Source organism: Salvelinus fontinalis, chromosome 9 (genome assembly GCF_029448725.1).
Source record: "Salvelinus fontinalis isolate EN_2023a chromosome 9, ASM2944872v1, whole genome shotgun sequence".
NCBI classification, from domain to species: domain Eukaryota; kingdom Metazoa; phylum Chordata; class Actinopteri; order Salmoniformes; family Salmonidae; genus Salvelinus; species Salvelinus fontinalis.
Window position 1 is genome coordinate 58,416,674 of NC_074673.1, and position 72,089 is coordinate 58,488,762.

General features: G+C 42.8%; 1 protein-coding gene across 1 annotated transcript; it reads left to right on the forward strand.

The window, feature by feature from the left end:
• The first annotated feature begins 321 nt into the window (after positions 1-321).
• tmem86a (transmembrane protein 86A) lies at positions 322-42,424 on the forward strand. Its single transcript, XM_055934958.1, has 3 exons — positions 322-519; positions 27,483-27,747; positions 37,687-42,424. Exons 1-3 carry the CDS (start codon positions 499-501, stop codon positions 38,112-38,114), a joined length of 714 nt encoding a protein of 237 aa, XP_055790933.1. The 5' UTR covers positions 322-498; the 3' UTR covers positions 38,115-42,424.
• The last annotated feature ends 29,665 nt before the right edge of the window (positions 42,425-72,089 follow it).

A 72,089-nucleotide genomic window follows, 5' to 3' on the forward strand; every position in this document is an offset into this window, starting at 1 on the left:
AATACTTGAAAAAATAGTTTGATGCACAGCGCGCGAGACAAAAGGACGAGTGTGTTGTTCATCATTGTCTACAATGGAACAATGTTACCACAATGTAAATGTACAGAGATACAGTGTAACAAAGTGAAACGTGTAATTAGACAAGATGTAAATAGAGGCCATCTGCTTCGATAGGTAAACAGCGGTCAAAAGACCTCGTTTTAAAAAAGGGGCGTTATATTCTCCTAACCTTGCCTCTTTTTTTGTTCCTGTCTGTTAATTGGTCGGATATTTTAACGACACCCTATCGGTGCGTAAAGAGTATCTCCACCTACAATTATGTTCGGTTTGCCTCCTCCCCTTATGCCAGTCTGCCCCGAAAAGGGACCAAAACAATACGCATTACAAAGAAAGACCACAGCAATTTTAGTGAACCGTACAGTGCGGGAAAACGGCCGCAGCTCAGTGTCGCAATCTCCAGTTGCTTTGCGAATATATACTACAGTGATCGATTGAGAGATGGTTTCGCCAGTGACAGTGGTAAGTTTTGGCTATTTGACGTCACACGTAGAAATATGGACATTTAAATCAAAATGAGCCATTAAGAATATATTCCGTTTTTTATCAGTGTTACAGCGTTGATTTGAAGGGCTAGTAAGAGATAAAGGAAGGCTCGTTAGCTCTATAGGGACTGTATGTCTTGCTTGTCAGTGTGACGGGCCTGTCGTGTCAATTTCGTTTTGCCTCCAATGACGAGCATTGTAATACCACAGGCACACATAGGACCGAGTTGACCCTAAATAGGCCTACAGTACAGCACGTGAGCATGAAAGCATGTCCGTGTTTATTTCGCGATTGTCACCCACAAAATGTTCGTTATTCATTCTGCCTCTGTGGATGTGCAGAGGTTGATAATGATCCATACAAATGAGCTGAGAGAACTCGGCATGCATTTTAGGGTTTCGGTAATACTAGACCAGACAGATGCCCACGCAATTCATTGGCGGTGGTCTATTGATGCTATGCGGGATCTCTTTGACGATGTGATGAACAGTTGTTGTTGTAGCTACCACTTCAAAATCTGCCTTGATTGTAGGGGCAAATCCTCATTTTTCTAAGCATAAACTTAAATAGCCTAAATAAGGTCATGAATATTTTTCGACAGACATGCGCGATCGTGTTTTTTTCGTCTCGATTTTTTCTTTGTCTTGGTCCTTTCTAAACTGTTCCAAAACCGAAACCTATCATGTGACTGAACTTTTTGTCTTTTTTTCCTGTGCTCTCCAGTGACGGATGCACTGAAGAGCTGTCCCTTTGTGGCTTTGCTATACCTTTTCACCACTCTACCGAGCCTCTCAACTTTCCTTCTAAATCCCTATTTCAGTAAACATTATAATTACTGTAAATATATTTAAAATAGAGACATAAATATATTCTGTTGACAAGGGCTCGTGTGCCCTTACGAAAAAAACGTGACATTTATATATATTTTTTTAACTCATATAAAGTGACATACATTTTAAAATATATTGTCATATATTTTAATAACCAATATAAATGTCACAGCTCCATAACAAAAATTATTATATTGATAGGCCTATGTATTTTCATCATGCAAAATGTGTTTGGAACATATTTGTTTTGTTCAATGCATGTATTGCTTTCGAAATGTATTCCAGAATTGTTATTTGTTCTGCATGGCATATATATATATATATTTTAAATGTGCTTGTCTTTTTTCCTACTATCACTGGCTTTACTGATACCTACTTTGTCAAGGTGAAAGGTGCCTTCTACGATGGTGATATGCTGTTGTCTCACCTAGCTATTTTAAGAGGAATGCAATACTGTAAGTCACTCTGGAAATTAGCGTCTGCTCAATCACTAAAATGCAAATGTAACTTAAAAACCATACATAAATCTCACACCTTTTTGATATTTTGATGTTGTTGTAATGCACTATTATTTGGGCTGAGTCCTCCGAAGGATTTCAATTGGGAATTGTTTATGCCTGTTGCCACCAGCAGGAGGTGTGGTAGGGGCGCGAGAATAGCGTTTTGTGTCTCGACCTCAACACTCAAAGGAGAAACTGTGAACGTTAAATATTTCCTCCTGCCGCCTTTTTCATTATTCTGTTCAAACAAGTATGCCTTTTACACAAGCACATTATCTATAGACAATTTTAGTCGAAATCTGAGTACCTTTTATGTTGAAATTGTACAGTTAAAATGTGTAAATTGATTGAGTGAAAACTGTTAGCAATCTTGCCATAGAGATGCCTGGGTTTGCTGCTTAAACAGGCTAGCCCATGGAATAATATAAGACAAAAGGGTGCTAGCTAATATTCTGGTTTAAACTTATTGATTTATAGCTCCTCTAAGGTAATAATGTGGTTTATTTTCTACTCCGTTTATATGGTCTAAGGGCCATCTCCCAACCCAAGTGTTATATATTACAGAGTAGTATTTTTAGAGTAAAACGGTATACGCTAACGCTAAGCTAACTGCAATCACTAGCCCGTCAAGCGTATGCTGGTCGCTATTAGTTTAGCGGCTTCCGTTAGCTGGCTCAAGCCTCGTTCACATCCTGCACATCCTGTCCGATGTCCACCGGATGCATATGAGTTTTGTTTTGCCGCATGTCTAGCCTACATTTTCCGTATTTGACGCACATGTAATTTGCTTTTCAACTCGCTAAAAGCTAGCTAGTTTGAGTCTGTGTGTGTACTTCCGTTTGTACCACTGCACGGTAAAGCAACACACAATTGGAAAATATTGAACACATCCGGTAAAGAGAATGCACTGCAGCCTAATGCTGCACCCCCAACGCAGTGTTGTGGACTGCTCCATTGAAAATGATGTCATGCATTTCAATGGGTACATCCACAATGGAGGCAAGAGGCAGCAGGGCAAAACAATGGACCTAGGCACTCTGTGCCATACATTCAATAATATAAAATGTCCACATATTAAGATATATACAAAAGAAGCTAATATACACATCTAGCAAATCACTCCACTACCGCAGAGTGTATTTATACTTGGCTAGGAGGCTATCTCAACATTAACCAAGCCTTGCAGGAGTGTTTGAACCTAAGACTGGCAAAAACAGTTTTTATCTCAGCCGGGAGTTTGTTCCACTCTACCACTGCCGTATGTAAAAACGTGTTCTGGCCAGTACCGCTCTTGAATCAAGGTGGCTCAAAATCTCTGGCACCGCCTCTCATGGCGTAGGAATGACATTAGTAAGATGGTTCTTTAGATACTGGGGGACTGTAACATACACGATTTTATGGGCCAATCCCAGCCCCCAGCTTCAGCTAAATTACCCTTTTATTGATTGATAGCCACTTTAGTTCAGTGAACTGAGAAGGGCTGAGCTGAAAAGGTGAAAATCTGTTGTTCTGCCCCTGAGCAAGGCAGTTAACCCACTGTTCCCCGGGCGCAGAAGAAGTGGATGTCGATTTAACCTGTCTGACTCTGGCGTTCCGCCAGCGGAACTCCTCCCACATTCCACTGAAAAGGCAGAGCGAGAAATTCAAAATATATTTTTTAGAAATATTTAACTTTCACACATTAACAAGTCCAATACAGCAAATGAAAGGTACACATCTTGTGAATCCAGCCAACATGTCTGATTTTTAAAAATGTTTTACAGCGAAAACAGCATGTATATTTATGTTAGCTCACCACCAAATACAAAAAAGGACAGACATTTTTCACAGCACAGGTAGCATGCACAAAGCCAACCTAACTAACCAAGAACCAACCAAACTAACCAACAAACAACTTCATCAGATGGCAGTCTTATAACATGTTATTCAATAAATCTATGTTTTGTTCGAAAAATGTGCATATTTCAGGTATAAATCATAGTTTACATTGCAGCTACAATCAGAAATTGCACCGAAAGCAGCCATAATAATTACAGACACCAACGTCAAATACCTAAATACTCATCATAAAACATTTCTGAAAAATACATGGTGTACAGCAAATGAAAGACGGGCATCTTGTGATTCCAGCCAATATTTCCGATTTCTTAAGTGTTTTACAGCGAAAACACAATATATGCATATGCATATTAGCTTACCACAATAGCCAGAAACACAAGCCATTCCCCAGTAGTAAAAGTTAGCGATCGTGACAAACCAGCAAAAGATATATAATTTTTGACTAACCTTGATAAGCTTCATCAGATGACAGTCCTATAACATCAGGTTATACATACACTTATGTTTTGTTCGAAAATGTGCATATTTAGAGCTGAAATCAGTGGTTATACATTGTGCTAACTTAGCATATTTTTCCCACAACGTCCGGATATTTTTCTGACACTTTTTCTGACACACATATTCTGACCAAATGACTATTCATAAACATAACTAAAAAATACATGTTGTATAGGAAATGATAGATACACTAGTTCTTAATGCAATCGCCGTGTTAGAATTCTAAAAGTAACTTCATTACGACATCCAGCTTAGATATAGCGAGAGAGTACACAAAAGCTGGGCGCCAACGACTAGTTCACATGTACGACAGATATATGAAATAGCATCATAAAATGGGTCCTACTTTTGCTGATCTTTCATCAGAATGTTGTACAAGGGGTCCTTTGTCGGGAACAATCGTTGTTTGGATTTAGAAAGGCCTTTTTCCCTCTCGATTTAGCAAGCACACTTGCCAAGTGGCGCGAATCTCTCCATGTCAACAAACGGAAGAGAACGGAACACGGCAAAACTCCCGAAAAAATTTCAATAATCTGATTAAACTATATTGAAAAAACATACTTTACGATGATATTGTCACATGTATCAAATACAATCAAAGCCGGAGATATTAGTCGTCCATAACGGCAGCTTATGAGAAGGCAAATCCAGGTCCCTCCTCGCGCTCTCCAGAAAACAGGAAACTGGTGACACGTCATGCCAAGAGCTATAATCCGAGTCCAGATCAAGTTACACACTCAATTTCTTCTCTCACTGCTTGTCGACATCTAGTGGAAGACGTATGAAGTGCATCTAAACTAATAAATAACAAGGGCTTTAATAGGCAGCCCCTAGAAGAGTGCATCGATTTCAGATTTTCCACTTCCTGTCAGGAAGTTTGCTGCAAAATGAGTTCTGTTTTACTCACAGATATAATTCAAACAGTTTTAGAAACTAGAGAGTGTTTTCTATCCAATAGTAATAATAATATGCATATTGTACGAGCAAGAATTGAGTACAAGGCCGTTTAAATTGGGCACGATTTTCCCCCAAAGTGAAAACGGCGCCCTCTGTCCTCAACAGGTTTTAAGGCAGCCTCCCACACCTCACTGATTCAGAGGGGTTGGGTTAAAGACACATTTCAGTTGAATACATTCAGTTGGACAACTGACTAGGTATCCCCCTTCACCAACATGACCCAGAGGGCTAAGATTCAGAATGACCCATGACATTTTATTTTGAGATGTCTGTAGCTTGTTCTTAATGAACTTGGGGAGCTACTGTACCAGGTAGTGCACACATTCAAAATGAGGTTGCACTAACTGTTGCAAGTGTTTCCAAGTTCCCTTTATGTACAAATGTGGCTTTTCTGGACAGAAATGTCACTTCCTAGACTTTGGCAATCACTTTCTGCCCTATACTCTCCCCTGTGAGGAACCTGTCTAGTTCACAGCCTAAGTATTTAACACAGTTCTTGGCTGTAACCTCTGTGTCACCAAACACGACTCTAAAGCCTTGTGATCAACCTATACTGATTTTAGATCCAAATAAAATTGAATCTATTTCCCTCAAATTAAGAAACAGCTTGTTGTCTGACAGCCAGTTACTGATACTCATCAGTTCTGCACTAAGCTGGCGCTCAACTATACTTTGTGAGAGACCAAAAGAGCTGAATCGTCTGCATACAAAAACAGTTGAAAGGAACAAGCTGATTTCATATAATTGATATTGAGCCATCACTAACACAGAGATGCTGCTGCCTACATACAATGGATCACTAGTCACTTGATTAATGCCACTTTAATAATGATGTTTACATATCTTGCATTACTCATCCCATATGTGTATACTGTTTTCTTCGTCCGAAGAGGAGGAGTAGGGATTGGACTAAAGTGCAGCGTTGTTAAATGACATAATGATTTATTTAAACGAATAGACGAAACACGAAAACACTTTAACAAATGACCAAAACAAATAAACGATGTAGACAGACCTGGACTTGAGAACTTACAATAAACGAAGAACGCACAAACAGGAACCGACTACATGAAACACAAACGAAACAGTCCCGTGTGGTAGACATACAGACACGAGATACAACCACCCACAACAAACAATGTGAAACAACCTACCTATATATGGTTCTCAATCAGAGGAAAAACGTAAAACACCTGCCTCTGATTGAGAGCCATACAAGGTCAATTAAACCTGACACTTAACATAGAACAAACAACACAGACTGCCCACCCAGCTCACGTCCTGACCCACTAAACACAACTATACAAAAGGAAAACAAGGTCAGGAACGTGACATCTTCTATATATTTATATGTACATATTCTTATTCCATCCCTTTCCTTGCATTTGTGGGTATTAGGTAGTTGTTGTGTAATTGTTAGATTACTTGTTCGATATTGCTGCTCTGTCGGAACAAAAAGAACAAGCATTCCACTACACTTTCAATCACATCTGCTAACCATGCGTATGTGACCAATAACATTTGATTTGATATGATTGTTATTGTAGAGAATTAATTCAATAACAATATTCCCCTAACCCCTAAGTTTCATTTTAAAATATCTAATCACTACATGCTATACTGCCATGCTACTCCTCATGTACAGTATCATTGTATTAGCAGTGTTTGTGTGGGGTTATGCCTACTCCCACACTCCCATTCTCAGCTGGTGACGGCTTGGGGTGGTGGGCAGATAGAATAGCATTACCTGCTTTAGCATATAAGATGACGAGACGAACAGACTTAAAGTCTTACTGAAGGACCCTGATAGTGCTTCATTTGGCGTTAAATTCTTGCTATTGAACGTCAATTTTCCTCAAATGGCAGCTGTTTCTTGCGCATTCGGTTTATTCCTCAATTAATGCACCTTGATTGGTGTCTGTGTGGTAGGCTGAGGCTGCATACTTTCCCTGAACAAAAACAACTCGTGTCAAAGAAGGAACCCAATGCTCCTGTTAATCTTGCCCTTTATGAATGATCTAGGATCAGCTACCCTTGCCTCATGCTGTCCTAACACCTATAAATTACGGGCCAAGCACCAAAGCTGGCACTGATTGTGAACCTGTTGTTATGCCTTAAGTTACCAGGAGAGAAAGAATGTAGTGTATCACTGCCCTTTTCCCTGCGGCCATTTGGCATACGGGTGAGATCATCCTCTTGTCAAAATGTTATTTGTCTTGACAAGTCCAACGGTTTAAGTGAGTACTCTTTCAGTGAACCTATTAACTGTGCTATACTAGTCTGTAAGTGTTAAAACAGTAACGTATTGCATGAAGTGTATTACAAGTGTGAAAAGTGTTATTACACACATATATATATATATATATATAAAATATATTTAAATGTATATATATAAAATAAATAAATAAATATAAATAAAATTGTATTTGTCACATGCGCCGAATACAACAGTTGTTAACCTTAATGAAATGCTTACTTACAAGTCCTTAACCAACAATGCAGTTAAGAAAAAGTTCAGAAAGTATTTACTAAAATAAACTGAAGTATAAAAGAAGAAGAAATAAAAATCTATAATTAAAGAGCAACAAAAAAATAACAGTAACAGGGCTATATACAGTGGGTTCTGGTACAGAGTCATAGTTTAATTGAGGTAATATGTACATGTAGGTAGGGGTGAAGTGACTATGCATAGATAATAAACAGAGACTAGCAGCAGTGTAAAAATGGGAGGGACAATGCAAACAGTCCGAGTAGCCATTTGATTAGCTGTTCATGAGTCTTATGGCTTGGGGGTGGAAGCTGTTTAGAAGCCTCTTGGACCTAGACTTGGCGCTCCGTTACCGCTTGCCGTGCAGTAGCAGAGAGAACAGTCTATGACTAGGGTGGCTGGAGTCTTTGACAATTTTTAGGGCTTTCCTCTGACACCGCCTGGTATAGAGCTCCCGGGTGGCAGGAAGCTTGGCCCCAGTGATGTACTGGGCCGTACGCACTACCCTCTGTAGTGCAGAGCAGTTGCCATACCAGGCGTTGATGCAACCAGTCAGGATGCTCTCGATGGTGCAGCTGTAGAACTTTTTCAGGATCTGAGGACCCATGCCAAATCTTTTCAGTCTCCTGAGGGGGAATAGGCGTTGTCATGCCCTCTTCACGACTGTCTTGGTGTGTTTGGACCATGATAGTTCGTTGGTGATGTGGACACCAAGGAACTTGGAAGCTCTCAACCTGCTCCACTACAGCCCTGTCGAGGAGAATGGTGCTCTGTCCTCCTTTTCCTGTTGTCCACAATCATCTCCTTTGTCTTAATCACGTTGAGGGAGAGGTTGTTATCCTAGCACCCCACTGCCACGCCTCTGACCTCCTCCCTATAGGTTGTCTCATCGTTGTCGGTGATCAGGCCTACCACTGTTGTGTTGTCTGCAAACTTAATGATGGTGTTGGAGTTGTGCTTGGCCACGCAGTCGTGGGTGAACAGGGAGTACAGGAGGGGACTAAGCACGCACCCCTGAGGGGCCCCAGTGTTGAGGATCAGTGTGTCAGATGTATTGTTACCTACCCTTACCACCTGGGGTCGGCCGTCAGGAAGTCCAGGATCCAGTGGCAGAGGGAGGTGTTTAGTCCCAGTGTCCTTCGCTTAGTAATGAGCTTTGAGGATACTATGGTGTTGAACGCTGAGCTATAGTCAATGAATAGCATTCTCATTAGGTGTTCCTTTTGTCCAGGTGGGAAAGGGCAGTGTAGAGTGCAATAGAGATTGCATCATCTGTTTGGGCGGTATGCAAATTGGAGTGGGTCTAGGGTTTCTGGGATAATGGTGTTGATGTGAGCCATGACCAGCCTTTCGAAGCACTTCATGGCTACAGACGTGAGAACTACGGGTCGGTAGTCATTTAGGCAGGTTACCTTGGTGTTCATGGGCACAGGCACTATGGTGGTCTGCTTGACACATGTTGGTATTACAGACTCGGTCAGGGACAAGTTGAAAATGTCAGTGAAGACACATCCCAGTCGGTCAGCGCATGCTCGGAGTACACGTCCTAGTAATCCGTCTGGCCTTGCAGCCGTGTAAATGTTGACATGTTTAAGGTCTAATTCACATCAGCTACGGAGAGCGTCGTCCGGAACAGCTGATGCTCTCATGCATGCTTCAGTGTTGCTTGCCTCGAAGCGAGCATAGAAGTCATTCAGCTCGTCTGGTAGGCTCGTGTCACTGGGCAGCTCGCGGATGCATTACCCTTTGTAGTCTGTAATTGTTTGCAAGCCCTGCCACATCCGACGAGCGTTGGAGCCGGTGTAGTACGAGTTCTGTATTAACGCTTTGCCTGTTTGATGGTTCGTCTGAAGGCATAGCGGGATTTCTTATAAGCGTCCGGGTTAGAGTCCTGCTCTTTGAAAGCGGCAACTCTACAATTTAGCTCAGTGTGGATGTTGCCTGTAATCCATGGCTTCTGGTTGGGGTATGTATGTACGGTCACTGTGTGGGCGACGTCCTCGATGCACTTATTGATGAAGCCAGTGGCTGAGGTGGTGTACTCCTCAATACCATCGGAAGAATCCCGGAACATATTCAAGTCTGTGCTAGCAAAACTGTTCTGTAGCTTAGCATCTGCGCCATCTGACCTTCTGTATTGAGCGAGTCACTGGTACTACCTGCTTTAGTTTTTGCTTGTAAACAGGAGTCAGGAGGATAGAGTTCTGGTTATTTGCCAAATGAATGGTGAGGCAGAGCTTTGTACGTGTGTCTGTGTGTGGCGCAAAGGTGATCTAGAGCTTTTTTCCCCTCTGGTTGCACGTGTAACATGCTGGTAGAAATGAGTTAAAACGGATTTAAGTTTCCATGCATTAATGAGCATTTTCTTGTTTGTTTATGGCCTTATACAGCTTGTTGAGTGCTTTCTTAGTGCCAGCATCGGTTCGTGGTGGTAAATAGACTGCTACGAAAAATATAGATGAAAACTCTTGGTAAGTAGTGTGGTCTACAGCTTTTCATGAGATACTCTACCTCAGGTGAGCAAGACCTTGAAACTTACTTAATATTAGATTTTGTGCACCAGCTGTTATTTACAAATAGACAAAGACCGCCACCCCTTGTCTAACCGGAGGCAGCTGTTCTGTTTTGCCGATGCACTGAAAACCCCGCCAGCTGTATGTTATCCATGTTGTCGTTCAGCCACGACTCGGTGAAACATAAGATATTACAGTTTTTTTAATGTCCTGTTGGTAGGATAGTCTTGATCGGAGGTCATCCATTTTATTATCCAATGATTGCACGTTGGCTAATAGGACTGATGGTAGAGGTGGATTACGCACTCGCCGTCGGATCCTTACAAGGCACCCCGACCTACGTCCCCAATATCTCTGTCTCTTCTTCATGCGAATGACGGGGATTTGGGCCTTGTCGGGTGTCTGAAGTAAATCCTTTGTGTCCGACTCATTAAAGACAAAATCCAGTACGAGGTGAGTAATCGCTGTACTGATATCCAGAAGCTCTTTTCGGTCATAAGAGACGGGGACAGAAACATTATGTACAAAATAATTGGTAAAACGGCAGCCACCTCCTCCGGCGCCATCCAGCGCCTTCCCTCGCTTTTCTTTGCACCTATGAACAGTGCAATACTAGTCAAGTGTTAATACGGTAACAAGTTATATTATGTGTATTACAAGTATTTAATAGTGGTGTTAGGCTACACAATGCATACAAGTAACTTATTATAATTAAATGCCACAGTGTCTTCTTTGGAACCACTGTCAAAGTTGTTGTCTTTTGGTTGCTGAAAGCAGAGCATTTTATCATGTAGTGTTGTCCCTCTGCTCTCATACTAATGCGACCCCTGGGTGTGCACTGTGTTATAGAAAGATCTAATTCAGTATAGGATATCATAATAAACATGGTAGTAATATGACCCACTGGCCGTATTTGTACCTCAGTTGTCCCTTTGCCAAGATGAGTATGATGAAAGAAAGAGAGAGAGTGTGTGTGTGTCATGTTTCTGATACTCATCACCATAGTGCCAGATGAACCAGAATGCTAAGATGGCATGATGGGACTTTATTACGACTGCTCCAACATGCACGCGGTTGTAGTGTTTCCTAATAATGGATCCGGAGCCAATGCTGATTCCTTTTGGGTCGTGGTGTGAAAGTGGTAAACTGGACCCAGATCAGTTTGTACTGTCTTGCTGAGCATCACAAAAGTATTGTGACATCATTGCTTTCACGTCACAAAAGTATTGTGACATCATTGCTTTCACGTCACAAAAGTATTGTGACATCCTTGCTTTCCCGTCACAAAAGTATTGTGACATCATTGCTTTCACGTCACAAAAGTATTGTGACATCCTTGCTTTCCCGTCACAAAAGTATTGTGACATCATTGCTTTCCCGTCACAAAAGTATTGTGACATCATTGCTTTCACATCACAAAAGTATTGTGACATCATTGCTTTCACATCACAAAAGTATTGTGACATCATTGCTTTCCCGTCACAAAAGTATTGTGACATCATTGCTTTCACATCACAAAAGTAATGTGGGGTCCCAAATGGTGGGTTTCAGCAAGCTTACTCTTAGGTTGAATTCTGAAGGAAGAGACCATTGGTTTTGGTGTTCATTTGGTTGGTCACAAGAACATTTGAAGAGCTTTAGATGGGTCTCCCAGCACAACAAATGTGCCACTACACTTTCATGCGGCATAAAAACTGTCTCAAATCTGAAGCCTATTTCTGTTTTTCATTAACCGTATGATTCTTCAATGGGAAACGAGCTGGTCTAGATTACCAATAAACCATGCAGTAAGATGCTTTCAATGTTGTATCGGAAAACGGCTTTTGTTTGCATTTCGACCATGAAAGCGGGTGGAGGATGGTACGATGGTTCACATCATGTGCATCCCAGATGAAGAAATACGTTAATTGTGTTTGTCTTATCTACCTTAGTTGAATGTCTGTAAGTCACTCTGGACACAATGCCTTCAGAAAGTATTCATACTCCTTGACTTCAAAATGTTTTGATTTCATTTTTATTTCACCTTTATTTAACCAGGTAGGCCAGTGGAGGTTCTCATTTACAACTGCGACCTGGCCAAGATAAAGCAAAGCAGTGCGACAAAAGCAACAACACAGAGTTACACATGGGATATACAAACGTATAGTTAATAACACAATAAAAAATCTGTGTACAGTGTGTGCAAATTAAGTAAGGTGGTAAGGCAATAAATAGGCCAAGGTGGCGAAGTAATTACAATTTAGCAATTAACACTGGAGTGATAGATGTGCAGATGAGGAGGTGCGTGTAGAAATTCTGGTGTGCAAAAGAGCAGAAAAAACTAAAAACAAATATGGGGAAGCGGTAGGTGTTGGTTGGATGGGCTATTTACAGATGGTCTGTGTACAGCTGCAGCGATCGGTAAGCTGCTCTAACAGCCGATGCTTGAAGTTAGCGAGGGAGATATAAGTCTCCAACTTCCAGTGATTTTTGCAATTTGTTCCAGTCATTGGCAGCAGAGAACTGGAAGGATTTTTGCAATTTGTTCCAGTCATTGGCAGCAGAGAACTGGAAGGAAAGGCGGCCAAAGGAGATGTTGGCTTTGGTGATGACCAGTGAAATATACCTGCTGGAGCGCGTGCTACGGGTAGGGTGCGAGTTAAACCTAGGCATTGAATGACGATGAGAGAGGCTGCATCTCTAGAAACGCCAGTTAAACTAGGTGCGGTCGCCGCATGCGTAGGGGGTGGGCAAGGGAGCTAACCGAGGCATGTAGAACAGGACTAGGGGCTCTGCAGTAAAACAAAACAATGAGAGTTACCCTAAACAACAGTATACAAGGCATATTGACATTTGAAGAAGACATAAAGCAATCACAGGTGTTGATTGGGAGGGCTAAGACAACAACGGGTAAACGGCTAAGACAACAACAATGGGTAAATGGCGATGAATGGGCAGATAGGGGTCAGTTAGCTACGCACAGGGCCTGAGTTTGAGGCTGGGGCCGACAGATAAACAAAATGAAGTACCGTGTTAATCAAAAGTCCAGCAGGCAACAGCTGTGTAGCCGAGTGATCATAGGGTCCAGAAAGCAGCAATGGACGAAACATGGAGCCGCTCGGCAGTCGTCACCACGCTAGGCGAGCGGGACACACGGTGCTCAGAGAGTTAGCGGGCCGGGGCTAATAGCTGGGTCCTCAACGACATCCACGACGCAGAGGCCTGTTGAGGGCACATAGGCCGAAATACGTCAGCAGACCAGTCGTAATGGATCGGCGGAGCTCCGTGTCGACAAAGTGTCGTGTACTTCGTTTGCTAGCCGGAGGAATGGGCCTAGCTCGAGGCTAACTGGTGGTTCCTTCTGGACAGGGGCGTTAGCCACGATAGCCACTCGGTAGCAGCTAGCTAGCTGTGATGATCCGGGGTAATGGTCCAGAGCTTGCGGCAGGAATCTGGTTAAGTAGTGGGGGGAAAAAGCAGTCTGATATGCTCAGGGCTGATATCGCGCTGTGCAGACTGGCAGATGTTATCCAGACTATCTGGGCTAAAGCGGCTGGTGTCTGTGCTAAAGGTAAAGACTGCTAGCAGTGTCTACAATGACTAAATAGCTAGTAGTTTATTTGTCACGTGCGCCGAATACAACAGGTGTAGCAGTGAAATGCTTACTTACAACCCCTTAACCAACAATGCAGTTCAAGAAATAGAGTTAATCAAATATTTACTAAATAAACGAAAGTGTATAATATTTTTTTTAAAGGAACACAATAAAATAACAATTAGAACTCAGTCAGATCAAGAATATGAGGGTTCTGAGCTGCTGTTAACCCGTAATTGAGTTCTTTATTGTGTTCAAAATATATATTTTTATAAAAAAAATATAATTTTTATTATTAGAAACATTTTCGAGTTTTGGACCTCAATGTCCTCATATGTAGTTACGGCCCTGTGCCCAGTATTATTAGTAAGCTCACCCAAAAGGGTGGGATTGGTGAAAGATGAGAAAATAAAATATATGTGTGTGTGAAGCAGAGGCCATGTGGTTGAAGGGTTGACCCTCCTGCCCTTTTCATGTTGTGTTTAAGCAATAATTCTCAGAGCAATTGTTTGACGGGTGTTTCCCTTTCAGTTGCTTCACGTTTAAACATAATATCAGCACAATGAGAACATGGGGCACTGTACTGTTATCTACACTATATATACAAAAGTATGTGGACCTTCAAATGAGCGGATTCGGCTATTTCAGCCTCACCCGTTGCTGACCGGTGTATAAAATTGATCACACAGCCATGCAATCTCCATAGAACATTGACAGTAGAATGGCCTTTACTGAAGAGCTCTGTGACTTTCAACGTGGCACCGTCATAGGATGCCACCTTTCCAACAAGTCAGTGCGTCAAATTTCTGCCCTACTGGAACTGCCCCGGTCAACTGTAAGTGCTGTTATTGTGAAGTGGAAATGTCTACGAGCAACAACGGCTCAACCGCAAAGTGGTAGGCCACACAAGCTCACAGAATGGGACCGGTGAGTGCTGAAGCGCATAGCGCGTAAAAATCGCCTGTCCTCGGTTGCAACACTCACTATCGAGTTCCAAACTGCCTCTGGAAGCAACATCAGCAAAATAACTGTTTGTCGGGAGCTTCATGAAATGGGTTTCCATGGCCGAGCAGCCGCACAGAAGCCTAAGATCACCATGCGCAATGCCAAGCGTCGGCTGGAGTGGTGTAAAGCTCGCCGCCGTTGGACTCTGGAGCAGTGGAGACACGTTCTCTGGAGTGATGAATCACTCTTCACCATCTGGCAGTCCGACAGACTAATCTGGGTTTGGTGGATGCCAACAGAATGCTACCTGGCCAAATGCATAGTGCAAACTGTAAAGTTTGGTGGAGGAATAATGCTCTCGTGGTGTTTTTCATGGTTTGTGCTAGGCCCCTTAGTTCCAGTGAAGGGAAATCTTAACACTTACAGCATACAATGACATTCTAGACGATTCTATGCTTTCAACAGTTTGGGAACTGCCCTTTCCTGTTTCAACATGCACAAAGCGAGGTCCATACAGAAATGGTTTGTCAAGATCGGAGTGGAAGAACTTGACTGGCCTGCACAGAACCCTGACCTCAACCCCAGCGAACACCTTTGTGATGAATTGGAACACTGTTAAATAAAAGTTAAATAAAAAATAAATATAACATTTGAACGTAGACTGCGAGCCAGGCCTAATCGCACAACATCAGTGCCCGACCTCACTAATGCTCTCGTGGCTGAATGGAATCAAGTCCCGGCAGCAATGCTCCAACATCTAGTGGAAAGCCTTCCCAGAAGAGTGGAGGCTTTTCTAGCAGCAAAGGGGTCCCCAACTCTATATTAATGCCCATGATTTTGGAATGAGGTGTTCGACGAGCAGGTGTTGACATACTTTTGGTCATGTAGTGTATGTTCGCCTCACCTTTTATTTCTTACGGATATCTTTGATAGCTGCAGCACAGGCCAGGGGTTGATTAAGCAAGGATTTGTTGTTTTGGTTTGTTTTTAACCCCGTAGAGTCGATTGGCGCACCGGTGCGCCAATATAAGTTGCATAAAGAAATCCCCATCAAAATTTGTCAGTTTAAGCTAGAGATATCAGTTTTTTAGCATTGTGAAATCATTGCTTTCACGTCCACCACGTACGCCAGTGTTGCACTTCCACATCTGCGGTGACGGGTGGCAGAGCTAGAGCAGTGTTTGTCAGACCATGAGGCATCCCGAAACGCCTGTATCGTCTTATGAATACGATGGTGTTCCCCGTTTTGCTTTACGACCCCCATAAGTGTCATTGGACTCTTCTGAAGGTAACTGATCCCGCTTAAATGTGAGTGAAATATATATACACTGCTCAAAAAAATAAAGGGAACACTTAAACAAGTCAATCACACTTCTGTGAAATCAAACTGTCCACTTAGGAAGCAACACTGATTGACAATAAATTTCACATGCTGTTGTGCAAATGGAATAAACAACAGGTGGAAATTATAGGCAATTAGCAAGACACCCCCAATAAAGGAGTGGTTCTGCAGGTGGTGACCACAGACCAATTCTCAGTTCCTATGCTTCCTGGCTGATGTTTTGGTCACTTTTGAATGCTTGCGGTGCTTTCACTCTAGTGGTAGCATGAGACGGAGTCTACAACCCACACAAGTGGCTCAGGTAGTGCAGCTCACCTAGGATGGCACATCAATGCGAGCTGTGGCAAGAAGGTTTGCTGTGTCTGTCAGCGTAGTGTCCAGAGCATGGAGGCGCTACCAGGAGACAGGCCAGTACATCAGGAGACGTGGAGGAGGCCGTAGGACGGCAACAACCCAGCAGCAGGACTGCTACCTCCGCCTTTGTGCAAGGAGGAGCAGAAGGAGCACTGCCAGAGCCCTGCAAAATGACCTCCAGCAGGCCACAAATGTGCGTGTGTCTGCTCAAACGGTCAGAAACAGACTCCACGAGGGTGGTATGAGGGCCCGACGTCCACAGGTGGGGGTTGTGCTTACAGCCCAACACCGTGCAGGACGCTTGGCATTTGCCAGAGAACACCAAGATTGGCAATTCGCCACTGGCGCCCTGTGCTCTTCACAGATGAAAGCAGGTTCACACTGAGCACATGAGCACATGTGACAGACGTGACAGAGTCTGGAGACGCCGTGGAGAACATTCTGCTGCCTGCAACATCCTCCAGCATGACCGGTTTGGCGGTGGGTCAGTCATGGTGTGGGGTGGCATTTCTTTGGGGGGCCGCACAGCCCTCCATGTGCTCGCCAGAGGTAGCGTGACTGCCATTAGGAACCGAGGTAAGATCCTCAGACCCCTTGTGAGACCATATGCTGGTGCGGTTGGCCCTAAGTTCCTCCTAATGCAAGACAATGCTAGACCTCATGTGGCTGGAGTGTGTCAGCAGTTCCTGCAAGAGGAAGGCATTGATGCTATGGACTGGCCCGCCCGTTCCCCAGACCTGAATCCATTTGAGCACATCTGGGACATCATGCTTTAGTCCAGGTCTGGGAGGAGATCCCTCAGGAGACCATCCGCCACCTCATCAGGAGCATGCCCAGGCGTTGTAGGGAGGTCATCCAGGCACGTGGAGGCCACACACACTACTGAGCCTAATTTTGACTTGTTAAGGACATTACATCAAAGTTGGATCAGCCTGTAGTATGGTTTTCCACTTTAATTTTGAGTGTGACTCCAAATCCAGACCTCCATGGGTTGATAAATTTGATTTCCATTGATAATTTTTGTGTGATTTTTGTTGTCAGCACATTCAACTATGTAAAGAAAAAAGTATTTAATAAGAATATTTCATTCATTCAGATCGAGGATGTGTTATTTTAGTGTTCCCTTTATTTTTTGGAGCAGTATATATATATATATACACACACAGTGCCTTCGGAAAGTATTCAGACCCCTTGACTTTTTCCACATTTTGTTACGTCACAGCCTTATTCCAAAATGTATTAGATTGTTGTTGTTTTTCTAAATCTACACACAATACCCCATAATGACAAATTAAAAACAGGTTTTTAGAAAGTTTTGCTAATTTATATGAAATAAAAATTATTTGAAATATCACATTAACATAAGTATTCCGACCCTTTACTCAGTACTTTGTTGAAGCACCTTTGGCAGCGATTACAGCATCGAGTCTGCTAGGGTATGACGCTACAAGCTTTGCACCGAGGTATTTGGCGAGTTTCTCCCGTAGGTCTCTGCAGATCCTCTCGAGCTCTGTCAGGTTGTATGGTGCACAGCTATTTTCAGGTCTCTCCAGAAATGTTTGATTGGATTCAAGTTAGTGCTCTGGCTGAGCCACTCAAGGACATTCAGAGACTTGTCCTGAAGCCACTCCTGCGTTGTCTTGGCTGTGTGTTTAGGGCCGTTGTACTGTCTGAGGTCCTGAGCGCTCTGGAGCAGGTTTTCATTAAGGATCTCTCTGTACTTTGCTCCGTTCATCTTTCCCTCGATCCTGACTAGTCTCCCAGTCCCTGCCGCGGAAGACATCCCCAAAGCACGATGCTGCCACCACCATGCTTCACCGTAGGGATGGTGCCAGGTTTCCTCCAGACGTGACGCTTGGCATTGAGGCCAAAGAGTTCAATCTTGGTTTCATCAGACCAGATAATCTTGTTTCTCATGGTCTGAGAGTCTCCAAGTGGGCTGCCATGTGCCTTTTACTGAGGAGTGGCTTCAGTCTGGCCACTCTACCATAAAGGCCTGCTTGGGGGAGTGCGCAGAGATGGTTGTCCTTCTGGACGGTTCTCCCATCTCCACAGAGGAACAAAGCCTTAGAGGTTGTGGACAGGTGTCTTTTATACTGATAACAAGTTCAAACAGGTGCCATTAATACAGGTAACGAGTGGAGGACAGAGCCTCTTAAAGAAGAAGTTACAGGTCTGTGAGAGCCAGAAATCTTGCTTGTTTGTAGGTGACCAAATACTTATTTTCCACCATAATTTGCAAATAAATTCATAAAAAATTAGATTTTCTGGATTTTTTTTTTCATTTTGTCTGTCATAGTTGAAGTGAAAATTATAGGCCTCTCTCATCTTTTTAAGTGGGAGAACTTGCACAATTGGTGGCTGACTAAATACTTTTTTGCCCCACTGTATATATATCTTTCCCGATTTTTTTAAAAATTTTTATAAATTTTTTATTTCTTTTTTTATATCCCAAAACTGACCTTTCCATCTCCCTTATTTTCTACCCCCCTCCCCATCCCCCCTCTCCTTCTATGAGAAGGGTGACAGACTGACTGAAGGTTGGGGGAGAAGTGTGAGAGAGAAGGTACCACTGTTTGGAAGCATCTTCCCCACTTCTGCTTTCATAGTTCCGTGCAAGCACAAGCGGTTTGTGTCCGTCTGACTTTCATGTGGGTCAGAGAGCACGTGAACATCAGGGTTAGCAGCACACAGCACATTTGCTCGCTATTCTTTTACTATCTTTTGGTTCACCTGTCAAAACTGTCCATGACACTAATTCACCTTATTCTCATGCCAATTGATAGAATCTAGAGAGAAAATGCACATCCATTTTTTTTATGAAAAATTTAATTGATCGATGTACAAAAACCTCAGCTGCCAAAACTGCTGACCATTCCGCTTTTTTGCTTTGTCAGGACTAGAGGAAGACCAGAAAGGCAATGCAACATAATAAAAGACCCCAAAGTAAAAGGAGAACATTGACATACATTTGACCTGAAATAAGACTACTGTGTTCTGACTTTACAGATAAACCTTCTTCCTCACCCATTCTCCTCCCTCACCCCTCCAGCCTCACCCCTCCAGCCTCACCCCTCCTCTATCCTTATCCCTGCAGTAAGGCTGTGGCGGTCACAAAATGTTGTCAGTCGGTGATTGTCGAGCAAATAACTGCCGGTCTCACGGTAATTGGGCGTTAATTAACATAAACACATTTAGCATCTCCTAGCTTCAACACATAGCCTACAAGCCACTGATGCAGACCTTTGGGACATCTACATTTTAAAAAGTCTAATAAATCCATGTAATATAGCTTACACCTTCACATTAAATCCATGATTTATTTTAGACCGGTCTAAAGAAAAAAAAAAAAAAAAAAAGGGTATTTTCTCCAAACGATTAGAGGGAGTGCGCAAATGTGGCTGTTCTGTGTTGAGCGGTTAACAAAGAAATAGATACTCCTATATGCTTAATTTAGAGTTATTAATGTAACTTTAGTTGTTCTACAAACATTGGGCTATATGTTTAGATTTTTAACCTTTTCATACTTGAGTTCCAAATATCTCTTAACGGTCGCCCCAGCGTGAGTTGTTTTATGCACGTGATGTCAGAATGCACTCACTGTTCCAACATGTGATTTTTACACAACAGGACAGTTAACACACGCTGCCTGCTAATTATCTATAGGCTATGTTTCAACTTGTCAATTTCAAATTATTTTCTAATACGTATTTTCAAGCAACAGTTTGAATTGAGGTGTTCCGCCTCCTCATTAATTCACATAGAAGGAGGCCATTTTAGCGTTGCTGACAATTTAAGTTTGAGGCTTTACAGAGCCGGACAAACTTCTCTCTTCGAGGAGAGCCCACGCACTTCACCAATGTTTGCGCAGATATTTGAGCAGTCTTGCACGAATTAGAACATTTTCTGGCTGGCGCTCTCATTGTTTTGTTGTTTTCCTTACAAATAATAACTTTGTGCGTTCCTATCAAAGTAAGTTCATTATTTTCTGTATATCGTGTTGTCGTTTCTACTGTAGGCGCATACAGCAATATATGTATGTATGGAGCATAATGTATTTACCGTTTTATTCACATGTTTTCAAGTACTGATGACAAATAATGCATTCTGATTATTGCATAGATTGTAATGGACACACTTTTGAAGTTTGTACTGATTATAATGAGCTAATGCTAAGCTATTTGCCAGCTATGTGTATGTGTGGCGCCATGTTTGTTGACATTATACAATGCATTCTGGGTGTCACGTAAACATCTGTCAGACCAAACATCTGTCAGACCTGTGTGTACAAGCTGTACACACTTCATCAGTATCTCATTCACAATTTGACAAGCACTTGATATTATAATGAGGTGAAGGAATGGTTCACTCATCTTTTGGGTAAACTTCCGGAAGTGAATGAAGGGAAGTGAATGATCGTAGACGACACACCCTCTTCAACATGCATACTATAACAGACCAAACTCATCTTGTCTCATCTTATTATCTTTGGTTGATGCGAAAATCAAACATGGTGGCGCGCACCACCTACCTATCGTCGGATTACTTTCGATTTCTAGAAAGTGTTTTACTCAATTATTTAGATCAATGGTGAGCTCACCCGTGATGTGATTAATTATAAATAGTAATATCTATTAGCTAATTCATATTGTAGTTTCTGTCAGCCGAGAGTTCTAAAAATACGATCGCTTGTGTTACATCAGTCTTTCCTCAGTTAGCGTTAGGACAAATGTAGCCTACATTTTCCGATTTAGATAATTGTGTTATGCTGTAGCTACTTCTAAGAATGTTTGAACATTGCATCCAAAAATAAACTGGTCACATTCAGGACATAACTTTGTAAGGGCTGTGTTTGTGCAAAATGTTTCTGTAAAAAAACAGTGTAGCCGTCTCAAATGCTGATTGTTGCATCAATCAAAACTAGACGTTTTAAATAAGCGTTCTAATCACACCGGTTTGAGCGTACACACCAGTTTGAGCGTCAGCTGCAGGGACCACTGTGGAATGTTTGTTGGTACATGTGAAAAGGTTAATACATTGTAAGGCTGCATGATGCAACTCTAATGATGATTTGAAAAAAGTAGCTTGAAAGGCATGAGCTCTGCTTTGTTTTTTGCTCAGGCTGTACACACTTCATCAGTCTCTCATTCACAATTTGACAAGCAATTGATAATGCCTCGAATTTCTCGGCGGCATCTCCTTTGTGTGGCGGTAATGCTCCTTAAAAAAATCCATGACTTTTGCGGCCAGTGACCGTTGTGCGTTTGGGCTAAATATAATAATTATGATTCCCTTCTCCCTGAGTGCTGCGTGCTCCGAAGCACCTCTCACTCACATGACTCTCCATCATGTGACCGGGTCGTTCTCACAGGCTTCCGATGTGTAAATTGAAGATATTGGAAGAACTATCCACATTTAACTTTTTGTATATTAGGCTATTTCTTCGCATTATAAGCACAGCAATGTGCACACGGCAGTAGGCTATAAGTGCAAATGTTCCATTAGCTCGAAAACACCATTATCAAATGCGATTATGCATGTAATGCTTTTGTTGTAAATATGCATTTTGATGGTGAAAATGATATTCCACAAACTTGAAACTCACTCGCTGCTTATGTATCCCAGTTAGGCTCTAAACCCCTTGTAAAGCGGATTAATGTGCTTCATTTTGAGAAGTTATTTGGCCACTTGAGTTGTAATACAAACCTTATCAAAACACATAGGCCTGTGGGCTAGGCTACATGAGGTGTGACACTATGATTAGAAAAAGTTGCAAAAAAGGCATTGTTTCTTGGCTTGCGCTGGGCATCATTCACAAGTGATAATATATAATTCACAAGTGATAGGCTAATATTGTCACCATCAGACTATTATTGATTTAATCTTGCCTTATATATATATATATATATATATATATATATATACTAAATCAGTGTGAAATTTGTTATCAAATTAAACTTCATTTGTCACATGCGCCAAATACAACAAGTGTAGACTTTACAGTGAAATGTTTACTTACAAGCCCTTAACCAACAGTGCAGTTCAAGAAGAGTTAAGAAAATATTTACCAAGTAGACTAAACAAAAAAGTAACACAATAAGAATAACAATCAGTGCAAATTGTCCGGTGGCGATTTTTATTAATTGTTCAGCAGTCTTATGGATTGGGGGTAGAAGCTGTTGAGGAGCTTTTTGGTCCTAGACTTGGCACTCCGGTACCGCTTGCCGTGCAGTAGCAGAGAAAACAGTCTATAACTTGTGTGACTGGAGTCTCTGACAATTTTATGGGCTTTCCTCTAACTCCGCATATTATATAGGTTCTGGATGGCAGGAAGCTTGGCCCCAGTGATGTACTGGGCCGTTTGCACTACCCTCTGTAGCGCCTTACGGTTAGATGCCGAGCAGTTGCCATACCAGGCAGTGATGCAACCGGTCAGGATGTTCTCGATGGTGCAGCTGTAGAACCTTTTGAGGATCTGGGGACCCATGCCAAATCTTTTCATTCTCCTGAGGGGGGAAAAGTTTGTCGTGCCCTCTTCACGACTGTCTTGGTATGTTTGGACCATGATAGTTCATTGGTGATATGGACACCAAGGAACTTGAAACTCTCGACCCGCTCCATTACAGCCCCGTCAATATTAATGGGGGCCTGTTCGGCCTGCTTTTTTCCTGTAGTCCGCAATCAGCTCCTTTGTCTTGCTCACATTGAGGGAGAGGTTGTTGTCCTGGCACCACACTGCCAGTTCTCAGACCTCCTCCCTATAGGCCGTCTCATTGTTGTCGGTGATCAGGCCGATCACTGTTGGGTCGTCGGCACACTTAATGATGGTGTTGGAGTCGTGTTTGGCCACGCAGTCGTGGGTGAACAGGAAATACAGGAGGGGACTAAGTACACACCCCCGAGGGCCCCAGTGTTAAGGATCAGTGTGGCAGACGTGTTATTGCCTACTCTTACCACCTGGGGGCGGCCTGTCAGGAAGTCCAGGATCCAGTTACAGAGGGAGGTGTTTAGTCCCAGAGTTCTTAGCTTAGTGATGAGCTTCGTGGGCACAATGGTGTTGAACGCTGAGCTGTAGTCAGTGAACAGCATTCTCACATAGGTGTTCCTTTGTCCAGGTGAGAAAGGGCAGTGTGGAGTGCGATTGAGATTGCATCATCTGTGGATCTGTTGGGGCGGTATGCGAATTGGAGTCAGTCTAGGGTATCCGGGAGGATGCTGTTGATGTGAGCCATGACCAGCCTTTCAAAGCACTTCATGACTACCGATGTGAGTGACACGGGGCGTAAATAATGTATGCAGGTTACCTTCGCTTCCTTGGTCACAGGGACTATGGTGGTCTGCTTGAAACATGTAGGTATTGACTCGGTCAGGGAGAAGTTGAAAAAGCCAGTGAAGGCACTTGACAGTTGGTCCGTGCATGCTTTGAGTACTTTTTGAGGATTTTTTTTTCTCTGGTTGTACATGTGACTTGCTGGTAATGATTAGGTAAAACTGATTTAAGTTTGCCTGTATTAAAGTCCCCGACCACTTGGAGTGCTGCTTCTGGGTGAGCATTTTCTTCTTTACTTATGGCCTTATAGAGTTGGTTGAGAGTGGTCTTAGTGCCAGCTTTGTTCTGTGGTGGTAAATAGAAGGCTGTGAATAATATAGATGTGAACTCTCTTGGTATATAGTGTGGGCTACAGCTTATCATAAGGTACTCTACCTCAGGTGAGCAATACCTCGAGACTTCTTTAATATTAGACATTGCGCACCCGCTGTTATTGACAAATAGACACACACACCCTCGTCTTACCAGAGGTAGCGTCTCTGTTCTGCCGGTGCATGGAAAATCCGGCTTGGTGAAACATAAGATGTTACAGTTTTTAATGTCCCGTTGGTAGGATAATCTTAATCGTAGGTCATCAATTTTATTTTCCAATGATTGCACGTTAGCAAGAGGAACGGATGGCATTGAGAGTTTACTCGCTCGCCTACGGATTCTCAGAAGACTGCCCGATCTGTAGCCCCTTTTTCTGCGTCTTTTCTTCACACAAATGGCGGGGGTCTGGGCCTGCTCCAGTGAAAGCAGGATATCCTTCTCGTCGGACTCGTTAAAGGAAAAAGTTTATTCCAGTCCACGGTGAGTAATCGCTGTTCTGTTTTCCAGAAGTTATTTTCGGTCATAAGAGACGGTAGCAGCAACATTATCTACACAGTAAGTAAAAAAATAAGTTACGCTAAAAAACGAACAAAATAGCACAATAGCACACCCATCAGACTATTCTTGATTTAATCTTGCCTTAGATATACTAAATAATAAATGTGTGAAATTTGTTTTGATTTAGAATGTTCCATTATCATACACCTGTTTCGAAACAGGGGCAGGGTAAAAAATACATGTCATCTATGCACTTAAATAGCGAATGGGAGACACTTTGCCCGTGGTTTATTTTCATGCCAGCCAGGTAGGAAATACTCCTGTTGTAAAGAGAAGTAATGTGCTTAATATTAGTAAAGTTGAGAAATAAATATAGTAGGCCTAGAAAGCTGATGGGATCCTCCTCTTTTTAATAGAGGCCATCACCCTGTTTACTCACGCAACTACATAGCCTATAGAAATGTTGCGCAACGTGAGCTCATGGCCTCATGAAGTGTTTGATTTTCGATAACATTTGCATTGATGTTAGAGTGATTAGAGCAGGGGTGTCAAACTCAAATACCCAGTGGGCCAAAATGTAAAACCTGAACAAAGTCGCGGGCCAACATTGAAAAAATTTACCTTTTAATATAGACCCAAACAAGTTTTGCTTTAACATTTAATATGGAACAAGCATCGCTTATTGCCATACAATATATCATTTAATAGTGGAGACATGCAAAATTGAATTTCAAATGAAAAAACACATCAATGGCATTCATTTATTAAATAAATACAATTTTAATAAAAATCGTATGCCTCTTTTCTATTTGCAGCCTTCGGATTTACATACCAAAATAAACTTTTTCCACTGGCTAATAATTTTACAAATAAAATGATAATAAATCAATCAACCATTCAAGCCCATGCCTTGTAGCAAGAAAAAGTGCACAAAGAAAACGTTAATTATTGCACACTGATCTAATCTGATGTGCCCAAGCCAGATACCTGGCATCTCTTCTTGGATGCTAGTTCAGCAATGTCTGGGCTCAGGCTCTGAGCTGAAGAAATCCTCAGTATCGAGTGAAGGTGTTCATCAGTCAGACGTCTCCTGTGAGTTGTTTTGGTCATCTTCATCGAGGAGAAAAGTTGCTCGCATAGATAAGTGCTGCCGAACATGGAGAGCATCTGAGCAGCTTGGGTGCGGAGCTGAGGCATTGTGTCAGGGATGAACCGTGGAAACTGTGCGGCGCCCACAGCATCATACTTTGACTTCAGCGTGTCTTTGCACTGGAGTTCAATCAGCTCTATTTGGATGTTGGTTGGTGCATTTTCCACATCAACTGCGAAGGGATTACTAAGCAGTTCAAACCTACATTTCTTGACATCTAAGTCGGCAAATCGCCGGCTAAACTCAGCGGCGAGAACACTGAGTTTTTCAGCATACTGTGCGCATGGGAACACTGCGGTAGAGATTCATTGTGCACTTTTTCACGAACTCTCCCTCATTAAAGGGCCGGGCTGATTTTGCGATCTCTGCTGCCACTATATAACTAGCCTTTACAGCAGCCTCACTTTGATGTGGCTTTTTTGAACATATTCTGTTGTGAAACCAAACTTCTTTTCATCTCCTCTACTTTCTGGCTCCTTTGAGTCATGTCCAGGTCCTTGTATTTGTCATGGTGTTTCATAGTGTCGTCTAATGTTGTACTCCTTACTTACAGCCACGTTGACTCCACAAACAAGACAAACAGGTTTGTCTTTTACATATGTAAACAGATATTCTGCCTCCCACTTGTCCAGAAAGCTCCTGTTTTCTGCCTTTCTTTTCGCCATTTTTGGGAAGGGATAGCGCGCTAACAGTTGTAGCGTCTATGTTGCTATGACTACTGTCACAGAGGAGAGGGCGTTTCTGGGTCCTGTCCTGATTGGCGCGCGAAAACAACAGCAGAGCATTATGGGATTCGTAGTATTAGCGGTGAATGCGCTGTATAATACCGGCGGGCCAGCTCTAGTAGTAATTTGGTATTGTCTCACGGGCCAAATATAATTACCCCGCGGGCCAAATTTGGCCCGCGGGCCAGAGTTTGACACCCATGGATTAGAGGGACAGTAGAGTGCTGAATACCAGGCAGTTAGAAAGTTTGGTAGGCTACTAATGACCATCAGCAGCATCAGAGCTTGGAGAAGTCTAATTACCGTGACTACACGGTTACGCAGAATTTGACTGCCTTCATGACTCGTGACTGGATGTGTTGCGGTTATACGGTCACCGTAACAGCCCTACCCTGCAGTTGCCCTCACCCCCTCTTCCCTCACCTCTGCAGTTTAGATTTTGACCCCTGCAAATGTACCTTGCTTAAACTGATCCCTTCAAATGTGATGTTTTTGTTCAGGAGAGTCGTTATTATTCAGCCAAAAAATGGCCCTACATTTGTTGTTGATCTTCTCTAGGAATTCAGTTCAGTTCCTTATTCCCAGTTCCTTGTCGTAGAATGTCATGATGATACTTGTACCTGACTTGCCTTTCTTAATTCCCCCTGAGGGGATGAATAACGTTTCATTGAAATGACTCCCAATCGTCTGCTTTTGCTAGGATTATGTTGAATTTTGAGTCCAAATCTGTCTTCACAACAACTGATTAACTGATTGATTACTGTGTAACAAACTGTGAACACTCACTCACTCACTCATTGGCTGCATTCCAATACCTTTCTCCAGAAGTGTTCAGTCGTTCACTCCCCCTGCATTTAAAAGCATTGGATTGGTGCAGGCATGGCTGGAAAAAGTTTCCACCTTATTCCTTACACCAGTCTATGGGAGAATCTCCCCATTCCTTTTAAATCCATGAGGGGGAGTGTACAGTACAGATACACACTTCGGGACAAGGGTAGAGAATCAGATATAGCCAATCACTCACTCAAGAGGGGCTGCTATAGCTTCTACTACTCATTCACTTGGGTTTTATGTTGTGTTCCAGGTGAAGAGCGAAGGCCCTAAACTGGTGCCCTTCTTCAAGTCTACCTGTGTCTACTTCGTCCTGTGGCTACCAACCTCAAGCCCTTCTTGGTTCAGCGCCCTCATCAAGTGTCTACCCATCTTCTGCCTGTGGCTCTTCATGCTGGCCCACGGCTTCAGCTTCTTAGGTGCCCACTCCAGTGCCCGCAAGATCCTGGCCGGTCTCATCTTCTCTAGCCTGGGAGATGCCTTTCTCATCTGGCAGGAGGATGGCTACTTTAGCCACGGTGAGTGATACTGGTGGCACTCCTGCCTGACTCGATTTCAGACACCTGCCAGATCTCACAACCCCTGGATAGGTGTTCAACTTACCAGCTAACCACATCATATGATAAAGCAATATGCCCGACTGCCGTCCAGTCGGCACACAACCATTGGTTGATCGTGCAAGTAGCCAATAAGCGAACGGCCGCAAGGGGGCCCTGAGCAAAACAAAAAAAACAGACTGCAATTAATCAATATCTGATGTCAGATTTTTCTGATTTTTGTTTATTTATACAACTGTGCTTCATCTAATAGCACAACCAAATGGCCTGAATTGCTGTCCTTAACATGCACACTTTCTATGAATACATATAACTTTATAGTAAGTGTAACCCCAAAATGTGGCCACTCATTTTAGGGTTCAATAAATACTGTTATATTAATTTTGTAAGATAACCTTCACTTTATTGAAGTAATATTGAATTGTGTTTTCAACATTTGAAGGAGATGTATCTACTGCTTAGATAGTTCCGTCTGTGCCACTGACTTAGTCCTATTCTTTAACTTTGATTTATGGTTGAGTTGGAGATGTGAATCCAACATTTAATTGGTAAACAAGTTAATAGGCTATTTACTGTAATAAAATGTTGTATTGAAATATGTTTAGTTTTCAACACAACCAAATACCAGCATTGAAAGGAGATGTATCAACTACTTGGATAGTTCCATTTGTCCATTCCTATTCTTTAAGTTAGATTTTTGGTTCAGATGGAGACGTCAACACAACATATAAATTACTAAAGGGATACTTTGGGATTTTGGCAATCGTGGATACCATTTTTATGTCTGCGTGCAGTTTGAAGGAAGTTGGTAGCTAGTGCATTATAGCGTTAGCATAATGACTGGAAGTCTATAGTATCTGCTAGCATGCAATACCTTGCTATGTACGGATAGTATGCATCCCCTTCCCCTCGAGAATGGTCTACCATATAGCCAGTTATGCAGGGTTAAACGAATCTGTGGCCACCAGACAGATTTTGACAGCAATGCTAAAAAAATTACAGATAAATTCAAAATGAGTGGCTGCAATAATGAAAATATCTCAAAAACCAAGAGAGGAATTACTAAAAACTCAACCTAAGAAGAAAAACAACGCAACTGTCTTTTGCACTAAGTACACCAAGGGTTCGGAGAAAATGAAAGCAATCCTGAAAAAGCACTGGCATATTCTGCAATCAGACAAAATAAATCGCACAACTCTTCAAGGAACTCCCACTGGTGGTCTATAAGCGTGGTCGCAATATTGGAGATAGCTTGGTGAGGTCTGACATGCCCACTCAGACACTCTTGACACCTATCCCAAATGGGAACTACAAATGTGGCTCATGCGCACAGTGCAATAGCACTATAAAATCATCCTTCTTCAGACACCCACATACAGGTCGAAAAATACCTGTTAGGGGTATCATCTCATGCAAGACCAAGGGAGTAATCTATCTCATCACCTGTTCATGTGGAAAAGCCTACAAAGAGAGGCTTACCGCATATCCTATCTAAAAACATTGACCCCTAGTGGTCTGAATATTGACTTTGATCTCAGGCCCTTCTTATGAACAATTATTTATTTCATGAACAAGTCTTATAAATGGATATATTCTTTCTAGAGCTTATTAGCGTACACCTAATATGTCCCCCCTGTTGATGATACTCATTATACATTAAGGTTGAACCAAAAGATTACACGTTTCAAATATGAAATGAAATACGAAACAATTAAATATGTGAAATTGAATTAAACAACAATGTATGTACAATATTCAATTATGTTTCTATATGATAACAATAGCCTAATATATTTAATATGCCATAAACATTTTTATTTTATTTTTAAGTTTCACTAATTCATTCGAATTAACTTAATCATTATGACACCACACTATTGTCATTGGTTGCACTAATTGCACTGTTTGCTTACATAACCTGGTTCAAGTATTCATGACATTACCCTGAAGAAGGCACAGTGATGCCGAAACGTTGGTAAATACACAATAAATTACAGGGAGTTTTTATATGGCGTGTGTGACTTTCTTTATTTTGATAGTTTTCAGATGGAGACGTCAACACAACATATCAATTACTAAAGGGATACTTCGGGATTTTGGCAATCGTGGATACCATTTTTATGTCTCTTCGTGCAGATTGAAGGAAGTTGGTAGCTAGTGCATAATAGCATTAGCATAATGACTGGAAGTTGATAGTATTTGCTAGCATGCAAGCAGATACCATAGAATTCCATTCATTGCGCTAATGCTAGTTAGCATTGGCTTGCAAAACTACCTCCAACTGCCTTCATACTGGACATAGAGTTCATCTGGCTCTGGTGGAAGTAAATAAAGTGCATTATGGCCACATTCCTGAAGTATCTCTTTAACTTGTAGACATACTGGAATTAAATTTGAAATGAACCGAAGCCTATAAGTATTGTCTCCTTTTAGTTGAATCCTGGATTTAAATTGAAACAATAGCTGTTGATTACTTTTTGCAACTCCTATATACAGTTGAAGTCGGAAGTTTACACACACTTAGGTTGGAGTCAATTAAACTCGTTTTTCAACCACTCCACAAATTTCTTGTTAACAAACTACAGTTTTGGCAAGTCGGTTAGGACATCTACTCTGTGCATGACACACGTAATTTTTCCAACAACTGTTTACAGACAGATTATTTCACTTATAATTCACTGTTTCACAATTCCAGTGGGTCAGAAGTTTAGAAGCTTCTGATAGGCTAATTGACATAATTTGAGTCAATTGGAGGTGCACCTGTGGATGTATTTCAAGGCCCACCTTCAAACTGCTTGACATGATGGGAAAATCTAAATAAATCATTCAAGACCTCTGAAAGAAAATTGTAGACCTCCACAAGTCTGGTTCATCCTTGGGAGCAATTTCCAAATGCCTGAAGGTACCACGTTCATCTGTACAAACAATAGTACGCAAGTATAAACACCATGGGACCACACAGCCGTCATACCGCTCAGGAAGGAGATGCGTTCTTTATCCTAGAGATGAACGTACTTTGGTGCGAAAAGTGCAAATCAATCCCAGAACAACAGCAAAGAACCTTGCGAAGATGCTGTAGGAAGCAGGTACAAAAGTATCTATATCCACAGTAAAACGAGTCCTATATCGACATAACCTGAAAGGCCGCTCAGCAAGGAAGAAGCCACTGCTCCAAAACCGCATTAAAAAAGCCAGACTACGGTTTGCAACTGCACATGGGGACAAAGATCGTACTTTTTGGGGAAATGTCCTGTGGTCTGATGAAACAAAAATGAACTGTTTGGCCATAATGACCATCGTTATGTTTGGAGGAAGAAGGGGGAGGCTTGCAAGCCAAAGAACACCATCCCACCCGTGAAGAACGGGGGTGGCAGCATCATGTTGTTGGGGTGCTTTGCTGCAGGAGGGACTTGTGCACTTCACAAAATAGATGGCATCATGAGGCAGGGAAATTATGTGGATATATTGAAGCAACATCTCAAGACATCAGTCAGGAAGTTAAAGCTTGGTCGCAAATGGGTCTTCCAAATGGACAATGACCCCAAGCATACTTCCAAAGTTGTGGCAAAATGGCTTAAGGACAACAAAGTCAAGGTATTGGAGTGGCCATCACAAAGCCCTGACATCAATCCCATAGAAAATTTGTGGGCAGACCTGTAAAAGCGTGTGTGAGCAAGGAGGCCTACTAACCTGACTCAGTTACACCAGCTCTGTCAGGAGGAATGGGCCAAAATTCACCCAACTTATTGTGGGAAGCTTGTGGAAGACTACCTGAAACGTTTGACCCAAGTTAAACAATTTAAAGGCAATGCTACCAAATACTAATTGAGTGTATGTAAACTTCTGACCCACTGGGAATGTGAAAAGCTGAAATAAATCCTTCTCTCTACTATTATTCTGACATTTGACATTCTTAAAATAAAGTGGTGATCCTAACTGACCTAAAACAGGGAATTTTTACTTGTATTAAATGTCAGGAATTGTGAAAAACAGTTTAAATGTAATTGGATAAGGTGTATGTTAACTTCAGACTTCAACTGTAGGTCTAAATAGCATCATTGATGAAATAGGATTACATTGATACAAATGTGGTTAAATTTGCTGAGTTAAACCTACCCTTTGGAATAAAAATGGCAATAGTTAACCCATTTAGTTTTAAAGTGGAGATCCCTCAATAATAATTCTTAAGATAGCACATTACCCTCTGGGCACACACCTGTATGTCACCTCAACGTTTAGTTTGAGTTATCAACTTTCTTTAAAAAAAAAAATCTCACCAATCTTTACACAACATGTAAAGTGTTGGTCCCATGTTTCATGAGCTGAAATGAGAAAATTTCCCATACACAAAATTATCCACCCACCTGACATGCGTGGCATATCAAGGAGTTTATTAACCCCCTAGAGTCGATTTGGCGCACCGATGCGACAATCTAAGTAACATATAAAAACATCCCCACCAAAATCAGTCAGTTTAAGCGATAAGAGATATCAGTTTTTCTTAATTGGATGCGTCTCAATCCAACACACTTCTGCGGTTCTTTTTCTTCTTCTGTGGTGGAAGGTTGCAGAGCTAGAGTGGTGTTTGTCAAACCAGGAGACATCCCGTAATGTGGCCTTCTCACGAAAAACATCCGTAGCGTCCGAACCGTTTGGCCTACAAAAAACTATGACCACTCTCACAAACATGAAGGTTGGTCTCCATTTTGCTCTACGGCCACCACAAGTGTCAGGGGACTCGTCCGAAGTTGGTTACCCTCAGTGTGCCAACTTGTGTTTTGTAGCATTCGAAGGATTTGGGTTACAAACTAATGTGAACCCACTGAGGAAAGGGGATATTCTCACGAACACCATGGTGTTCTCCGTTTTGGTCTATGACCCCCCCCCTCACAAGTGTCACTGGACTCATCTGAAGGTAACCGGTACCGGTTAAAAAATTAATGGAAGTATGGCGAACGTTTTGTGCCTACCCAATAAAGGGGTTCAATACGTGTAAATAAATAAAGAATAATAATATATTTCCTGAGCTTTCTTATACAGTGCATTTGGAAACTATTCAGACTGCTTCACTTTTTCCCATTTTGTTACAATACAGCCTTATTCTAAAATGGATTCCATTCCATCAATCTACACACAATACCACATAATGACTAAGTAAAAACAGGTTTGTAGAAATTTTTGCTCATTTATTATATCAAATATGACATTAACATAAGTATTCAGACCCTTTACTCAGTACTTCGTTGAAGCACCTTTTGCAGCGATTAAAGGCTGGGCCACTCAAGGACATTCAAAGACTTGTCCTGAAGCCACTCCTGTGTTGTCTTGGCTGTGTGCTTAGGGTTGTTGTCCTGTTGGAAGGTGAACCTTCGCCCCAGTTTGAGGACCTGAGCGCTCTGGAGCAGGTTTTCATCAAGGATCTCTCTGTACTTTGCTGCGTTCATCTTTCCCTCAATCCTGACTAGTCTCCCAGTCCCTGCCCCTGAAAAACATCCCCACATCATGATGCTGTCACCATGCTTCACCGTAGGGATGTTACTGGCCAGGTGATGAGTGGTGCCTGGTTTCCTCCAAATGTGAGGCTTGGCATTCAGGCCAAAGAGTTCAATCTTGGTTTAATCAGACCAGAGCATTTTGTTTCTCATGGTCAGAATCCTTTAGGTGCCTTCTGGCAAATTCCAAGCGACTGTCATTTACCTTTTACTGAGGAATGGCTTCTGTCTAGCCACTCTACCAAGGCCCGATTGGTGGAGTGCAGCAGAGATGGTTTGTCCTTCTGGAAGGTTCTCCCATCTCCACAGAGGAACTCTGGAGCTCTGTCAGAGTGACCATTAGGTTCTTGGTCACCTCCCTGACCAAAGCCCTTCACCCCCAATTGCTCAGTTTGGCCAGGCTGCCAGCTCTAAGAAGAGTCTTGGTGGTTCCAAACTTCTTCCATTTAAGAATGATGGAGGCTACTGTGTTCTTGGGGACCTTCAATGCTGCAGAAATGTTTTGGTACCTTTCCCCAGATCTGTGCCTTGACACAATCCTGTCTTAGATCTCTACGGACAATTCCTTCGACCTCATGGCTTGGTTTTTGCTCTGACATGCACTATCATCAACTGTGAAACCTTTATATAGACAGGTGTGTGCCTTTCCAAATCATGTCCAATCAATTGATCAATGGAAACAGGATGCACTTGAGCTCCATTTCGAGTCTCATAGCAAAGGGTCTGAATACTTAAATAAGATATTTATCTTTTACATTTTTAATTAAGACATGTACAAAAAATGTTTTCTTTTTGTCATTTTGGGATATTGGTCAAATGTTTTATTTAATCAATTTTAGAATAAGGCTGTAACATAACAAAATGTGGAAATAGTGAAGGGGTCTGAATACTTTCCGAATGCACTGTATCTTCTAGATATAGGACAGACACTTCAAAACCTTATTCCTTATGGTTTTTTTTACTCTCTTATTTGCCATTTTATGAATGTGTTATTCAATGCGTTTCTATGGGCTACAGTAGTAAAGGCCAAATTCAATATTTTGTCAAATACATTTTATAAAACAAGTTTGGGACATATGAAGGGGCCCTAAAATTGTGTGTCAGCTGCGAAGACAGATATTGAAGAGGAGTGGGACAACATTCCACAGGCGACAATCAACCTGATCAACTCTATGTGAAGGAGATGTGTCGCACAGCATGAGGCAAATGGCGGTCACACCACATCACATCTGATCCATGCCCCCACCTTTAAAAAAAATGAAGGTAGTCCCAGTCAATTGAAATCCATAGTTTAGGGCCTAATGAATGTATTTAAATTGACTGATTTCCTTATATGAACTGTAACTCAGGAAAATCTTTGAAATTGTTGCATGTTGCGTTTCTATTTTTGGTCAGTGTACTTTCCAGTGGGAGGTACTGGCCAGCCTATTGTCTTTTCTGATGGTGGATATAACGTTGAAGATCTGACATTGTTTCAAAGGTACAAATTTAACAAATTTAACAAATAGGGTAAAGACCCAGCAAACAGGACCCCGATTGGCCCCATGTAGGTATTCCGTGGGCAAGGTGGGCACAGGCTAGCCCACACTAATCCCACGCCAGCCCAACACAGGCTAGCCCAGACCAAGCCCAGCTAGAGGCAGGGGCTCATTTGAATATTTGGGAGCATGTGAAATTTTCACATGTCCCATGCACTTTTTTAAAGTCCCAGTACAGTCAAATGTGTTTTTTCCTGTGTTTTATATATATTTCCACACTATGAGTTTGGAATAATACTGTGAAATTGTGAAAATTATGATAATGCCCTTTTATTGTAACAGCTGTTTGAAAAGACAGCCTGAAATTTCTGCCTGTTTTTGGTGGGAGGAAGTTTTGGCCTTCCATCTACACCTTTCAAACCAAGATGTTTTTCCGCCAACTTTAGCATTCCTCCAACTTTTTGCATGCATTTCTTTCTATGAAAGCTATTGCCGGTGACAAAGCCTCTACATTTCCGCCAACTGACCTCGTCATGATTGTGGTAAAGTTTTGCCTACGGCTTAGTATGAAATGTATCCCATAATGCTGAGGCGGCATTGGCACGCACTACGCTTAAGCTCTTGATGGTTGCTAGGCAGCGCCCATTACCACTATCCTCCTGACAGTTATAAACTTTGCGAGGCATGTCACTTCACCCATATCTTCGCATATCCCACCACATGCACCGTTTTCTTAAACACAACTGGATGGATCCATAAAGAATTACTGTGGGAAGAAATATCACCGAATGATGAAAATATTGGAATAAACGAGGCTAATGTAATTGAAAGCATCAATTTGTTGCTTCCTGAAACTCCCAAAGTCATCTAATTGTTTTAATACATTTGAAGTAATAGCCTAAACGTGTGTGTTCAACTATTTCAGTGCTGTTTCTCGCTGCATTGACACAAGCGTGGGGACGCAATCAATGTCAAATTTTTCTTTTCACTGAATCTCCATTTGGATATTGGTTAGGCTACAATTAGGCTGTGGACATGTTAGCTAAGTTGAGGTGAGTGCTGCTCATGATCATCTTGTCAAGTGTCTAATTTATTAGGACTGATCAGAACATTTTGCAAGCATGTTCAGTGCCTTCAGAAAGTTTTCATACCCCTTGATTTATTCCACATTTTTTTTGTGTTATAGCCTGAATTCAAAATTGATTAAATGTATACTTTTTCTCACCCATCTAAACACAATACCCCATGATGACAAAGTACATTTTTTTGTTGTTGACATTTTTGCAAATATATTGGAAATGAAATACAGACATATCTATTTTACATAAGTATTCACACCCCTGAGTCAATGTATGTTAGAATCACCTTTGGCAGCGATTACAGCTACGGGTCTTTCTGGTTAAGTCGCTAAGAATTTAGCACACCTGGATTAAGTCGCTTAGAATTTAGCACACCTTGGATCTACATTTGCTCATTTATTATTTTTTTAATTATTCAAGCTCTGTCAGGTTGGTTGTTGATGATCGCCAGATTGCTTTTTTCAAGTCTTGCCATAGATTTTCAAGCTGATTTAAGTCAAAACTGTAACAGGAACATTCCATGTCGTCTTGGTAAGCAACTCCAGTGTATATTCTGCCTTGTGTTTCAGGTTATTGTCATGCAGAAAGTTGAATTTGTTTCCCAGTGTCTGTTGGAAAGTTTTCCTCTAGGATTTTGATGTGTTTATCTCTATTCTGTTTCATCCTTGCTGATGACAAGCATACCCATAACATAATACAGCCACCATCATGATTGATGTGTTGTATTGGACTTGCCCCAAACATAACGCTTTGTATTCAGGACATAAATGTAATTTCTTTCACATTTTTTGCAGTTTTAATTACAAATGAAATCAAATTTTATTGGTCACATACATATGGTTAGCAGATGTTAATGCGAGTGTAGCGAAATGCTTGTGCTTCTAGTTCCGACCATGCAGGAATATCTAACAAGTAATCTAACAATTTCACAACAACTACCTTATACACACAAGGGTAAAGGAATGAATATGTACATATACATATAGGGATGAGCGATGGCCAAACGGCATAGTAGAGAGTGCAGTAGTCTAATCTAGAAGTGACAAAAGCATGGATTGGCTTTTCTGCATCAAATTTGGATAAAATGTTTCAGATTTTTTGCAATGTTTACTACTTTTTACTTTTTTTATGAAGCATTCTCAATTATATTCTGAATTGAGGCCAAAACCTGGTAGGATTACAGGAAATTGACTTTAAATCTTCAAATTTTCTGTATACTGCAAAGAGGAGGGTCACTAAAATATTTTGCCGTAAGGGGGGGCCCTCCAAGCAAATTACGCTTAGGGCCCCCGAAATTCTAGAGCCGACCCTGCCTGCAATGTCGTCGGGCAGGAACTCGATCACTGATGCCTACGGTCCTTTTCAGCAGTTGAAGGTGGCGTCCTCTAGTGGGTTGCATATCAAATGGCACCCTATTCCCTTGTAATAGTACATTATACAGAGAAAAGGGTGCCATTTCAGAAGCAGATATAGGGTCTCCTTTCCCTCATGCTACTCTCAGCCATCCAGTTTGTTTAGATCAGCGCAGATGGAGGAGAGGAAGGTACTTTAGACAATTTAGGCATGCCCCATGCTTAATGTCTTCCCTACTTGTGATTTCCCTCCCTCCTGTGTGTACCTGAATGTGTGTTGATATACTATATCAGGCAAATTCTAATCTGGGCCTCGAAGCCTGATCCACATTATTTCCCTCTAATCAAGGACTGATTTATACCTTGGACACCAGGTGGCTGCAATTAATTGTCAGCTATAACAGAAAACCATCAGTACTCTGGAGCTCCAAGCTCAGATTTTATAACAAAAAAGGCAATATAACAGGAAGTTATTTATACTATTTTCTGTATCCCACAGGTTTGCTGATGTTTGCCATCTCCCACATCCTCTACTCCTCGGCCTTCGGTATGAAGCCCCTGAACCCGCTTGCCGGCCTGGTGATCGGCGCCATTTCGGCCGTAAGCTACGCCCTGCTCTACCCCTACCTCTCAGGCCCCTTCACCTACCTGGTGGGGGTCTATATCGCCCTGATCGGCTTCATGGGCTGGCGGGCCGTGGCCGGCCTCCAGTTGGCCAATGACCTGTGGACCTGGACCAAGATGTCGGCATGCCTGGGCGCTGTACTCTTCATGGTCTCCGACCTCACTATTGCCGTGAACAAGTTCTGCTTCCCTGTGCCGCACTCGCGCGCCATTATCATGGCCACCTACTATGCCGCGCAGATGCTGATCGCGCTCTCCGCCGTCGAGTGCCAGGATGTGGAGACGGCAAGGAAGATGGCATGAAGAGGAGAGAGCGAGGTCGCGTCACGTGATCAAGAAGATGTGAACGGGGCAGCCAATCCCCCTTGTTTTTGTCATGGTCATATTCCAGAGACCGTTACCCCCAAACCCCCTGCTTTGGTTGTAGCGTGGCATTCGCACACCCTTGTTACCATGGAAACTAGTGTACTACCACCAGCCTGCCCCATGGCTAGTGGGACAGTCAAAGACCCTAGTTACCATGGAGACAAGTGCACTACTTTTAACCCTCAACTACTGCCCTACAGTTCTCGTAGATACGTCCTAGTTACTAGAGAGTAGTGCACTACAACTCCCCCACCTCACTGCCTAGGATTTTGGTACAGACGACCATACAGATCACCATGTCAAGGTTTGTGTGTGGGTGCGTGTGCGTGCGTATTAGGTTAGAGGATTCATACTATATAACCTACAGATGAGTGTGAATTCTCATGGCCTGCTACAATAATAGCCCCCCCCCCAGTCATTGGCTGCCCTCTCCACCCCATTTACAGTACAATGTGGTCCAATATTGCAAATTCAAAAGGATGTGTTTTCTGTGGCATAGTGTCTTTGCAACTATTTTATCACCATTATTTAATTTATCTCTGAAAAGGGAGTTGTTAAAGTGAATAAGTTTGCACATCTCGACTTGTTATGGGGGAGGTAGTGTCCCATAACTGCTGTCTGTTCTCATGTATTTAGGTGCTGTTCTCAAAGTCTGGAGCACATCCACCCTCCTTTTGTACTTCTGCTCACCACACTCCTATTAGAATACATCCTCTCTCCTGTGTCTATGAGCCTATGAAAATTGCTGTGAATGTCTACGCACACACACAGAGAGGGAGAGAGAGAGAGAGAGAGAGAGAGAGAGAGAATTCGTGGACTTTTACCTAGCTAGCTGTTGCTAACTCATTTGTCCTGGGATATGAACATTGGGTTGCTATTTTAACTGAAATCCATATGCTCCTTCTATCTGCTGGATCTTTGTAGAATTTTGACCCATTTTGAGTCAAAATCATGTGTTCAGAATCATGTGTTCTCTACTCCGACAATTAATCCAAAGGTCCAAAGGTAAAAGGGAAAGCCTAGTAGGTTTTCTTTGATTAATCTCTCCTCATTCATTCTTCTTCGGATTTTATATGACTGTTGGCAACCGGCGTTAAGGCTCATGACCTCCATCAACTAGGCTGGAGTGTGGACCTGGTTCATCTTTCAATCACTCACGTGGGTTTGTATGCTCCTTCAAACCAAAGAGTAGATGGGAGAGGCATGACTTGCCGCGCCAAATAGAACCAAGTTCTATTTTAGTGCCTGGCTATGCAGATGGCGTGCGTGAGCAGTTTCGATGAAATGATTGAATAACGTGTATGTGTACATTTATTTAGCAACAGTCGCGCACGCAACCTGGCCGGTTTGGTCAGCATGTGAGAGAATATCATTTGAGAGCGCCTGCTCTAGTATTTTACCACAGTCATTACTGATCACTCAAAAGGCTGGTCCCTTCACTGCGGTCTAAGGGGAACATTTTTCTTAGATCTGTGTGCGTATGTGTTTCTCTGTGTGTGTGTGTGTGTGTGTGTGTGTACCCTCTGTACCCGAGGCATCTCACAGTGTTCCTCCTTCACTGTTTATGTTACCCTGAACACGCACAAACACACACCACCTATACACGCTTCCTTCAGGTCACACTTCATTACCCCCAGCTCCTGCTGGTTTGGTTATTAGAAGAAGCTGGTGGTGCCCTTATTGCTGGAACATTTTCAGCTACCAACTGTGTGCCTTTGGCCATATAAAGTGTCACGAAAGGGACATGTTGGCTAAAGCCAGTCCTTGTTTTGTCTGCAGCGCTTGGGCCTTCAGAGAAGAACACTGCCCTAGGACACCCTGGTCCCTAAGTGTCCAAACACAGCCCAAAAAAGAGAGAGAAGACTGGCCAATGGTTTCATTAGCACAAGGGAACAATTATACCACTCAATCCCGATTGGTTACATCCCCCGAGATAGATATGCAGCTATGACCCTTATCTGTCATGGTGTTTTTCTCTGTTGCACCAGCTATAGGGCCCATCTTTGCTGAGTTATTGTGCTGTCTGTTTCAAGCATATTGGCTGAAAAGATTTCAGTGTGTATTTAAGACATTTTTAGAAAACAGATAGGTTGTTATACTTGTTGCGTGTTGTTTTTGTGTGTGCGTGTGTACAGTATGTGTGTGCGTGCGTGTAGGTGTGTGTCGAGATCCCTTTAGGGCCGTGGCAGAATTGCTGTGATCTATCATTTTGGCTTGAACATTGGCTAAATGTACATCACACCGGCGTATTCCTATTTTGTGATATTTTCTCAAAATCCTTTGGCATTTTCTCTTCTTCTCTTCAGTCCACCATCTTCCTATTAATGGATATTGTCTGTAGTATTTTCACCTGCTATTACCTTTTCCCTTGCTGTCTTTTTCCTTTCTATGACCCCGTAATCAGGGATGACGGATTAATGCCAGGCCATTTTTATGTATGTAACGTTTTCCCAGCTAGCACATAACGTTCTGAGAACCATATGTTTCTTAGAGCTTGGTGAGAGAGTGATTTGTTGTTTATTTTGCATACAACTTTCTGGGAATGGTGCAGGCTAGTTTCTTGGCTTTGGAACATTCTCAGCACTTTTAAGGAACTTGACAAAAATAGATATATTTTCTTGGTATTTCATTACTTTAACAGAATGTTTCCTAAAAGTTCAAACATGGTTACATTTAATTTCAATTTTGGTAATGTTCTAGGAATGTTCTCCAACTGGTTTGACATTGGGAATGTTCAAAATTGTTCAACTTCGTTAAGAAACAACGTTCTTCGTTGGTAATTTCAGTACTTCAGGCATAACATTTTACTACAGGTTTCCTCCTGGTTCCATTTAAAGTCATGTTCTCAAATTGTTCCGAGAACGTTAAAAAAACTTTTGTAATGTTCAGAGAACGTTCTAGGAATGTTATTTAATAACATACATTCCATTCTCAGCATCACCAAAATTCTCTCTATCCTCAATCTTGTTAAGTGTTTTCCGATGCGTTGCCTGCGCCCACTAATTGGCCACACCTGGTCTTATTGAGCGTTTGTTTCAATTGAAATGGGGTCTGTTTGAATAAACTAAAATGAACAGATTTGTAAGCGTAAAAAAATATGGCATGCTAGCTCCATCCTGGTGGTGTGGTGGACTAATTCCTTGGATAGATTATAGGTTTGAATCTCACTGATGCCGTGTCACAATGAAAAAGAAATGTGTTTGCATGTTTAATGCATTTCCATGTGTCCTATCTGTGCAAGTAACCCACTTATCAACTAACACAAAATCAACAAAACAATTCACAAAGTCATTGGATTTTGGTTAAAAGTTTGGTGGGGAAAAAAACAAAATTCCCTTCTGTTGACTTTTTGAAAATCCAATTGGTTTCCCACGTTGATTCAACATCGTCACGTAGATTTTTTTTAAATTACTTGGAAACGTCATTGATTCAACAAGTTTCTGCCCAGTGGGAAAAGTCACATTCAGTGAACATTTGGTATAGCTTATGAGTGTGTAGGCTCTATTTCTTTTATACCGACTTTTTTTCAGCCCTGCATCCCGCTAAAGGATATGCGTTTGATTACACTTTTCTATAGAGAGTGGTTGTTGTATAGGGCCCATAGAGTCTAATGTAGCATGAAGAAGGATGCTAAAAATGCATGTCTTCTATTGGTATTGAAGACATCTATCTATTGGCTATTGTTGTTTATTGATATCTATTCAGCTACAGTATATGAAACTAACTGACAGTTTACTGGAATAAGTAGACGAACTACTTAAAGATGCATACAAACAGTATATTGTAACATATAGTTTATTTGACCTTTTAATAGTTTGAATTGGGATATGTATAGGGAGTATTTGAATACTTGTGGATACACAGAGTATCCAAATATATCGTACCGTTCTGTCCCACTGGGCACCAACTGGTTGAATCAACGTTGTGTCCACAACATTTCCACAAAGAAATGCAATGTTTTTCCTTTTGATGATGTTGAATCAATGTAGAAGATTAATTGGACTTGCAAAAACTCGTCAACGTACAGGAATTTTAGATTTTTTTGTAAACCAACTTTTAACCTAAATAAAATGGCAGTCTAAGCTGCAGAAGGGATTACTGAGAGAATAAGATTCTAAATGAGGGGAGGCATGAGCTCCCCTTAATGCAACAAAAGTCAAACTTTTAAGTAAACCATTCTCCTATTTGTTTCAAATGCAATTTTGTACTGTTACAGTTGTACATTTTTAAATAAAAGCTTAAACGAACACCCACCTCATCTCCGTCATTGTTTAAACCAGTGACAGTTACTTCAGGTTCTTTCAACCGCATTCATCCTACTCCGCCTGTCTGCCGCTCTCGCTGTCTATCTTGAGCTTTCGCTAGCAAACTTGCAACGTTGTATCGACCCCAAAATGTCGTGTTATAATTCCCACTCTGATCAGGACCCAAGTCGGACTATGTAACTCTGGATTTTGGGAATATTTTTGAAATTGGATTTATTTGAGTGGCAAATGTATGATAGCAGCAAGGCAAACTATAAACAAACCTAAATCCCAGATTAGCTTCTCCATCCTAAATGGCACCCTGTTCCCTATTTAGTGCACGACTTTTGCCCATTGGATTCTGAACAAAAAATAGTGCACTATATAGGGGATAGGGTACCATTTGCCATTTGGGACACAGCCCTGGGTCAACAAATCATTGGTATTGATGCCAATTAAGAATATTTCGCAGTTTGGGTTGGTAGGTATCTAAAAGGATAACCCGTATGTATCTCCTTGGATCTCTTTGATGGACTAGTAACCAAAGAGCTGTGGAACCACATCATTGGAGTTCTAAGTCTATCTGGAAAACCTCTCTTTGTACAATCAGCCCTTTGTTGTAGTGCACTACACAGGATGCGTCTGGAATTTTATTGCACCATATTAGGGAATAGGGTGCATTTCAGATGTGGCCATGGTGGCCATGGTGGCCACACACAATAAGTATTCTATGGGATTTCCACTTCAAAACAATCATGAGATGAGGGACAACGAGATGATTTTGCAGGACATTCGCGGGACAGTAGCCTACATGAATAAAAACATTTGGCAGCCACACAATGTAAATGACACCATCATTTCTCAAAGTTTGTACCGATTAGATGTAGCCTGTTGAATATCATTCGAGAATATGCATGAAATGTATCCTCCAATTGCAACTGCCTATGCAGTCAAGAACATTTTATATTTTCAATACCCTCAAACACCAAGTAAGGCATACCTAATTTTCACAATAGGCCATGGCATCATCACTGTCAATCGTGAACAATAATTCCTTATCGTTTTACCAGTGAAATGTCCCAAATGCGTCTGCATGCCAATCGTTTGATCTCAATCATTCGCGAGCAAATTAGAGCAGATGGTGTTAACAAACTATATAACCTTCCTGCCTGTATTGTTTCAATCAATGCATATTCTGCCTAGTGGCGTGCTGTTGAGTTTTTGACTTGAGCCAACCATCCTAAAATAAGAAATGAGGTGGTGTTTTTTTTTATGTAACAGTAACTTTATACTCTGCTATAATTTGGTAATCTTATGTAGAATACTAATGAATCATTATGTGATCTCACAAGACATTGATTTCAGCCTTAATCTAACTTTACTAATTGAGCACCATTGTGAGAAGTGGAGGAGCGATGCGCCGCATTCCTGCAGTCCGCTGCACCGAATGAGCAATTAAAGCGCACCTATCCTACTCTGTTGCCTCATGCTAAATTTAGTGATGCAGAAACGAGAGACAACACGTGTGGCTGTTTTATGAAAATCGGTGGATATTTGGCCAAGGACATATCTGGTTGGTCTCAGGGAATGCAAAACAGGATTGAGTGAAGTAGCGGTAAATATGTGGCCGACCGGCTCGAATTCGGTCTTTTGTAGCAAAATTTGACTTGTGTTTTTTTTTTACATTGGATAAAAGTAGAGACTCCGAGCTAGAAAATGCTATATCATACACTACAGTTGAGGAACAATGGGAAAGTAATTCTGCTTTGAAAGTTGATAAACTTATAACGTCACTTTTGAGTAAATGGCCCTTGAATGTTTTGGTGAACCTACTGGAGAGCTCTTCTTTGTCTACCCCATTCAGCATCGTTCACATCCTCTTAAGCCTTAGCCTCACCCATCTCTTTAAGGATTCACATGAGGTCATGTACTAAACAACCAAAGATTTCAAGACTAAAGGCTGGTTTATACTACGTCTATTGACAGTTCTCGCAGTGACATAATGAACATTATATTGTTGTCCGACATCAAACTTGTCGTTGTCGTTTTGAAATATTATAAACACAAGCATTAGAGCCAATAACAAAACAGGTTAAGGTTGTGAGTGTGATGAAATAATAGCAGGGCATTCTACCGGAGAAATTTAGAACATGGACTCTGTATCGTTGGCCTAACGTTATATCCTAATTTGACTTTGGTGCAGGTCATGTTCTTCACATTACCGTCTCTAGTAAACCCATACTATATCACATACAAGCGTATTTGTCACATGCACAGGATACAGAAGGTGTAGTAAAATGGTTACTTGCATAGTGGAGTCTTTTGTTTAAACATGTAGCTAGCTAGCTAAACATTTAACCATAAGACCAACTCATAATGTCACTACCCTGCATGAATCTGCAGGTAGCTAACCAACCAGGTTTAATGTTAGACTAATGTTAGACTATAACTAGCAATGCAAATGGCTCTGCGATACGGATAATATTACTACACAGATCATGCATGTAACGTTAGCTAGCTAACAGTACGCTTTAACTTGAAATGAAAATGACTTTCTTACTATTTGAAACGTATAATATCTGAAAATGTAGCTAGCTAGATTATCCTACCTGTATACATGGATGGACGCTACTCCACCTCTGTCAGACTTCTGTGTGTTCTTTTTTCGACTGCCTCTACATATTTGGAATCAAATGCCAGAATTTTCTCAATCTCCTTAGCTATCATACTCTAATTCCACCGGGCATTCCACTGATTTTAGAACTCAGTCCTCCAGAAAGTGGAGAGCAACACTTTTGCAGTTCTAGTACGTGATATTTTTCAAAAAAGCAGCGTTAGAAAGGATTACCTACACATACTGATAAGCTCATGTTATAGACAGAAGTGTGCTATGTGGCAGTCCAATCCGAACTCATCACTTGGCATGTCCAGCCCATCCATTATCTCAGCCAATCATGGCTAGCGGGAAGGCATATGAAAGTTCACATGTTCCAGAAGGCCTTTCTGCCAAAAAAAGGATTTAGATTTATTTTTTTAAGGTATCACATCAGTGATTGAGTGTACGAGGGGTTCAGAGGCTTGACTTCAGTGCAGGACATGGGTTAATGCAATGCAAGACAGGCTCCTCATGGATGGATGGTATTGGAAAATAGCTCAAATCTTCCACTGAGGACAGGGCAGGATTTGACAGGGAAGACAAAAAATATAAACACAATACACTACACAGTTAAACAAAATAGCTAAGAATGAGTTAGTCCAAGTAACATTGATGTGTAATAATGTGATTGTGTTTGTGTGTGTGATGGACTCTACATACAGAGGAAAGGCAATAAATATGCCATAATAGCAAAGTAATTACATGAACACTGGAGTGATAGATGTGCAGATGATGATGTGCAAGTAGAAATACTGGTGTGCAAAAGACAAAAAGTAAATAAAAACAATGTGGGGATGAGGTAGGTAGATTGGATGGGCTTTTTACAGATGGGCTGTGTACAGCTGCAGCGATCGGTTAGCTTCTCAGATCGCTGATGTTCAAAGTTAGTGAGGGAGATATAAGTCTCCAACTTCAGCAATTTTTGCAATTTGTTCAAGTCATTGGCAGCAGAGAACTGGAAGGAAAGGCGTCCAAAGTAGGTGTTGGCTTTGGGGATGTCCAGTGAGATATACCTGCTGGAGCGCGTGCTACATGTGGGTGTTGTTATCGTGACCAGTGAGCTGAGATAAGGCAGAGCTTTACCTAGCAAAGACTTATAGATGACCTGGAGCCAGTGGGTCTGGCGACGAATATGTAGCGAGGGCCAGCCGACAAGTGCATACAGGTCGCAGTGGTGGGTGGTGTATGTGGCTTTGGTTTGCTGAGTAGAGTGTTGGAGGCTATTTTGTAGATGACATCGCCAAAGTCGAGGATAGGTAGGATAGTCAGTTTTATGAGGGTATGTTTGGCGCCGTGAGTGAAGGAGGTTTTGTTGTGAAATAGGAAGCCAATTCTAGATTTAATTTTGGATTGGAGATGCTTAATATGAGACTGGAAGGAGAGTTTACAGTCTAGCCAGACACCTAGGTATTTGTAGTTGTCCACATATTCTAAGTCAGAACCATCCAGAGTAGTGATGCTAGTCGGTCAGGAGGGTGCGGGCAGCGATCGGTTGAAGAGCATGCATATAGTTTTACTTGTATTTAAGAGCAGTTGGAGGCCACAGAAGGAGTGTTGTATGGCATTGAAGCTCGTTTGGAGGTTTGTTAACACAGTGTCCAAAGAATGGCCAGATCTATACAGAATGGTGTCGTCTGCATATAGGTGGATCAGGGAGTCACCCGCAGCTAGAGCGACATCGTTGATATATACAGAGGAAAGAGTCGGCCTGAGAATTTAACCCTGTGGTACCCCCATAGAGACTGCCAGAGGTCCGGACAACAGGCCCTCCGATTTGACACACTGTACTCTATCTGAGAAGTAGTTGGTGAACCAGGCGAGGCAGTCATTTGAGAAACCAAGGCTGTTGAGTCTGCCGATAAGATTACGGTGATTGACAGAGTCGAAAGCCTTGGCCAGATCGATGAAGATGGCTGCACAGTATTGTCTTTTATCGATGGCGGTTATGATATCGTTTAATACGTTGAGCGTGGCTGAGGTGCACCTGTGACCAGCTCGGAAACCGGATTGCACAGCGGAGAAGGTAAGATGGGATTCGAAATGGTCAATGATCTGTTTATTAACTTGGCTTTCAAAGACTTTAGAAAAGCAGGGCAGGATGGATATAGGTCTGTAACAGGTTGGGTCTAGAGTGTCACCCCTTTTTAAGGGGGGGATGACCGCGGCAGCTTTCCAATCTTTAGGGATCTTGGACGATACGAAAGAGAGGTTGAACAGACTGGTAATAGGGGTTGCAACAATGGCGGCGGATACATTTAGAAAGAGAGGGCCCAGCTGATTTGTACGGGTCCAGGTTTTGCAGCTCTTTCAGAACATCTGCTATCTGGATTTGGGTGAAGGAGGAGCTGGGGAGGCTTGGGCAAGCAGCTGCGGGGGTGCAGAGCTGTTGGCCGGGGTTGGGGTAGCCAGGAGGAAATTATGGCCAGCTGGAGGGAAATGCTTATTGAAATTCTCGATTATCGTGGATTTATTGGTGGTGACAGTGTTTCCTAGCCTCAGTGCATTGGGCAGCTGGAAGGAGTTGCTCTTATTCTCCATGGACTTTAGTGTCCCAAAACTTTTTGGAGTTAGAGCTACAGGATGCAAATTTCTGTTTGAAAAAGCTAGCCTTTGCTTTCCTGACTGACTGCGTGTATTGGTTCCTGACTTCCCTGAAAAGTTGCATATCGCGAGGACTATTCGATGCTAGTGCAGTCTGCCACAGGATGTTTTTGTGCTGGTCGAGGGCAGTCAGGTCTAGAGTGAACCAGGGGCTATATCTGTTCTTAGTTCTACATTTTTTTAAAGGATGGGATGAGGTCAATATCCTTCCAGGATACCTGGGCCAGGTCGATTAGAAAGGCCTGCTCGCAGAAGTGTTTTAGGGAGCGTTTGACAGTGATGAGGGGTGGCCGTTTGAAAGCGGATCCATAGCGGATGCAGGCAATGAGGCAGTGATCGCTGAGATCCTGATTGAAAACAGCAGAGTTGAATTTGGAGGGAAAGTTGGTCAGGATAATATCTATGAGGGTGCCCATGTTTATGGATTTAGGGTTGTACCTGGTGGGTTCCTTGATAATTTGTGTGAGATTGAGAGCACCTAGCTTAGATTGTAGGACTGACGGGGTGTTAAGCGTATCCCCGTTTAGGTCACCTAACAGAAAGAACTCCGAAGATAGATGGGGGTCAATCAATTCACATATGGTGTCCAGGGCACAGCTGGGAGCTGAGGGGGGTCTATAACAGGTGGCAGCAGTGGCAACTCCTACCCCTTTGGCAGTTCTATCTTGACGGAAAATGTTGTAGTTGGGCATGGAAATCTCAGAATTTTTGGGTGGCCTTCCTAAGCCAGAATTCAGACACGGCTAGGACATCAGGGTTGGTGGAGTGTGCTAAAGCAATGAGTAAAACAAACTTAGGGAGGAGGCTTCTGATGTTAACATGCATGAAACCAAGGCTTTTACGGTTACAGAAGTTAACAAATAAGAGCGCATGGGGACACGCAGGGCCTGGGTTAACCTCCACATCACCCAAGGAACAGAGGAGGAGTAGGATGAGGGTACGGCTAAAGGCTATCAAAACTGGTCGTCGAGTGCGTTGGGGACAGAGAATAAAAGGAGCAGATTTCTGGGCGTGGTAGGATAGATTCAGGGCATAATGTACAGACGGGTATGGTAGGGTGCGGGTACAGTGGAGGAAATCCTAGGCATTGAGTGACGATAAGAGGACGCACTAGTTATGCTGGGTGAGGTCACTGCATGTGTGGGAGGTGGGACAAAGAGGTGTCCGAGGCATGTTGAGTGGGACTAGGGGCTCCGCAGTAAACTAAAACAATAATAACTTTCCTAAACAACAGTATACAAGGCATATTGACACTAGAGAGACATAAAGCGAGGCATAAAGCAATCACAGGTGTTGATTGGGAGAGCTAGCTAAGACAACAACGGGTAAGACAACAACAGCTAATCAGCTAAGACAACAACAACAGGTAAAATGGGGATGAATGGGCAGAGAGGGTCAGTTAACTACACACGGGGCCTGAGTTCGAGGCTGGGGCCAACAGATAAACAAAAATAAACAAAATTGAGTTCCGTGATTAATGAACAGTCCAGCAGGCATCAGCTATGTAGCCAAGTGATCATAGGATCCAGTGAACAGCAATAGATGAAACAGGGAATCCGCTGGGTAGTCGTTACTACGCTAGCAAGCGGGAGACACGGCGTTAAAAAAAAATCAAGAGTTAGCAAGCCAGAGCTAATAGAAGCGTCTGCTCCGACGTCCAGCAAAGGCCGGTTGAGGGCACAACGGATGGAATTACGTCAGCAGACCAGTCGTGATGGAACGGTGGGGCTCCGTGTCGACAAAGGGTCCAGGCCAGTTGGCAAAAGAGGTATTGTAGCTGGAGTAATTTAGTTTGCTAGCCGGGAGATGCACCTGGCCAGCGGCTAACTGGTGCTAGCTTCGGGACAAGAGCGTTAGCCACTATAGCCACTCGGTAGATGATCCGATAGCCACTCAGCGATGATCCGATGCAAAGGTCCAGAGCTTACAGCAAGAATCCGGTGGAGTAGTGGATTCTAGTCGTGTTAGTGAAGAGTCCAGGAGGCATCAGCTGTATAGCCGAGTGATCACTGAGTAGGCCGGGAGGTGGGCCTGGCTCAAAGCTAGCTTCGGGGCTTGGCCACTCGGTGGCAGCTAGTTAGCTGTGATGATCAGGGGTAATGGTCCAGGGTTTACGGGACGAATCCGGTGTTGTAGTGGAGAAAACAGTCCGATACTGGCAGGCTGGCAAGTAGGCAGGCTAAAAGCGGCTGGTGTCTGTGCAAAAGGAAAAGGCCTCTAGCAGTGGCAAACAATGACTAAATAGCTAGTAGCTAATTAGCTGGTTAGCTTCTGATGGCTAGCTGCTGATGGAGGTTCTGGCTATCAAGTCTAAAAATAGCAGATCCGTATCACATTGGGCGAGGCGGGTTGCCGGAAGGCATATTTAATTTAAAAATGAAAAAAGAGATTGAAATATAGACAAAAAAGACAAAAAAAGAGAACGACAAACAACGTTTGCACTGCTACGCCATCTTGGATATAAGTGGGCATGTATATTCTCCCTGCTTTTGTTATGCCGTTGCTGAACGATTGATGTTCTTCAGGTCACTGTTCCCCCTTTCGCCCAAGGCTCTGAGTTTCCAAAAATCAGGCAAGGCCAGCAATACAGGTGGCTTGATTAAAGGTGATCACTGTTAACCAGCTATACTTTTCATACCAGTTGGTATTGAACGCCCCCACCTTTTCATCCTTCTACATGAAACAGTTCTCAGGCAGAGGTCGACCCTCGGTTTTAATTCGCACCTTTCTGTGTACCCCAGAGAATGAAAGGGGTTATTCAACAAAAAGTCCAACATTTTCAGTAGTGTTGGCCATTCTGCCATTCTGGTGGCAAAAACTGCATGCTTGAGCTGGTAGCTAGCTAGCTAGCTACTGCTACTTGCTACTGAAGTTAGCAAGGCAAATTGAAATAACTTGCACTAACTGGACATAAAAATAAAATTCTAAAAACAAGAAAACTATTTATTCTCCTGTAATTTGAAAAAAAAATATTTGAATTGAATAGTATTATAAAAATGCTCAACTATCACTTTTCACTCTCAATTCACTATCCAATAATGTCACCAACTCACCAAGCTTCTCAAAACATACAACACCCCAGAATGCTCTGCGGCACAACCCCAATACAACACACTAAGTTAATTCTCTGATCCTAGTCCTATGATTGGATGGACAAGATGTCAGTTCATACTGCAAAAGCTTTGATTGTTTGGAGGTCGTCCTCCGGAAGTGGTCATAATTATCATGAGGGTCTATGGAAGGGGGTGAGGCATACGAGCCTCCTAGGTTTTGTATTGAAGTCAATGTAGCCAGAGGAACATGGAAGATAGCTGTCCTCCGGCTACACAATGGTGCTTCCCCAGAGAGTGCTGTTGAAGTTACTATAGACCTTCATTGCAAAACAGTGTGTTTTAATCAATTATTTGATGACATGCACTGTATGAATATATTTAGTATAGTCTTATCTAAAAAGTACAACTTTTTTAATGTTTCACTATAAAAAATCTTTAAAAAAATTACTGAGGAGGAGGGTCTTCCCCTTCCTCCTCTGAGGAGCCTCCACCTGTCGGAATGTCTGACTGACAAATCAACCTTTTTTTCCAAATTTGAATTTGTTGATCAAATGCGGGACATGATTGTTTGGTTGCGGGACAAAGGGCCAAAATGTGAGATAGTCCCGCACAATTCAGAACATGTGGTCACCCGACATGAGATATACAGTAGCTACAAACAGGTTAGGTGGTGAAATATGACACATGGGCAAAATTGCCTGCTACAGTAGCTAGCTACTACTACCCAGCGCACCACAGATGACAGGCTGTAGAGCACCACTTTACCTTCCCCATCAACAACCCTGTTGTTCTCTGCCTACGTGAGACTTAGACGAAGGTAGGTGAGAGTCATCTGGGAGGTGGTAGAGACAGACAGTGTTTGGGCTGTGATGTGTGAGTGATGAGGGGGAGTGAGTGAGTGAGTAGGCGTTGGAGAGAGGAGAGTTCTATGAAAATGCTACTCCCTACTGTTCAGATGAAGCACCTTTCTACTTTCTTTTAGAGTACCCTTTTCACTTTCTCAATCACTCGCTGTCTATTGAAGCTAACATCATCTTTGTTTGGTGTGTGTCCGAGTGGCGATAGAATGCACATTGACCTGATCCTAATATTTAGAGTGTCACCTCTAGTTTGGATGATCTCTCAATGGCTGCCTCAAATCATTCGGCTGTATGCACATTTGTTGTTGTGTGTCTGGAGGTTCATTGACTCTGTACACTGACACAATGTGACGCCTGTAAGGGAACCACAAACTCACATGTTCAGAACAGGATCTTGGGTTAATAAACAGCAAAACATTTGATTGGATAAGTCCAGGTAGTCCCTCCCTGTTTGAGTCAGTTCTATTCCATTTGGTGCCGAATTCATTTTCTGTTCTCCACTTAACATGCCTTCAATGCCAGGTAATGCACCACGCTGACCAGTGGCGTTATGTTGGACGACAAGAGGCTTCCCACTGGGGCCACAGACATCAATTCAACATCTATTCCAAGGTTGTTTAACACAAATTCATTGAAATGACTTAGGAACAATTTTGATTCGACCAGTGTGTGCCCGCCCTGCTTCAAATATAAACATGCACCTTCTACTATGGACAATTGTCATGATTAAACAATGCATAGGTACAAGTGACTGCCCAAATAAATTAAACACCAACATAACATGTCTTAATAGGGCATTGGGCCAAGACCGGTATGTAGGGGGATCTAGTTTCAGGCGTTTCTTTTACGCCTGCTGCGTTAGATTGATGGTGGTGGAAAACGCTGTCTCAGGCGCTGCTCCAATCTCCTGTAAGTGTTCAATTGGTTGAGATTTGATGACTGAGACACACACACACACACCAGTGGAGGCTGCTGAAGGGAGGACGACTCATAATAATGGCTGGAACTGCGCACATGGAATCCATGTGTTTGATGTATTTTATACCATTCCACTCCAACCATTACCATGAGCACGGCCTCCCCAATTAAGGCGCCACCAGCCTCCTGTGACACACAAGCACATTTTTCAAGTCTTGCCACAGATTTTAAAGCAGATTTATGTCAACGCCGTAACTTGGCCACTCAGGAACATTCACTGTCTTCTTGGTAATCAACAGTTAGATTTGGCCTTGTGTTGTAGTTTATAGTCATGCTGAAAAGTCATTTCCTCTCTGTGGCTAGTGTAAAGCAGACGGAAGCTAATTTTCCTCTATGATTTTGCCAGTGCTTACCCACATGAAAAAAATACAATAGTATACTATTGTCTAAATAATGTAGTGTTAGTATATTTATAGACTATAGTATTCGTGCTTCTACATCTGCATTGCTTGCTGTTTGGGGTTTTAGGCTGAGTTTCTTTATAGCACTTTGTGACATTGGCTGATGTAAAAAGGGCTTTTTAAATACATTTGGTTGATTGATTGATTGAAATTGACTGTAGTATTTTTGCTGTCTTTACTGTAGTATTTACTGTAGTGTTTTTGCAGACATGACTGTAGTATACTGTAGTATTCACTGTAGTGTTTTTGCAGACATGACTGTAGTATACTGTAGTATTTACTGTAGTGTTTTTGCGGACTTGAATGTAGTATACTTTAGTATTCACTGTAGTGTTTTTGCAGACATGACTGTAGTATACTGTAGTATTTACTGTAGTGTTTTTGCGGACTTGACTGTAGTATACTGTAGTATTTACTGTAGTGTTTTTGCAGACATGACTGTAGTATACTGTAGTATTCACTGTAGTGTTTTTGCAGACATGCCTGTAGTATACTGTAGTATTCACTGTAGTGTTTTATTGACTTGCCTGTAGTTTTCTTTGGGCACCCTTATTAGGGGAGGACATGCAGGAAATGTATAAATGCACCCCTTGGTAATGTTCAGGTGAAAGCTTTGTACCTGGAAGGTCCTTTGTGTGAATAGGCTGTACGGTGTTGGTGCTATTGGTTTATTTCTGTGAGCAACCATTTTGTGTCCAAGCTGTCTTGAAGAAATGTTTGCGGTGTGGTCGATTGTTCTGAATGGTATGTGTTGAGTTTGACCATCAGTGAATTTATTCACTTCTGACAATATTCAAGGATGTTCATTATGTAAAGCCACTTCAGTAATGTCCTTTTGTTTACAGTTCCTTTGTTTGGAGAGGCTTTGCTGGTTTGAGGTCCAGGCCTTTTTATTTGCATCACCCTCCGATATGGCGACTGTCTAAGTAAAGTAATTAGTATTTCGAAAATATCTATTGTTTATGTAAATGTGAACTTGGTCAGCCGAATCTCTGTCAAAGCACTATTTCAGAAAGCTATCTAGTGGAAGTAACAGATCTAAGAAGTCATTTTGGTGTACTCTTGTTAATGTGTGTTATCTGCATCAAACAAGCAAACTCAATCTTCTAAGCTTGAATAAACGTTGCTTGTTCTTCATATCTGTCTCTGTACCGCTTCCATATAAAGGGCCTAGAACCTGTTTAACGTTTAGATGTAACAATTGCAATATGGTCTGTTGCATTGCTCAGAACTCAATCAACCTAATTTGATTTGTCACACGCTTTGTGAACTGGTGTAGACGATCTGTCAAATGCTTACTTAGCGGTCCTTCTCAACAATGCAGAGAGAAAATAAGAGACATAATAGAAAAACAATAACGTATGACAAGACCCAAAGAGTAATGATAAGTCAATGTGCAGGGGTACGAGGTAATTGAGGAAGATATTTACATATACAGTGCCTTCGGAAAGTATTCAGACCGCTTGACTTTTTGCAAATTTTGTTCGATTACAGCCTTATTCTTAAAATGGATTAAATAAAAAATGTCCTCAGCAATCTACCCCATAATGATACCCCATAATGACAAAGCGAAAACAGGTTTAGAAATTCTTAAACAATACCCCATAATGACAAAGCGAAAACAGGTTCAGAAATTTTTGCTAATTTATTAAACATAAAACAGAAATAGCTTATTCACATTATTCATACCCTTGGCTATGAGACTCGAAATGTAGCTCAGGTGCATTCTGTATCCATTGATCATCCTTGAAATGTTTCTACAACTTGATTGGAGTCCACCTGTGGTAAGTTAAATGAATTGGACATGATTTGGAAAGTCACACACCTGTCTATATAAGGTCCCACAGTTGACAGTGCATGTCAGAGAAAAAAACAAGCCATGAGGTCGAAGAAATTGTCCGTAGAGCTCAGAGACAGGATTGTGTCGAGGCACAGGTCTGGGGAAAGGTACCAAAATAATTCTGCCGCATTGAAGGTCCGCAAGAACACAGTGGCCTCCATCATTCTTAAATGGAAGAAGCTTGGAACCACCAAGACTCTTCCTAGAGCTGTCCGCCCGGCCAAATTGAGCAATCGGGGAGAAGGGCCTTCCAGAAGGACAACCATCTCTGCACCACTCCACCAATCAGGCCTTTAAGGTAGAGTGGCCAGACGAAAGCCACTGCTTGGAGTTTGCCAAAAGGCACCTAAAGACTGTCAGACCATGAGAAACAAGATTCTCTGGTCTGATGACACCAAAATTTAACTCTTTGGCCTGAATGCCAAGCGTCACATCTGGAGGAAACCTGGCACCATCCTTACGGTGAAGCATGGTGGTGGCAGCATCATGCTGTGGGGATGTTTTTCAGCGACAGGGACTGGTCAATTTGTAAGTCGCTCTGGATAAGAGAGTCTGCTAAATGACTTAAATGTAAATGTAATGGTAGACTAGTCAGGATCGAGGGAAAGATGAACGGCGCAAAGTACAGAGAGATCGTTGATGAAAACCTGCTCCAGAGTGCTCAGGACCTCAGACTGTGGTGAAGGTTCACCTTCCAACAGGACAACGACCCTAAGCACACAGCTAAAACAAAGCAGGAGTTTCAGGACAAGTCTCTGAATGTCCTTGAGCGGCCCAGCCAGAGCCCGGACTTGAACCCAATCGAACATCTCTGGAGAGACCTGAATATATTTGTGCAGCAACTCTCCCCATCCAACCTGACAGACCTTGAGAGTATCTGCAGAGAAGAATGGGAGAAACTCCCCAAATACAGGTGTGCCTAGCATGTAGCATCATACCAAGGAAGACTTGAGGCTGTAATCGCTGCCAAAGGTGCTTCAACAAAGTACTGAGTAAAGGGCCTGAATACTTATGTAAATGTGATATTTTAGGTTTTATTTAGAAATTAGTAACAGTCTCAGTCTCTCGGTCCCAGCTTTGATGCACCTGTACTGACCTTGCCTTCTGGATGATAGCGGGGTGAACAGGCAGTGGCTCGGGTGGTTGTTGTCCTTGATGATCTTTTTGGCCTTCCTGTGACATCGGGTGGTGTAGGTGTCCTGGAGGGCAGGTAGTTTGGCCCCGGTGATGCATTGTGCAGATCTCACTACCCTCTGGAGAGCCTTACGGCACAGGAGAGGGCTGAGAACGCACCCTTGTGGGGCCCCAGTGTTGAGGATCAGTGGGGTGGAGATATTGTTTCCTACCCTCACCACCTGGGGGCGTCGCGTCAGAAAGTCCAGGACCCAGTTGCACAGGGTGGGGTCGAGACCCAGGGTCTCGAGCCTAATGACGAGTTTGGAGGGTACTATGGTGTTAAATGCTGAGCTGTAGTCGATGAACAGCATTCTTACATTCCTCTTGTGCAGATGGGTTAAGGCAGTGTGCAGTGGGATTGTGATTGCGTCATCTGTCGACCTACTGGGGCGGTAAGCAAATTGGAGTGGGTCTAGGGTGTCAGGTAGGGTGGAGGTGATATGATCCTTGACTAGTCTCTCAAAGCACTTCATGATGACGGAAGTGAGTGCTATGGGGCGATAGTCGTTTAGCTCAGTTACCTTAGCTTTCTTGGGAAGAGGAACAATGGTGGCCCTCTTGAAGCATGTGGAAACAGCAGACTGGGATACGGATTGATTGAATATGTCCGTAAACACACCAGCCAGCTGGTTTGCGCATGCTCTGAGGATACGGCTAGGGATGCCGTCTGGGTCGGCAGCCTTGCGAGGGTTAACACGTTTAAATGTTTTACTCACGTTGGCTGCGGTGAAGGAGAGCCTGCAGGTTTTGGTAGCGGGCCGTGTCGGTGGCACTGTGTTGTCCTCAAAGCGAGCAAAGAAGCTGTTTAGTTTGTCTGGGAGCAAGACATCGGGGTCCGCAACTGGGCTGGTTTTCTTTTTGTATTCCGTGATTGACTGTAGACCCTGCCACATACCTCCTGTGTCTGAGCCGTTGAATTGCGACTCTACTTTGTCTCTATACTGACGCTTAGCTTGTTTGATTGCCCTGCGAAGGGAATAGCTACACTGTTTGTATTTGGTCACGGCATTCGCGGCATTCACGACTGTGATTATAATAAAAGATAATTCTCTTGGTAGATAATGCGGTTGGCATTTGATTGTAAGGAATCCTAGGTCTGGTGAACAAAAGGACTTGAGTTCCTGTATTTTGTTATGATCACACCACAACTCGTTAATCATAAGGCATACAACCCCGCACTTCTTCTAGATGCTTGTTTCTGTCGGCACGATGCGTGAAGAAACCAGGTGGCTGTACCGACTCTGATAACGTATCCCGAGTGAGCCATGTTTCCGTGAAACAGAGAATGTTACAATCTCTGATGTCTCTCGGAAGGCAACCCTTGTTCGGATTTCGTCTACCTTCTTGTCAAGAGACATTGGACATTGGCAAGTAGTATACTCGGGAGCGGTGGGCAAAGTGCCCGTCTACAGAGCCTGACCAGAAGACCGCTCCGTCTACCCCTTCTGCGGCGCCGTTGTTTTGGGTCGCCTGCTGGGATCCGATCCATTGTCCTTGGTGGAGGATCCGTTTCAGGAAGTTGTATTCCTGGTCATAATGTTGGTAAGTTGACGTTGCTCTTATATCCAATAGTTCCTCCCGGCTGTATGTAATAAGACTTAAGATTTCCTGGGGTAACAATGTAAGAAATAATACATAAAAAAACAAAATACTGCATAGTTTCCTAAGAACGCGAAACGAGGCGGCCATCTTTGTCGGCGCCGGAAGTGTTGTCCTTCTATCAAGAGAAAATTGCCTGGAATGCGTAAATTCAGGCTTTTATTGAGATATGTTATATTTTGAGAATTCCCTTTTTTCATTTTAAAGATAGGCTGTATATTCTTTTAAGGAGAAGTGAACTTTTTTTTACAACCAAATCTGTATTTTGGATGTTAATGGCATATTATTGAAGTGTCCAGACACTTATTTTTTTGTTTGTTGTTTTTGAGACACTTACTCCAACCAGTGATAAACTTCCTCATCCTCATCTATCATGACTCAGGGTGAGACCCAGATGCAGACACGTGAGGCAGATGGTTCAAGTCTCCGAGATATATTGAGTACACAGGGGTAGGCCAAAGGCAGGTCCAGGGCAGGTAGAGGTCAGTCATCCAGGGCAGAGTAAGTACGGTACAGAACGGCAGGCCGGCTCAGGGCAGGCAGAGGTCAGTAATCCAGGGCAGTGTCAGAAAGGTACAGAATGACAGGCACGCTCAGGGTCAGGGCAGGAGGAAAGGTCAAAACCAGAAGAACAGGGACTAAAGCAAACAGGAGTATGGGGGAAAAAACACACAGGTAGGCTTGACGAGACGAGACGAACTGGCAACAGACACACAGAAAACACAGGTATAAATGCAGAGGGGATAATGGGAGACACCTGGTGGTGGGTGGAGACCAGCACAAGACAGGTCAAACAGATCAGGGTGTGACAGTATAGGGGCTTAAATAAATCAAAACTGTCTGGACACTTTTATAACATGCCATTTACATCGCAAATACAGATTTGGTTGTCAAAAGTGAACTTCTCCTTTAAGCTGGCATTGTGTTGTGAATGAATGCAGAGTTGGTCTGTTGTTGTCTTTTCACCTTCGATGAAAGGGGTTTTGATTCTATTTGCAATATTTTTCCTTGTCCTTCACTTTCATTTTGTGTATAATGAGTATTGATTTATTTTAATGATATGTAGAGATAAAGGACTATATTGTTCCTTCCTGTAGTTGAACTGTGACTCTATCTAAATGAGAAATAAATGCAAGTACAATGCAACCTCATAACAGTCTCTTCTTCTTTGTGGTGATTTTATAATAAATAATACAAATAAATAATTGTTTTGATTTATATAGCATTTTACCACCTAGATGCTCAAATGACAGCTCTGTGGCATGGGATGGTCGGCCCACCACTTTAAGCTCAACCTCGACAAGACAGAGCTGCTTTTCCTCCCGGGGAAGGCCTCTCGATCACCATTGACAACTCCACGGTGTCCCCCTCCCAGAGTGAACCTTGGCGTGACCCTGGACAACAACCTGTCGTTCTGTTCAAACATCAAAGCAGGGACTTTCTCTTGCAGGTTCACGCTCAACAACATCCATTGAATGGCGACCCTACCTCACACAGGAAGTGGCACAGGTCCTAACCCAGGCACTTGTCATCTCCTTTTCTGGATTATTGCAACTCTCTATTGGCTGCTCTCACCGCTTGTGCCATCAAACCCCTGCAAATGATACAGAACGTTGCAGCCCGCCTTGTGTTCAACCTTCCTATGGTCTCCTATGTTACTCCGCTCCTCTGCACACTCCACTTGCTTCCAGTCGAAGCTCGCATCCACTACAAGACCATGGTACTTGACTACGGAGCAGCAAGAGGAACTGCCCCTCCCTACCTTCAGGCTATGCTCAAACCCAACATCCCAACCCAAAGACTCCGTTCTGCCACCTCTGGTCACTTGGTTCTCCCACTCCTACATGAGTGCAGCTCCCGCTCAGCCCAGTCCAAGCTCTTCTCTGTCCTGGCACCCCGATGGTAGAACCAACTTCCCCCTGAAGCGAGGACAGCAGAGTACCTGTCCATCTTCTAAAAACATCTGAAACCCGACCCCTGTAAAGAGTATCTTAAATGATCCCACAGCGCTCCATGCATCTGTGGTTTACTGACTGAACTCTAGCTGATTAAACACAGCATGCATCTCACACAGGATTACATCTTTGTCATCTTCAACACCATTGTCTTACACCACCTGTCCGAAGACAATGGTTCATAACCATATAATGTTTTGGTAAAGGGGAACATTTTGGTAACACTTCCTTTAAAGCCTGCAGGTGTAATGTGCATGCATGGCTCCCTTGTAATGTCTAATTATCATCTCATAATGATCCTGACTAATTGCAAATCTTCATTTGTAAAGTTCAAACTTTAAAGTGCTGGAGGGCCATAACTGCAGCCACTGGCAGAGAACAATAATGAGTTTTGTTCTAGTGGCTGGTCTATTACACTCTCAGGCTGTGGTGGAAAATCTCCTTTAAAAAGGGCTTATTGCTGTGGTAAACACGCACGCACACACACAGGGGGTTTACTCCTGTTGGAACTCGACCAGTCCTCTGACAAGAAGCTCATTCAAACACAGCCAAGATTCCACATCAAAGGATCCCACTCTTCCCCCTTCAAAAAAGTGTCTGTGATAAATAGATGACCATATTAGGTTGTATTGGATGTTATTGAGGTCGCTTCAGTAGATCTTTATGTCCATCAATGCATGATGAGACTTCCAGAGATCTGGTGGAATGCGAGAGGGAAGAAATAAAGAACAAAGAGGGGATCCAGTCAATGATAAGCAGCAGGTGAAGTGACAAGTGAGGAGGAGTGAGAGAGAAGTAGAGAGGAGAACGAAGGAGAGGAGAGATGGAGGAGAGAAGAGAGGGGGGAAAGGAAAGGAGCACAGAGGAGAAGAGAAAGCAAATGACGTGGGGGTTTAGTCCAATACTCCTTAATTAGTTTCACCCTGGCAGTCCATGTGTTGTGCCAAAGAGTTTGTTGCTTGGTCAACAGGTGGCTGTATAGAAATAAAGACGGCCTGCATCCCAAATGACACCCTAATTCCTATGTAGTGCACTACTTTTGACTAGAGCCGCATGGGTCCAGGTCAAAAGTACTGCACTATATAGGGAATAGGGTGCCATTGGGACACAGGCAGCGTGTTGGAGCCAGCAGCCCAATGACGTCAGCACAGAGAGAGACTGGCAGTCCTCTGTTAGGGAAGGAACTCTCCATTTCCGGTAGGGTGTCTGGTAAAGGGAAAGGAGGCTGATGTGTAGAACAAATGAGACTTTTTTTAAAAGAGAATGGTGTTGCTAAGAGAGGAAAGAGATGAGTCAGATAGGAATCAGGGAGCGGGAGGAGAGAGAGGTATGGGGAGAGCGAGGAAGGGGGAGACAGCGAAAGAGAGAGAGAAAAGGAGAGCGATACAATTGAAAATGGAGAAAGGAAGAGAGGTTAAGTATAGGATAACTGAGGATGATCGAGGAAGTAGACCTAACCTGTGAAAAATGTGCCAAAAAATGTAGAAATTGTTGAACTGACATGGAATTCTCAATTGACCCAACAATTTGAATTGGAAACATAATATTGTGTGAACTTAAATATTGAAGTTTGCCTTTGCAATACAAATAGTTTTATTTATCCTTTATTTAAGCAGGGAGTAAATGTGGAGTTGATCACACAAGACCCAGCAATTTTGGAACATGTGGAAACCTGCTCCACCTATTGAAATGCACCTTTTGTTAGGTAAATCATGTGATACATTTGGTGCTATGGTAGCTGAAGTTGTATATACTTTGTTGGCTTAAATCTGCAAAAACATGATGTAACCGTTTGGACACTGACCAAATTCCCCAAAATGTGAGTTATAGAGCTGTCGTTCTCATTGAACGCAAGTCTAAGAAGCAGTAGATCTGTCCTATGTGTGCCCTATCTATGCTTCCCTTTCTTGTTTTGTTTTTGCGTCTTTTACTTTCGCTTTTGTACACCAACTTGTAATGGTAATTTTAATGTTTGTGCTTTTCTTAGAACTCATTTCTGTGTTCTATCAAAGCTAGTTGATGAGTTGGTTATTTGAATCAGCTGTGTGGTGCTAGGGCAAAAACTAAAATGTGCATCCAGGGGGGACAAAGGACTGAATTTGTGAAACCCTGCTCTAGTGCATGCCATCAGTATCGTCTGTGAAGGAAGAAAGAGAGTGTACAGCACGTGTCAAACTAATTCAATGGAGGGCCGAGTGTCGGCGGGTTTTAGCACCTCCCTGGTTGTCTAGGTGTTAATTGAAAAGAAAAAAGAAAAAACCTGCAGACATTAGGCCCTCCATGGAATGAGTTTGACACCCCTGGTGTAGAGTGACACGCAGCGTTCAATTAGATTTGAACTGCCGGTGATGGGCAGGACTCGCCAGAGGTATGTTTGTCAATTAATTTGATCAAGCTATGATTTCTTCTTGATGTCAGGCTCATCCTGACATGACCCTCCAGCACGATAATGCCATCAGCCATACTGCTCGTTCTGTACGTGATTTCCTGCAAAACAGGAATGTCAGTGTTCTGCCATGGCCAGCGAAGAGCCCGGATCGCAATCAAGAGGAGGTGACATCGAGATCCTACTACTACAAAGGGAGGCTTACTGGATATCCCATCTGGAAACATTGACCCCTAGTGGTCTGAATATTGACTTTGATCTCAGGACCTTATGAACAATAATCTCTTTTATGAACAAGTCTCAAAAATGTATATATTCTTTCTAGAGTTTATTAGCGTACACCCAATCCCCCTGTGATGATGCTTATTAAGCATTAGGGTTGAACCAAAAGATTACCTGTAACAAATACAAAACGATATAGGAGATAATTAAATATGTGAAATTGAATTAAACAATAATGGATGTTGATGCTAATATTATGTACAATATTCAATTATGTTTCCATATGATAACAATAGCCTAATATATTTAATATGTCATAAACTATTGTTTTTTAACAGTTTCACTCAATTCATTCTAATGAACTTAAAATCAATTAAAATCATTATGACACATCCGTCACTATTGTCATTGGTTGCACTAATTGTACTCTACATAACTTGGTTACAGTATTCATGACATTACCCTGAAGAAAGCACAATGATGCCGAAACGTTGGTGATTGAAATTAAATGGCTGAGCAGCCGCACATTAGCATAAGATCACCATGCGCAATGCCAAGTGTCGGCTGTACTCTTTGGACTCTGGAGCAGTGGAAACACGTTCTCTGGAGTGATGAATCACCCGTCATGATCTGGCAGCCTGAGACAATTCTGGATTTGGCGGATGCCAGGAGATTGCTACCTGCCCGAATACATAGTGCCAACTGTAAAGTTTGGTGGAGGAGGAATAATTGTTTGGGGCTGTTTTTCATGGTTTATGCTAGGCCCCTTAGTTCCAGTGAAGGGACATCTTAACGCTACAGCATACAATGACATTCTAGACGATTCTGTGTTTCCAACTTTGTGGCAACAATTTGGGGCAGCCCCTTTCCTGTTTCAGCATGACAATGCCCCCGTACAGAAAGTGAGGTCCATTAAGAAATGGTTTGTCGAGATCGGTGTGGAAGGACTTGACTGGCCTGCACAGAGCCCTGACCTCAACCCAATCGAACACCTTTGGGATGAATTGGAACGCTGACTGCGAGCAAGGCTTAATCGCCCAACATCAGTGCCCAACCTCACTAATGTTTTTGTGGCCGAATGGAAGTCCCCGTAGCAATATTCCAAGTAGAAAGCATACCATTTTCCAAAAATGTACCAACAAATGTAAAAACGTTTTCACTTAGTCATTATGGGGTATTGTGTATACAGAAAATCTCATTTGCATAAGTGTTCACACTACTGATATGTTTGAATCACCTTTGGCTGCGATTACAGCTGTGAGACTTTTTGGGTAAGTATCCACACCTTGATTGTACAATATTTGCCCATTACTGTGTTGATTGCCCCTCCTATATCTGTCTCTTCCTTGGTTTGATCCCTGTGTCAGCATTATGTCGGTTATTTATTAAGTGTTTAGTCCCTGTACTTGCTTCTCGTCGCCCAGTGTCTGTCCTTACAGAATGCTGACACCGCAATTTTAAACATCGGGAGTTTATCGTTTTTTGTTTTTGTTGGTAACGTCGGTTCCGGGTGCCGCTGCCAAAGGAACCGAGGGTGCCTCAGCTGGCTCGTCGGGCTTCCACACCTTAGCTGGCTCGAGAGGTTTCCTTGCCTCGGTTGGTTCGGCAGGCTCCCACCCCACGTCAGGCCTCAGGCGGCTCGTCGGGCTCCCGCGCCTCAGACGGCTCGTCGGGCTCCCGCGTCTTGGCTGGCCCGTCAGGCTCACCCAGGTGGGACGCCAGGTGGCGCCCCTAGAGGGGGGGGTACTGTCACGCCTGCTATCCACTCCTCTCTGGCGCTCGAGGGTGCCAGGCTGCCCATCATTGTGCACACCTGTCACCATCATTGCGCGCTAGAAGAAAAAGAAACGCACACCTATGTAGGCGAGGTGCTGGCTAGCGGAGTAGAAAACTTAAAAATAAAGGAGAGCCGCACACTCTAGGAGCTCAGATGCAAAAATATTTAATTACCAACGTTTCGACAGGCAAGCTGTCTTCATCAGGGTACAATCACAGACACTGCGGGATGACTCGTTTATATATAGTGTCAAGACACACAGGTGTCTGTAATCATGGCCAACAGTGGCCTAATATCATTGGTTAATTACTCATATTAAAACGGCATAGAATGAGCAACATACAATTAATACAAATGGATAGCATACGATCATAGACACACTAAAGACCACACAAGCCTACAAACAACCACAATGGCAAAGTCACAACAAACACAACAATCACAAGAATGGCTTCAGATCAAAGTCCACATTAAGACCAAAGGGAGCAAGGGTCTTTAAATTAAATATCCAAGCAGCCTCTCGTCTTAACAATAAATTATCAAGGTCACCCCCTCTCCTAGGGAGGGTGACATGTTCGATGCCAATATAACGCAAAGATGAAATCGAGTGGCCTGTCTCCAAGAAGTGGGCCGCAACTGGGTAGGTCAAGTTTTTGCACCTAATGGTGCTATGATGCTCTGAGATACGTACTTTTAATTCACGCTTTGTTTACCCACATAATTTTTACCACAAGGACAAGTTATGAGATAAATAACTGCCTTAGTGGAGCACGTAATAACACCTTTGATTGGGATCGATGTCCCTGTTTGTGGATGTTTGAAGGATCTGCATTTATAAGTGCCATTGCATTGGGCACAGCCATTACACTTATAATTACCATCCAATAGGGGCGCAAATAGACGTTGTTCAGGAATATCTTGGGGGGTTAAATCAGTGTACCAATAGGTCTCGGAGATTTCTGCCCCGCAAATTTTATTTATTTATTTATTTATTTAACCTTTATTTAACCAGGTAGGCAAATTGAGAACACGTTCTCATTTACAATTGCGACCTGGCCAAGATAAAGCAAAGCAGTTCGACACATACAACAACACTGTGATGGAGTAAAACAAACATATAGTCAAAAATACAGTGAAAAAAAAAATAAGTCTATATACAATGTGAGCAAGTGAGGTGAGATAAGGGAGGTGAAGGCAAACAAATATATGTATAAATAAATAAAAATAAAAATATATAAAAGGCCATGGAGGCGAAGTGAGTACAACACAGCAAGTCAAATAAAAACTAAAAAAACACTGGAATGGTTGGTTTGCAGTGGAAGAAAGTGCAAAGTAGAGACAGAAATAATGGGGTGCAAAGGAGCAAAATAAATTAATATATAAATACAGTAGGTAAAGAGGTAGTTGTTTGGGCTAAATTGTAGATGGGTTATGTACAGGTGCAGTAATCTATGAGCTGCTCTGACAGCTGGTGCTTAAAGCTAGTGAGGGAGATAGGTGTTTCCATTTTCAGAGATTTTTGTAGTTCGTTCCAGTCATTGGCAGCAGAGAACTGGAAGGAGAGGCGTCCAAAGGAAGAATTGGTTTTGGGGGTGACCAGAGAGATATACCTGCTGGAGCGCGTGCTACAGGTAGGTGCTGCTATGGTGACCAGCGAGCTGAGATAAGGGGGGACTTTACCTAGCAGGGTCTTGTAGATGACCTGGAACCAGTGGGTTTGGCGACGAGTATGAAGCGAGGGCCAGCCAACGAGAGTGTACAGGTCGCAGTGGTGGGTAGTATATGGGGCTTTGGTGACAAAACGGAGGGCACTGTGATAGACTGCATCCAATTTATTGAGTAGGGTTTTGGAGGCTATTTTGTAAATGACATCAACGAAGTCGAGGATTGGTAGGATGGTCAGTTTTACAAGGGTATGTTTGGCAGCATGAGTAAAGGATGCTTTGTTGCGGAATAGATTTGACTTTGGATTGGAGATGTTTGATGTGAGTCTGGAAGGAGAGTTTACAGTCTAACCAGACACCTAGGTATTTGTAGTTGTCCACATATTCTAAGTCAGAGCCGTCCAAAGTAGTGATGTTGGACAGGCGGGCAGGAGCAGGCAGCGATCGGTTGAAGAGCATGCATTTGGTTTTACTTGTATTTAAGAGCAGTTGGAGGCCACGGAAGGAGAGTTGTATGGCATTGAAGCTCGCCTGGAGGGTTGTTAACACAGTGTCAAAAGAAGGGCCAGAAGTATACAGAATAGTGTCGTCTGCGTAGAGGTGGATCAGAGAATCACCAGCAGCAAGAGCGACATCATTGACGTAAACAGAGAAGAGAGTCGGTCCAAGAATTGAACCCTGTGGCACCCCCATAGAGACTGCCAGAGGCCCGGACAACAGACCCTCCGATTTGACACACTGAACTCGATCAGAGAAGTAGTTGGTGAACCAGGCGAGGCAATCATTAGAGAAACCAAGGCTGTCGAGTCTGCCAATGAGGATGTGGTGATTGACAGAGTCAAAGGCCTTGGCCAGGTCAATGAATATGGCTGCACAGTATTGTTTCCTATCGATGGCGGTTACGATATCGTTTATGACCTTGAGCGTGGCTGAGGTGCACCCATGACCAGCTCTGAAACCAGATTGCATAGCGGAGAAGGTGTGGTGGGATTCGAAATGGTCGGTAATCTGTTTGTTGACTTGGCTTTCGAAGACCTTAGAAAGGCAGGGTAGGATAGATATAGGTCTGTAGCAGTTAGGGTCAAGGGTGTCCCCCCCTTTGAAGAGGGGGATAACCGCAGCTGCTTTCCAATCTTTGGGGATCTCAGACGACACGAAAGAGAGGTTGAAGAGGCTAGTAATAGGGGTGGCAACAATTTCAGCAGATAGTTTTAGAAAGAAAGGGTCCAGATTATCTAGCCCGGCTGATTTGTAAGGGTCCAGATTTTGCAGCTCATTTAGAACATCAGCTGACTGTATTTGGGAGAAAGAGAAATGGGGAAGGCTTGGGCGAGTAGCAGAGGGGAGGGCAGTGCTGTTGTCTGGGGTAGGGGTAGCCAGGTGGAAAGCATGGCCAGCCGTAGAAAAATGCTTATTGAAATTCTCAATTATAGTGGATTTGTCGGTGGTGATAGTGTTTCCTATCTTCAGAGCGGTTGGAAGCTGGGAGGAGGTGTTCTTATTCTCCATGGACTTTACGGTGTCCCAGAACTTTTTTGAATTTGTGTTGCAGGAAGCAAATTTCTGCTTGAAAAAGTTAGCCTTGGCTGTTCTAACTGCCTGTGTATATTGGTTTCTGGCTTCCCTGAAAAGTTGCATATCACGGGGGCTGTTCGATGCTAATGCAGAACGCCATAGGATGTTTTTCTGTTGGTTAAGGGCAGTCAGGTCAGGAGAGAACCAAGGGCTATATCTGTTCCTGGTTCTAAATTTCTTGAATGGGGCATGCTTATTCAAGATGGTGAGGAAGGCATTTTAAAAAAATGACCAGGCATCCTCTACTGACGGGATGAGATCAATATCCTTCCAGGATACCCCGGCCAGGTCGATTAGAAAGGCCTGCTCGCTGAAGTGTTTCAGGGAGCGTTTGACAGTGATGAGTGGAGGTCGTTTGACCGCTGACCCATTACGGATGCAGGCAATGAGGCAGTGATCGCTGAGATCTTGGTTGAAAACAGCAGAGGTGTATTTGGAGGGCAAGTTTGTTAGGATGATATCTATGAGGGTACCCGTGTTTACGGAATTGGGGTGGTACCTGGTAGGTTCATTGATAATTTGTTGAGATTGAGGGCATCAAGCTTAGTTTGTAGGGTGGCTGGGGTGTTGAGCATGTTCAAATTTAGGTCGCCTAGCAGCACGAGCTCTGAAGATAGATGGGGGGCAATCAGTTCACATATAGTGTCCAGAGCACAGCTGGGGGCAGAGGGTGGTCTATAGCAGGCGGCAACGGTGAGAGACTTGTTTTTAGAGAGGTGGATTTTTAAAAGTAGAAGTTCAAATTGTTTGGGAACAGACCTGGATAGTATAACAGAACTCTGCAGGCAGTCTTTGCAGTAGATTGCAACACCGCCCCCTTTGGCCGTTCTATCTTGTCTGAAGATCTTGTAATTGGGGATGAAAATGTCTGAATTTTTGGTGGTCTTTCTAAGCCAGGATTCAGACACGGCTAAAACATCCGGGTTGGCAGAGTGTGCTAAAGCAGTGAACAAAACAAACTTAGGGAGGAGGCTTCTAATGTTAACATGCATGAAGCCAAGGCTGTTACGGTTACAGAAGTCATCAAAAGAGAGCGCCTGGGGAATAGGAGTGGAGCCAGGTACTGCAGGGCCTGGATTCACCTCTACATCACCAGAGGAACAGAGTAGGAGTAGGATAAGGGTACGGCTAAAAGCTATGAGAATTGGTCGCCTAGAGCTACTAGAGCAGAGAGTAAAAGGAGGTTTCTGGGGGCGATAAAATAGTTTAAAGGAATAATGTACAGACAAAGGTATGGTAGGATGTGAATACAGTGGAGGTAAACCTAGGTATTGAGTGATGATGAGAGAGATATTGTCTCTAGAAACATCATTGAAACCAGGTGATGTCATCGCATATGTGGGTGGTGGAACTGAGAGGTTGGATATGGTATAGAGAGCAGGGCTAGAATCTCTACAGTGAAATAAGCCAATAAACACTAACCAGAACAGCAATGGACAAGGCATATTTACATTAAGGAGAGGCATGCTAATCGAGTGATCAATAAGGGTCCAGTGAGTAGAGGTTGGTTGGGGTCGTGGCGATCCAGACAGCTGGCCGGGTATATGGCTATCGGTAGCAGCATAGGATGGAGGTCTGTTTGTAGATACCTCGTGCGTTTCCGTCGGTAGGTTAGTGGGGTTCCGTGTAGTGGGGTTCCGTGTGGTAGAGGGGATCAATCCGAATTGGCAAAATAGATATAGTGACCCAAGGAAAAAAATAAAATAAATAAATAATAATAATAGTTGTCCGATATACTTGTTCAAATAGCAGCCGATAAGACAGCTAACGATTAGCGGGCCTCAGATGAGCGTTCAGGTAACGTCGGGACGGAGGTGCCAGTTGGATAAATCCCTCGGGCAGATAACGTCGGCAGTCAGTCGCGGCAGTCAGTCGTGAAGGCCCGGTGGGGTTCCGTATCTGCAGCAGCAACAAAAGAAACGGGTCCGGATGGTGATGGAACTCCTCAGTTGGCTAGCTCCAGAATGATTTGAGTTTGCTCCGGGGTCGACGTAAGCCAATAGTCACACGGTTTGCAGCTAGCTAGCTGCGAAATCAAGGTGCAAGTGTCCAGAGCCTGCGGCTGGAATCCGGGGAAACTGAGAGAAAAAGAGTCCCGGAATGCTCCGGTCCGAGTCGCGTTGCACAAAAGTGCCGGTAGATTATCGAGCTAAAGGAATAGCTGATGACCACTAAACGTGGGCAGCTGAAACACCAACGCTAGCCAGCAAACCGGCTAATTTCGGGGCAGCTACAGATTAGCTTCTGGCTAGCTATCGGAGTAGCTTCTGGTTAGCTTTCAGGCTAGCTTCTGAATTAGCCCCTGGTTAGCTTCCACGATGGATTTTCAGATTGAGGTAAATAATACTTTTTGTAATTGGTGAAGCGGGTTGCAGGAAAGCTTTTGCAGGAAAGCTTTTGTAGTTGAGTTCTTGGATAATAAAATAAATAAAAGATATGCGAAGAAAGGTGTAAATATATATATATACAGGACACGACAATACGGAACAGAAAAAGACGTCTGAACTGCTAGGCCACCTTGAATACGACCAAGGGAAGGTCAGAAAACACATTACCGAGACTATCATCGGATTTAAGAATATGCCAATGTTTGTGAACGATTCCCTTAATTTGTTCAGAGCGCTTTGAATAGCGGGTAGTTAAAATGCAAGAATGCGTCTTTTTGCGAGACTGCCCTTGAAAAAGGTCATGTCTCGTTTTGTTTTGAATTTTCCCAGTGGCAATATTAATCTGATCATTTTTGTACCCCCTCTCCTTGAACTTTCTTTGCATCTCAGCCATATTTCTGTCGAAATCTGATTGTTTTTTGCAAATTCTTTTGATTCGACAGAATTGGCTGTAGGGCAAACTATTTTTCAAGGGAAGTGGGTGACAACTGTCAGCCCTCAACAAACTGTTACGATCAGTAGGTTTCCTGTAAAGATCAGTGTATAGAACATTATTTTCACACAAGATCAGAAGATCAAGAAAACTGATTTGACGTGTATCAGATTGCATAGTAAATCTCAAATGTTCAGAACAGGAGTTAAGAAAATCATGGAACGCCTGGAGCTGTTTTGCATCACCCCTCCATAGAACAAAAATATCATCAATATACCGTTTCCAAATAATGATGTTAGGCAAGAAAACATTTTTGAGAGGATTGAAAATAGACTGTTTCTCCATGTAACCAACATACAAATTAGCATAGTTAGGAGCCATGGGGGATCCCATAGCAGTACCCTTCGTCTGAATAAAGAAATCATTTAGAAACATGAAATAGTTGTGTGTAAGTACTATTTCAGCCAATGTTATAATGCATTCACTGGAAGGTAGTTTATTGGGGTCACGTTGCAGAAGAAAATGTTCCATAGCTTCAATACCGCCCTCGTGAGGAATATTAGTGTATAACGACTCAACATCAAAAGTAACTAACAATGTGTTCTCAGGGAGAGGATCAAGAGATTCTATGATAGAGATCATACTGCTGGTGTCCTTTACAAAGGAGGGGAGCTGTTCTGCGAGTGGTCTAATAAAAAAGTCAACAAAAGTAGAAAGAGGGGCCGTTACTGCATCAATGCCCGCTACAATAGGGCGCCCTGGAGGTTTAGTAACATTCTTGTGTAATTTCGGCAAAGTATAAAAAGTGGCAATTTTTGGGTGTTGAATAGCCAAAAAGTCGTGTTCTTTTTTGGTTATCTGACCACAACCTAAATACCCATCTAGGACAGTTAAGATAGTATTCTGAAATTGAGAAGTGGGGTCACTTCTGAGTTTCTTGTAAAAGGTGTTGTCAAGCAGCTGTCTGTGACACTCATTTACATAAGCTGCCCTATCCATAAGTACAACCGACCCACCCTTGTCAGCAGGACGAATAAGGACTGAGGTATCGGATTGTAAATCAAGCAACGCGTGTTTTTCATCCTTATGTAAATTGTGGAAAGATTTGGACTCCTGTTTGTTCTTAAGGAGTTGAGCAACATCTTTTTCAACAAGTCTACAATATGTCTCGATAGAGTGATTGCGATTGGTAGGAGGTATAAAATAACTCTTGCTTCTAAAAGGAGTCAGAGTATGTGCAGGTGAGCAATATACAGGTTCAATAGAAATATCAGGATCAGGGGAGCTAAAGTATTCCCTTAAACGGATGTTTCTAAAAAACTTAAACATGTCTACCTTAACATCAAAGTCGTTGCACTGGGTCGTAGGCACAAAAGATAATCCTTTATTAAGCAAAGAGACATGGGCAGGGCTCAATATCTTGCTTGATAAATTGAAAACACTCAGTCCCGTGGGTTCTGGGACCGTGTGAACGGTCTCCTCTGCCTCTGATAGTCGTTTCTTCTTACCCCGTCGGGTGCGGCATCTTGTCGATGTGCGTGCCTGCGGCCACCTCCGCCCTTCCGTCCGTCCAGTCTCTCGTTGAATAAAAAACGACCACTGGAAGCCGATGAGGCGCTGGTTGTAGAGTGTTGATCAGACAGGGGTGGATCGAAGTAAGCGGCATCCCTCCTGCGCCTGCCATGGAGAGGAGGAGCAGGACCTCCCTTGTCAGGGTTTCTCCAGAAGTAGACTTTATGCTCGGCCTTATCTTTTTTGTCTTGGTTGAATTTCTTGATTTTAAGTTCCTTTATTTCTGTAGACAACTTGTCCTGGAGCGCTTGGTTAGTTTTCATCAGTTCATTGAATATGGCATCATCATTAACAGCTATTTGTAGAGCTGTGCGTTTGTCTTTAATCGTGTTATCCATTTCACTAAAATCCTTTTTCAACTGGTCAACAATTAATGTCATTAAATCAATAGAGCATTTGTTCAGGATGGCACACCAGCGCTCACAGAAATGTGGGGGGGGGGGGGGTACTGTCACGCCTGCTATCCACTCCTCTCTGGCGCTCGAGGGTGCCAGGCTGCCCATCATTGTGCACACCTGTCACCATCATTACGC

Coding starts and splice junctions, on each gene's coding strand:
- tmem86a (XM_055934958.1), top strand. CDS start 499: ATGGTTTCGCCAGTGACAGTG. Junction 520..27,482: donor TGGTTTCGCCAGTGACAGTG/GTAAGTTTTGGC, acceptor GTTGTGTTCCAG/GTGAAGAGCGAAGGCCCTAA. Junction 27,748..37,686: donor GGATGGCTACTTTAGCCACG/GTGAGTGATACT, acceptor TGTATCCCACAG/GTTTGCTGATGTTTGCCATC.